This window comes from Talpa occidentalis, unplaced genomic scaffold, assembly GCF_014898055.3.
Source record: "Talpa occidentalis isolate TD23 unplaced genomic scaffold, MPIMG_talOcc4v2.1 talOcc4.12, whole genome shotgun sequence".
Classification (NCBI taxonomy): domain Eukaryota; kingdom Metazoa; phylum Chordata; class Mammalia; order Eulipotyphla; family Talpidae; genus Talpa; species Talpa occidentalis.
The window spans coordinates 97313653-97385241 of NW_023601212.1; the positions used below are offsets into that span (position 1 = coordinate 97313653).

At 47.0% G+C, this 71589-nt stretch overlaps 1 long non-coding RNA gene and 1 other non-coding gene across 2 annotated transcripts; one reads left to right on the forward strand and one right to left on the reverse strand.

Moving 5' to 3' along the window:
- Positions 1 to 5818: 5818 nt before the first annotated feature.
- LOC119242416 (U6 spliceosomal RNA) lies at positions 5819 to 5920 on the reverse strand. The gene has a single exon (XR_005124431.1). It is a non-coding gene; the product is annotated as a U6 spliceosomal RNA (small nuclear RNA).
- A 9972-nt stretch (positions 5921 to 15892) lies between these two features.
- LOC129145534 (uncharacterized) lies at positions 15893 to 30668 on the forward strand. The gene is made up of 3 exons (XR_008551255.1): positions 15893 to 16045; positions 25685 to 25798; positions 27334 to 30668. It is a non-coding gene; the product is annotated as an uncharacterized LOC129145534 (long non-coding RNA).
- Positions 30669 to 71589: the final 40921 nt, after the last annotated feature.

The following is a 71589-nucleotide window of genomic DNA, read 5'->3' on the forward strand; positions in this document are numbered from 1 at the left end:
AATAGTAACAATAGTGCCTGTAAATCACTGTTTAATGTTTTACTGCAAATTATTGCTTAACCCTGTCCCCAGAAACTTCTTTGTTTTAGACAGTTATCACAACAATTCAGTGACCACAGAGTGGAAAGGTTACTAGCCTGCTAAACTGCAGACTGACATGTTTGAGACCAGTTGGTGGCACAAACATCTTGAGGAAAACCCCCGAATTAACCCTAACCTTATCTTCATTACAATGTTAAGATCTCTGCCTCTGGGCAGAATTTGTCTTCCATTTTCTGAACATGGAAGGCACGAAGAAGCATGTTCTTCCGCAGCTGTGCCAGGGTGCACCAAAACCACCTACTTTCCCCCCAGATGTAGAGTAACATCGTCCCTTGTGTTAGGCCCATATAAAGGAGAGACTTTGTCCTTTGGGAAGACACTTACCCTTGAGGACTCCTTGGAACTTTCTGTCACTCTGTCCCTTCAGTAAATCTCAGCTTCAAAATCCACTGCCACGGCCAGAGTCCTGTCAATCTTGAGTGAGGAAGTCAAGGACCCACGGCCTGTGGCCAGCAACACAAACATACATCATGACACTCCTGGTCCGACCGCAGGGGAGAGCTTTGGGATTGTTATTAATGAAGGCAGTAATTGAAGCCTTTGGAGTGTGTGAGGTTGTCAAAAAGAATATTTCAGCAACAAGGGAGGTGGGAGAATAAAGAAAGGGGAGAAGAGGCACTCTTAGGAGTTTTTAACCTCCTCTGAATTCATCAATACAAACCCAGAAGTCTTCATCAGGCCCTGCCTCCTTCACTGCTCAGCTTGATGCATTGATGAAGTCCTGGAGATTTATGTCTGGCAAGGCTTGACTTTCCAGATAAAATTTCTTATAAATAAATAAAAATCCCATACAACAAATGTCCTTTCATGCCTGGAGGGCTTCGATTTGAGGGGGTGACTATCATTGAGTTATAAAGACCAGGAAGTCAAAGGATTCTATCCCACCCATCAGACCACTGCAGTCCTTGTTTCTAGATATTCATTTAAAAAGGTCAGAGTCACTTCTGAAGGAGATGGGATGGGGCAGGTTGTGGTTGAAGGAGGTGAGCAAAGGAAAGAAATTTTATCTTGGAATTATATGTTTTAATATATTTTTTTCATTATAGGCTTATGCAGTTTAAAAAAGAACAGGAATGTATTTGTGCATTACTTCTGTAAATATGTAAGAGTGTATACCATAAAAAGGTTCTGGCAATTTTCCTATGGTTTGCTCTATAGCATGATTAGTAACAGTTACTAGTATAGTAATTGTCACTATATTTTGACTCATAGTGTGACCACCTAGCCCAGTGGGATGTTGAATCTCTCTTAAGAGTGCAGTGGCATCTCAGAATACTCGGTAAAGCAGGAGCACTGTGCTTGTTGGAAATGAAAGGCTAAGAAGCTAGTGCTCTGGGAAGGTGTCCCCAGAGGAGAGCCTCTCAGGCATTGTTGTCCTTTTAGTGTCCCTTCTTGCAGTTTGGCTGTAGTCTGGGGAGTCTCTTTTCCTGTGATCTTGGAAGCTCTGTCTTGCTTTGCTAAGTGAAACCGTCCTTTAGTCAGTCAGGACATTTGTTCTTACCGAGGCCCACATGTTAGCACCATTCGCCATTTGTTGTAACAGCCCTGCCCCCTGTCACGACTCCTTTTTCAGAGCAAAATTAATTACTCTTCATTCTTGATGGTATTAGGACAATAGTCTTATCTTCTCCCTCCTGAGAAGGGCATTGTCCCTCCCTCAGGACATGAGGAATAAAAACCCAGTCAGGGAGAGTGACTTATGGGGGTCAGGGTGTGGCGTTGGCTGGAGTCCTTGTATGATCATCATTTCAAGGTGAAATTTCTGCATTTAGGTATATATTTCTGCATTTAGGTAGAAACAAATTTGGCCAAGTAAAAAGGGGCTCCAAAAGACTACAGAAAGGGAGAGGTTTTTAGAGGCACTGCAAAGAGGTCATAAAAGAAAAAGGCTTACTTCAAACTTAGTCAGCCTGACCTGTGGGGAATGCAAAGGGCTTGTATGACAGATGATCACATCTGACTTTGGAGGCTAGAAAGGATGGCATCTGGAGCGCTGGCTAGAAAATTCCACACTGGCCATTTAAGACAGCATTCTTGGGGGAGGTAGTAAATGCAGGGGGCTAAGTGTTAAGTCTTGATGGGTTTAGCACGTTGGACTCCGTTTTGGAGCTGTCACTTCTTTTTCACCAGGTCTTGCTAAGTTTCCTCCAGTTACCTTGTGTTATGCTGATCAGGTCTCAGCTGAAGTCTGCACTCTCTTTGGGCTTATTAATTTTGTGGTTCAGTACATTCTCATTATTGTTAGACTGTGAATAAGCACCTCCATTGTTTGCTACTCAAAGCATCCTAACACACGTAAATGTTATGTTTGATGTGATGTCAAGAAAACCACTAAAAACAGTTCAAGAAAAAAGTCAGAAAAACAAGGAAATTATGATTCAAATTTGGATGTATGCTGCTATTATTGATATAATATTAAAGTAAAAAAAATCTACAAATAGGGAAGATTTTATATGCTGTATGTTCAGCAGGCTTTTCATTTTTACCATAGTATATTTATCCAAGAAGCCAGGATGTGGAAAGTGATTGGTGTTGTAAAGAGAGCTGCGTATTGAAATATAAAAATTGTCAAAATGTTGAGAAAATGTCAAGTTACATTGTGCAGGTAACTGATAGCAAAATTGAACAATTTATTGATAGAAGTGTTTTATTATTTGATATCTTTGTTAGTTGGTCATAATATCTGATTATCAGCCCTATTTGTGAAATTAGAATTTACCATAAACAACTACTGAAGTCATGAGTTTGACAATCTCATAGTCTTTTTTTTTAATTTATTTATTTATACAAGCACTGGATATAGTCAGAAGCACGGGAGGGTGAGAGAATTCACCAGAGCCAGAGCGGGGAGCAGAACAGGCAGACTGATGAAGTACACTGCTGAGGGGCACAGCAGGCAAGGCAGGAGAGGTCTGCGCACCATGTGGGGCCATTGCCGGAGTCCCGGGATCGAACCGGCACTGCAGAGGCTGCGGGCAGCTTCGCAGCCCAGCGCTCAACTGCTGCGCCACCTGTGGAGGCCCGACAATCTCATAGTCTTTAACCAGTTTTGTGACGAGACTCACAATCTTTAACCAGGAATTTCTGCAACCTGATTTGCAATATAGCCCTCCCTCCCCCCTCTTTTTTCTAAGACCCCTTTTCTAAAGGCATGCTTTGTGAACTACCCTTTGCTTTTGTTGATTCCCTTTGTTAACAAGTCTACAATGAAGCTGTGCAATCGTGTGATTTGTGGTACTTTTTTAAGAGTACCTGCAACAGGTCCTCCCCTCCCTGTATATAGGCATGTTTGCAGCGGGATACTTTGCCTTTAAAGATAGAGTCTGTTTCTCTGCCCTTGAATTTGGACTAGTGTGACTTGCCTTGATCAGTAGAATGCAGTGGGAGGGATTTTGTGCAACTTCTGACTTCAGGCCGCAAGAGATCTTGCAGCTTCTGCCTGTGCTGTCTTGAAATGCTAGCCTGGGACCATTGTGTGGAAGCCTGTGGAGCCTGAGGTGGGATGAGAAGCCACAATGGGGAGGACCAGGTTGCCCCAGCCAGTAGTAGCACCATTGCCAGTCATAGGAGTGAGAATATCTGGGGCCAACCAGCTCAGCTGTCCCCTTAGCTAAAGGCAGCCACATGGGTAACCCTGGGTGAAGCCAGCCAAATGACTGCTTAACCATCTCATGGTGTCATGAAAAATCAAATTATTGCTGTTTTCAAGTATAATGTTTGTTTGACATCAAGTTATCTCTGATAACTGCCAGATAAATCGGCAGAGAACACAGTTTAAAATATAAAGGCATTATGAAACTTGGCTACGAGCTGTCTTCAAATCTGAAGAAATAAACTAAGTTCCATCCAGTGTAGTCAATTTGTCCAGCCTTAAAGGTTCCAGATCTCAGAGTTGAGACATCAGGAACTGTGGTCACACCCTGAGGGCAGCTGCCTGTTACAGACATTCCTTCCAGATACGGCAGGTCCAGACCACTGCAGTAAAGTGAATATTGCTATCAAGTGAGCCACAGGGATTCTGTGGTTTCCCTGTGCAGATAAATGTTATGTTTTCACTCCACTGTGATCTGTTATGTGTGCAATATACAGATTTCACCTGGGGAGGTCGTGCTAGCCACCTCTAAGAGGCAGTCATCCTCCAAATAGTGGAAATTAAGGTGCAAAGGAGAGAGTCAGGGCACTGCTGATTAGCAGAACATGGCTGCCATGTACAGCATGTCAGCGTAGTGTTCCTTCTGCGGTGTCCACTCTCCAGGTGTGCTGTGCTGAGTGCCTCTCTCCACTTTGGTCTCTCCGTTCTGAAAGGTGATAATACTCTGTCTCAGAGAGTTGTTTTCAGGGTTGACCATCTCCTCTGATATCTCTTCCCAGCTAGGTCTCCACTTTTGGACTTCCGCATTCCTGTGTACATTGCCCGGTTTTAGCAAGAATCTTGTCGGGTCAGTGTAGCCAGAATCCCCCGCCCTCCGTATCTGATCACCCTGGATCTCTGACCAAATTCCTTATTCCCCATCAGCTTCATGGGCTATCAGCTCCATGGCTGGCCTTCTGCAGGAATCCTGTTAGGTTGTGTGGTCAGAGACATTTCACCCCTGATGTCTCCTTTTAGTGATTTTGTATCCACCGACCCCCAACTGCTCCTGGGCTATGAATTCCCAAGTGTTCTTGTGTTTAGAACTAAACCCATTTCTTTTTTTTTTTTTAAAGATTTATTTATTTATAAATACAAGAACTGGGGTGCAGACCAGAGGTACGGAGGGTGAGAGGATCCTCCAGAGACAGAGTGGGGGACAGAACAGGTGGATCTGCTGAAATACACTGCTGAGGGGAGCATCGGGGAGACAGGAGAGGTCTGCTGCGCCATGTGGGTAGCTCTCTGGACAGGGATCAAACTCATGCTGCAGAGGCAGTGGGCAGTTCCACAGTGCTGTGCTCAAACCCTTGTGCCACCAGGGAGGCCCCTAAACCCAGTTCTACACTGAGGTCCCTTGTCCCCTATTGCAATTTTCCTGAGTAAAGTCTATTTCACTCCAGGTCTTGATTTTCTTTGACAGGATTCAATGGTTTAATGTATGAAAAGCACTTCCCTAGCACAAGTTAGCCCTAGCCCTATGTGTCTTAGCTTTACCATTCATTTTGAAGCCTTTAACTTCAGTTCCCTAGCCAATGGGGGCAAAGACACAGCCCTGCCATGGAGGTCCAGGAAGCAGGTGCAGACATGTCTTACAGGTCCCTGACCTCCTTCCCTCTGCTCTCTAAGTTGTTCTTCCCTGGTTCTCACAGTCCCACCTCACCACCTCCTCTTCTTCCTCCCCAAGGGGTGGGGCCCTGTTTTCTATCTCAGTCCAGGCTCTTGGCATTTACTTATCTTGTTCTATAATGAGCTCTTTATTTCCCAAAGACACAGTGCTACTTTGAACTCTTTGTTATTTTTCCAAGGACCTCTATCTGCTCCGCTCCCTTCCACCAAGGCCATCCTCACTTGTTATCCTCAGTGGCAGCAGGCTGAGGATAACATTTTCCCTGTGCAGAGCAGCTAGCTGGCCTCTAAGTAAAATAACTAAATTCTCCTGTGGCTTTAAGTAAAGAAAACACTTTGCAAGAAATGTGGACTGAGAGAGTATAAAATTGGGGGCCCCTTCTAATAAGGTCTTGAGGTTTAGGGTCATGAAGACCAACAGCCTTGTAGCCTTCTATACTACTTTTCTACGGGGGTAAAAATAAGGAGCATTTCATGAATTTGTGTGTCACCCTTGCATAGGTTTGTGCTGATCTTCTCTGTGTTGCTCTGATTTTATTCTGTTCTCTGCCAAAGCAAACTCTCTTGTAGGGTAAATGAATTAAGCAGGCTTTTTCACCACTAGCCTCTGTGGCTTCATCTGCTGCCTTGATGGCGTTAACGCAGAACACGCTTGGGAGTGTGGGTGAGGGCATGCGTGCCTGATTGTGGACACCTGGAGCGTGGGTGTGGGCATGTGTAGGTGTGCACCCCTGAGCCTGGAGGCCGGTGCTGTAAGGGCTGCGTCACTCAGAAATGGAGAACAGTTACAGGAGGATGGCTATGGGAAGATGGCTATGAGAGGATGCATGACTACATGTAGAAGAGGCTAGAGACTCTGAGAGAAAGCCCAGAAAAAGAGTAGAGATTCATGGGGGGCTGGAGGCTTGGATACCTACCTGCCTCCCAGAACATCCTGCCTATCCCGGGCCTGTATCCTTGTGTGCCAGCCTCCCTGCCCAGTGTGCCTTGTTCCCTGAGCGAGAGCATTAAAGCCTGAAAAGATCCACTGAGGGCTCTGGGACTCTCCTTTATCAATCTGCCTGAGTCGCTAGTGAACCTGCCCTGTGCGTGCTGGCACTACGGCTGATGTGAGTCAGCAGGATTCAGTGAAGAGAGGTGTGGGGCTCTGCGGACGGGGTGAGGGGTGGCACGCTGTGAGCATGTAGTGCTCGGTAGGCTAGCTCCCCTCTGTATAGGCACCTCCCCAGAAGTGGCCTGAGATGAATGAGCCCTGAACAGACATGGTGCCTGCTCAGAGGTGGGGCTGGGGGATGAGTGGTGCTGAATTGTGCTGGAGTCCAGGAGCTAGACCCCAAAAGCTCAGTCCTTGGACCTTGTCTCAGCCAGGAAGTAATTCAACATCGAGACCAGAGTTAGACAGGAAAGCAAGAAGTTTATTGTCAGAAAAGGAGGAGGACAGGAAAGCTCTCCGAACAGACAGGAGCACATGGCCATCAAGGGGTCTTTGGGTAAGCCTTTGTGTCTCTTTCTAGGGTCATGTGGGGTGAGGAAGTTGCGGTCTTCTGGTTGGTCAGTCCCCAGTGGCCTTTGTCATTTTGCTTGCTCTTCTTGTTTTCACTGGGCCATTTTACAAGGGTTCTATTTTATTTTATAATTGTCGGGGCCCACCCTATTTGTCACTGATTGGGGTCCCACGTCTCTGACTAGCTGTCTACCGGTCACCTAACTTCTTCCTTCAGTGCTGTAGATACATGATAAAGCAAGTACAGAAAAATGCAGTTGGAGAATCTAGGTGATAGGTATGTAAGTACTCCCTAGAAAATTTTTGCAACTTCTCTGTATGTTTACAATTTTTCATAATAAAATGCTGGGGGGTATCCATCACTGACTCCCCATTGCCTACAGAATAAATCAGCATCTTTTATCACATAACCCAGTCTCCCATTCCCACCTTAGTCTGGTGACCTCGTTCCTCTCCCAGTGTTTCGCAAGTGGCGCTGCTTTCCCTCGAGGGCGTGTGGTCCGTTTGCAGGGTTCCTTAGCACCTGCTGGTCCAGCTCATGCTTACTCAGTGCTCCTCACCCACTGATCAGTCATGGCTCCTCAAAACTGGGCCAGGCGTGGTTTGCTGGCTTCATTATGATCATCCCAGTGTACATGTGAAAAGCCTGTAGTACACAGGAGATGCTCACAGTGGTAAAATAATTGACTTATATTCCCATGGTAGACCCTAAACCCAGGACATGACTCCAAAGTCCACCACTAGTCAAGCAGGACCAGAAAGCAGAGGTCTGCAGGAAATGGTTCTCCCTTTTGAGAAGTACAGCCTAGCAAGAAATGCAGCAAGGGTTCTTTTGAAAACACAGCCACAGATTAGAAAGCATTGAGTGCCACAAGGAAGCAAAGGCCAAAGTAATAAATCTAGGAGTTCAGGGGATGGGTGATTACATTTGTTTGGGGGTGAAGGAAAGGAATCCTCCACGCTTTGGTACCCTTGCCATTAGCTAGAGATTTTTATTTAAGGGTGATTTTTGTAGAGGCAAAATAAGGTGAAAAGGAAGACATATGTCTGGATAATTCAGACAAACCATGAGTTAGGAGCCTGAGTTGACCTTTATCATTCATTTAGTGAACACATATGTATTGAATTTAGAAGTGGCAGGCACCTGGAATATTCTGGTTGACAAGACTAGCAGGGTCCTCCTTTTCATGGATGTCGTGCTCTCTTAGGAGACGAGGACAGCGCATATGTGAGCAGCCAGATAACACATTTACAATGTGGGGTAATCATGGTGAAAACAAATGAGAGTTGAAAAGGGTGAGGCCAGGGAGAAGACTTAAGGTATCTCTGGTGGCAAGGAAGATCTTCCTTCCTGTAAAGGTGAGGATTTCCTGCCACCTGAGGGAGAGGGGAAGTCAGCCCTGCAAGGGCCTGGCGGGAGAGCGTTCTAGGCAGACGGGACAGCTGTGCAGAGGTGTATAAAACCTTCTGCAGAGAGACTGGCCCAAGGTAAATTGTGGAGAGAGTTAGCATCCAGGATATGCAGGTAAAGCTAATGGGAAAGACGGCATTTATGGGTTTTGTGAACTAGGACATGACAAAGAAGAATCTTGTCTAAGGTTGTGCTTGTTGCTGTGCTAAGAATGGAATGGAGCAGGGTTGGAGCAGGGGGCCTTGCTGCCCCAACCAGCTAAGACGCTGGTAAACAAAAGAAAGGGCCTCACACTGTGGGGCCAAAGATTTTCAAAGAGCCTCACACCGGGGGCTGAAGATTCCCTGCACCCTATACCGTGGGGCCGAAGATTAATCTGCAACCCACGAACATCCCCTTGTTTTTTGTTCTTGGTCATATAAGAAAAAGCTTCTTGGAAAGTACATTGGGCAATAAATTATACGTGTAAGAATACTGCGAGTAAATGGCACAAAGAAATACCTGCTTAAAAATTAAACACTGTAAATTTGGCTTGCCTGACAATGGGAAATAATTTGTTGTACATGAACATGCCTGACAAGCAATCCAGGACAACGACTACAGTAATTCCTTCTTTTGCCTTTTTTAGAAGTTTCTTAGGAAAGTTTTTTAATGATCTATGAAGTTAATTGTGTTAAGAAGTTTCTAGGTAGAAAACACTGTTAGCTGATAACCAGGAAGCAGCTGGTCTCCGGCTGAAGGCCATATGGATAGAGGAGTGTTTTGATGCTTAGGCTTTAGCTGATAGGAGTGTACCCACGGCTATCGGCCGTCTTAGGTAATTGGCTAAGCTGAAATAATGAGTTTTAGTGTAAGGTTTAGTTTTTTTTATCTATTAACCTTGAAGGCTGCCTTCTTGCTGAGAGCACCTAGGAGCCAGAAGTCTATGGGAAAAGAATGCACTGATTGTTTCTGCTTTGCTTCCATGCCTATGTTGGTGTAATCGCACCACTTTGCCTGAATGTATTAATAAAGACCCGCTGAGGCCTCCCCGGTGGCACAGCAGTTGAACGCTGGGTTGCGAAGCTGCCTGCAACCTCTGCAGTGCCGGTTCGATCCCCAGCTGCTCCCCGGCCACCGGAGGAGGGTCCCGCATGGCGCGCAGACCTCTCCTGCCGCCCGCTGCTCCCCTCAGCAGTGTACTTCGGTCCTTCTGCCTGCTCTGCTCCCCGCTCTGGCTCTGGTGAATTCTCTCACCCTCCCGTACTTCTGACTGTACCCAGCACTTGTATAAATAAATAAAAAATAAATAAATCTTTAAAAAAAAAAAAAGGAGACCTTTTAAAAAAAAAAAAAAAAAAAGACCCGCTGAGACCCTCAGTAGGAGATACCTGCACCCTGATCAAGTGTCTGTGTCTCCTCACTCCCTTTTCCCTCATTCCCGTTTCGCCGACACCGTCTCACCCTTTCAGGAACCCCTGACACGACATTTTGCCGGAGCTGGCCTTCGGCAGGTTGGAATAGGGCTTCCTGATTATATCAGCAAAGAAGGCTGATTTCCACCCACCTCAGCTTGTAACGGCATCAGCTGAACCCTCTAAATCATGCTGTAGTTGTCCATCCTGAAAGGAAACCATCACCATGGCAACAAAGGAAACGCTCATAGTCCATCATCTTTACCCTGTCAATAGACAACAGAAAACTTGTCACATTACAGAATTTTCTGCTATGGAGTGTGCCTGTTAATGTTTATTGACTTGGGACAGTATAACCATTTTTCAAAATGTCAGGGGCCATTATCTTAAACATTCAGGGTCCCAGAAAGCTACTTGTTCTTGGGAGCAGTGCATGAAGTTGCTTTCTAATTATAGCCCTTCTGAATTTCTTGTCCTTTCCTTTAAATAAAGCATCTAGCCATATGTTCAATGAGTAGTAGTCTAAGTTTTATATCTTGCCTCATTTTCTTTGGAATCTGTCAATGTCAGAGCTTTTTACAGTGTTACTGTAAAAATGCACTAAACCTTGGTTGAGAAAACTGACTTCTGAAGATGAAATGATTTTTAAGAGTTAGTGTGGGAGTTTGTGTCCTGCTTGCAAAAATAGTGAAATCAGGCCTTTCAGCTCATTCCCTACTTAGATTTGAGCTAGCTTTTTCAGTGTTGTTGACTGTTTTGCCTGGATTTAAACCAACTTTGTTTGTAGTTCAAAATCATTTCATACTTTAAGAAGTAAGGTCATAGAATATTTCATCCAGAGCCAGCCCAAGTTGGAAAAAAGTAGGCGCTAAATAAAACACACTGAATATATATGAGAAAAATGACATAACTTCCTGTCCCTGAATTAAACCATATGGAGGAAAACTTTTCCATGTTTATATTAAATAATACAGACACCAGGCATAAAACATTTAACTATTCCAAGAAACACTTGCTCTTGGAGGATAAGACCTCAAAACAGGTAAAATGGGTTGCTTATTAAGATTTGCTTGGAGACTTTTGAATCACTGGCATGCCTACCCCAAATTATTATGTCTTAAATTATGCCCAACCCTAGATGGTTCCCTGTCTTGCAAAAACCCACATTAAGATCACTCCACCCAGCCTCCAAATTTCTGCAATTACTCTTTGTTGGTAAAGGGGATCAGAATATGCCACTTCAGGAGCCTTCCTCGTGGCACAAGGACTTAAGACGTAGCACTATGAAGCTGTCCGCAGCCACTGCAGCACAAGTTTGATCCCTGGCCAGGGAGCAACCCACATGGCACAGCAGGCCTCTCCTGTCTCACCTGCTGCTCCCCTCAGCAGTGTATTTCAGTAGTGTATTTCTGCTTGTTCTGCTCCCAACTCTGTCTCTGGTGAATCCTCTCACCATCCATATCTCTGGCCTACACCCCAGCTCTTGTATGCATAAATAAATAAATCTTTAAAAAAAAAAAGGCTTTGCCACCTCAAATATGCTACTCTGGTGTAAGGATTATTTTACACTGAAGTCAACAAATATAGGAATCAACAAATATAGGAAGAGTTCTCTGCCCTCTCATTATTGAAGTGAAAATGGGACATAAATTTCCTTTTAAGTAGGGATCCCCCCTGCTGTATTCTCAGTGCTAGGGAGAAAAAGACTCTTCTCAGCAAAGACAGGGAATCTACACCAACGTACATTATTAAAGTAACTCTTTTCTCCTGTCAGTTCTTGTGGGGAAGGGATGACATGTCCCTGTGTTTAGGGCAGCATACCAGTCCCCCCCCCCAAACTTGCTCATTCTAAATAGGTTCTTTCATCTGCAGCATCAAGACAAAAGATACTCTAGTTTGTAAAATCTTCATTAGGAAGGAACTTTAATACAATCAATGTGTGAGAAAGAGGAGAGAATATAGTTAAAAGTTTCCCCATGAAGCACCCAGAGTTACCTATCCCCTCATGGGTACATGCCCAGCCAAACAGGGTTGGCCCAAAGTAGGGCCACTGAGGTCTGAAAACTGCCACAACTCTAAGATATCTTCTGGGGGTACCCATAGAAAAGGCGCAGAAGGGACCAGGCCAGTCTGGGATGAAAGGAGCAAAATCAAAATACAAGTGAAGATAAGGGCTGCCGTTTTTGGCCTCTCCGCAGGTCTCTCACACACACTCTGTCTCTTTCAAGTGTCTCCCAAGTCCGTGGTCCAAGTCCAAAGCTGAGAAGTAAGCGCAGTTTCTTCACATTTCCCTGTTCCGTGTGCCTCCTACAGGTCGTCTTCTTGATCGCCTTCTGTCTCCCCTCTTCTCTAGCTTCTCCTCACTGTCTAGCTCCACCCTCCCTTGGGTGAGGCAGGGAACCTGGAGCACCCCCTTTCTGTGGATATCACATTGTTACACCTGGAGCTAGACTGGGGCAAAGGGAGCCTCCATGCTGCCTCTCTGACCTTGGAATGTATGTTCCACCCAGTGTTCCAAATAGAAGCCCTTCAAGGATGGCCCTGAGACAGTAATGTGTTGCTGAGACCACCTGGATGCTGTACGTGACCGAACCCAGCTAAAGTCTCTTTACAAACTTTTAAGATTCTGTTGGGTGGGTGTAGAGCTCCTTCGGTCTTGAGGCTGCCCAAGCCAAGCTTCTTAACTAAGTCCCCTTGCTTACTAAAACTCCACTTACCAAGCTGTAGTGGTCTACCTTTTTCTTTTTCTTTTTCTTTTTCTTTTTCTTTTTCTTTTTCTTTTTCTTTCCCTACTGTGCATTGGCGGGGTGTGTGTTTGTGTGTGTGTGTGTGTAGTTTCAGATTATACGTGGGGAACTCCTGAGATTGTGTACCAACAGTTCTCTCCATCTATTTCCTAATCATTTCCCCATAATTTATTACCTTGAGGCCCAAACTCTCTTTCCTTTGCTAAAAAAGGTATGTAATGCCCTGAGTCTAACCTCTTATTTGAGTTGCAGTTCTTTTCTGTGAACTCTGGTGCACAAAATTATTAATCAAAGGTAGTGAAAGATAATAAAGGTACAGACGGCATGGTTACCCTTTTGTTTATTCATTTTCCCAATTTTTTTTCTTCCCCCCTTTAATTTATCTTTCACTAGCTTATTCATAGGCTTTTCGGCAGGAACATAAGAAGGTAGTGGAAAGGTTTATCCTCCCTGACGCTGATTCCCTCTTTTGAGTTACTACCAAGACCCTGACAGCTTGATGGTCTATCTTACTGCAATCAGTCCAGTCACCTTAGCTTTGCTTGATCAATGGGTTTTATCAGAGGTCCTTGGAGAATCAATAACCAGCATACATACAGTGTATGTGGTGTGTAAATATAATAACCCCCCCACCAAAATGCAGTGGTTCTAATTATATGATTGCATAAAATGTGGGGGTATGAGATTGTAAGGATAATGAAATTCCATTTTCTGCATCTCAGATGTGATCTATCTATACTTGGAAACATGATCTATCCTTACAAGCATGCACATTGTTTACTCAGACTAAAAACATTGTATATTGGGGTGATTGCAAAAGTGACTATAACCCAACTCCTATAACCTCATAACTCCTCCCATCAAGAGAGGCCTGCAGGCAGCTCAGCTCCTGTCATGTGATAAAGTCCAGCCTAGACCATCAGAACTACCTACCAAGCCCTCACCTAACACAAGTGGACATGTGAATCCAGCTTAGTCCAACAGAACCACCCAGCTGACCTGTTTAGACTTTAAATGCATATTGTTTTAAATCACTGAGTTTTTTTTTAAGATTTATTTATTTATGCATACAAGACCTGGGGTACAGGCCAGAGGTGTGAGGGGTGAGAGGATTCACTAGAGACAGAGTGGGGAACAGAACAGGAAGAGTGACCGAAGTACACTGCTGAGGGGAGCACTGGGTGAGTCAAGAGAGGTCTGCTGCGCCATGTGGGTTGCTCCTTGGCCGGCTGGGGATAGAACTCGTGCTGCAGAGGCTGTGGATTGCTTCATAGGTTGCGTCTTAACCCTTCACCACCAGCGAGGCCCTTAAGTCATTGAGTTTTGGGGTAGTTTTGTTACACAGCAATAGCTAAGTAGTACATTTAGCTTGGCAGACATTATTTATTATCTAAAAATAGTCTAGTTCCCGCTCTTCTTCCCAGCAAACGTAATATAAATTTTGTTCGGATTCGTTGGCCTGAAGAGCGGGCAGTGGTTAATCACATTTCCCTATATTGCTGTCCACACATAGAGGTAGGCACAGGAGTCATCTGGTTCCTCATAGGACTGTTTCTCTAGTCACTAAGATGTGTCAAAGATGGACAAATGAATCACAGTATGTGCCTTAATCCATTGGATTTCTATAACAATACCATAGACTGGCTGGGTTAAAAACAAACATTTATTTCTTGTAGTTCTGCGGACTGGGAAGGCCAAGATTGAGGCATTGGTAGATCCTGTGTCTGGTGAGAGCCTATTTCCTCTTTCATAGATAATCATCTTCTCTCTGTTTCCGGGCATGATAGGAGATGAAAAGCAGTGCTCCTGGACCTCTTTCTTAAGGCTGCTGATCCCATTCATGAAGGCCTAACACTCACGACCTAATCACCTCCCCAAGGTATCACCTTCTGATACCTTCACAGTGGGGGTTTAGGAGCTCAACATGAGTTTGGAGGGGGACATGAATGTTCAGCCCATGACAGCATGCCGCTCAGATTTCTTCCTTAGGGTTTATTTTACATATAGAGGCTAGAAATGAGAAAAATATGACAGACAGGGCTAACTCAGATTGATCTGTTTTAGAATGAAGCATGAGAAATTGATCTAACATCTGAATATTTTAGAGAAAATTCATGTCTGTGTAATAAACTTACTAGAAAAGTGAATTTAAAAAAGAACAGTGAACTTGAATGTCACCTCCTTCAACATACAAATTGCACAACAAATTAATAGTGAGCCTTTAGACTTCCGGGAAGAGAAATGCCATCTAAAATCAAGATGATACATAATCATTTTTAAGACTCTCACTGAAATTTTCTTTTTTGCCTGCATAAAAACAGAGCAATGGATGTTTATAATGGGTGGGTGATTTGGGTCAAACAAACTCATCTCCAAGGAGATTGAAAATGCTTTTGAAACCTCCTTGATATAGACCACATTTTGTGCATTTTCTTCAAACTCTTATCATTCTGGACCCTGCTTGCCAACTTATCTTGCATCCATATTTTAGCATAAAGCTCCATCTTCTGGAGAAGAAATGACCTGTCAGAGCTGTTCAGCACTTGACTAGCAGGCAGACACAATTGGAAGTTCTGAAGTGATGTCTTTCGTAGTTGTCTGGGCCTTTTCTCATTGGTGGCTCATTTTCCCCTCTTTGGAGCGAGTCTCATCTCAGTGGGCAGTGAAAATAAATCAGCTGGTGACACCTCCCCTTTCTCAAAAACAGAGTCAGAGCCAAGTTTCATGTTTATATTTATTTATTTTTTTAAAGATTTATTTGTTTATACAAGAGCCGGGGTACAGGCCAGATGCACGGGATGGTGAGAGGATTCACCAGAGACAGCGGGGAACAGAACAGGCAGACTGGCGAAATACACTGCTGAGGGGAGCAGGGGGTGCTACAGGAGAGGTCTGCTGCGCCATGTGGGACCCTCGCCGGCCGGCTGGGATCGAACCCGCACTGCAGAGGCTGTGGACAGCTTCACAGTGCGGCGCTCAACTACCTGCGCCACCAGGGGAGGCCCTATATTTATGGTTTTTGTAGCGGGAGGCTGAGTGGTTTCCCTTCCCGCAGCCTGTTCTTTCTGTGATCCTTCACATCCTGAATAGGTGCCGGGTATTATCTTCTTACTCTCCAGAGAAATCAGTTTCTCCACAGCCTGCGCTATATTTTATTCATGTGGTCTATTCTGAAGCTCCTTCTTGAAAGCAAATATTTTAAGAACTATTTTACATTAATGTCATATTTTTGAGAGATAAAAATGGTCAACTTTTGTTTTGTTTTTAAGATAAACTTTGTTTTTAAGAATAGTTTTAGATGTAAAGAATTGTGAAGCAAGACAGTTCCCATTTATCTGTCCAGTTTCTCCTACTATTATCTCATATTAGTGTGGCACATTTCTTACAATTAATGAAATCACATTGGTGCATTATTATTAAAGTCCACTTTTTATTCAGATTTCTTAAGTTTTTTTCCTATTGTCCAGGCAAAAGGTCTTAAAAACCTGTCACTGCGTCAGAATCTCTCTCACCAGTCCTGAGCCTGGCCACCCACCACCACAAATACACACAAAAGAGACTTTGGTGCAGAAAAAAGAAGAAAAGCACACTTCCTTCTCCCCAATAAGGTTGAGGGAGACCTGGCAGGTAGGACTGGCAGGTAGGACTGGGAGAAGGTACACGTACCAGCTGCTCCCACAATTTCCTTATAATTTTCGTCACCATTTCTTCATGAAAGCCACATGCCCAGATGCTGGGTTGCAGCGGCATTAGATCTTTCTGTCAGGTGTCAAAGCTGTGTCGAGTTTTGGCATAAAAAGGGAAACGTTTGCACTAGGGCTGGATTTATCCGCTCATCACAGGAAGAAGAGGAATCCAAGAGAGGAAGTTTGGTGCAAAACTGCTCAGGGTGGCGGTGGTCACAGCCCTTGCTGCAAGCACTCTGTGATGGTGGCAGGCGGTGTGGGAGATCTGACCCCCAGGAACCCTCACCCCGCTGCTATATGTATTATCTGTCTATCAGACCACTGTCATCTGAAACACCAGTGAATATCAGCACTCGCTGTGGTCCCGAGCCTGGACTCAAGCCTGCTCCCTGCCCCTCCACTCAGCACGCACGTGAGACTCCATGCTCCAGCACTCGAGAACCACCGGCCTCCCATGCTCCAATTCTCACAGGTTCACTGTCCTGCATGCGCCCCTCTATCCAGGTCCTTTTGCACCATCTGCTTGGGGTCCGGGAGCAGCTTGAGCTCTCTTTCCTGCTAACTTTCCCCCAATTTTAGTAAATGCCAAAACTTTGGTATTGCAGAACAAGAACCACCTGAATTTACAAGCAAACCTTTTTGAACATCAAATGTTAATAACATTTTTCCTACATGACAGTGCCTCCCATTAAGTTACCAAATAGATATCAAGTTAGTCAAAATTAGTCTAATGTAAAGAGAGAAAATTTATGGGTGTCTCAGGAGCTCTATTGAGGTTTCTACTGAACTTTCTTTAACCAATCAAAGGATAAAACCACCACAAGGTAATAAAACTTCAACCTCTAACCAAAAATCATCCCTTTTTTCTTTTACTCTACTGAAACTAATGCATGGTACGTAAGGCAGCCAACACTGCAGCACAGGAGGTCCTCTGCAAGCTCTCCCCAACAGGGCTAGCTCACCATGAATGGCGGGCATGCCCCAGTGTTCACAGCACCCCAAAACAGTTGGAGCGCTGGGCCACCATGCTGTTCTGCGCAGTCAGGCAACCAAAAACCTGCGCCTTTACAGGCTTCTCAAAAGGAGTGAACCCTCACCCTTACTTAGGACATCCAGGGCAGTGATCAGACCATGGCCCAGTGCTCAGGTGTCGGGATGGAGCTGGGCAGCTAGTGCCCATGTCCTGGGAGGATGGGGAAGCAATGAGCTTTGCAACCAACCTGGAAGGTCATGCAGGCTGCCCCAAGGGCCCTGGGGAGTAGAGAGGGCAGCTCCAACACTCAGTGCTTTGCCTACTGATCCCTCCTCCCCCCAACCCCTGACAGCCACTGACTCTTACTGTCGCCATGGTTTTGCTTTTTCTAGAATGCCATATAGTTGGAGTCACACAGAATGTAGCCTTTTCAGATTGGCTTCTTTTAGTTAGCCTTTCAGTTTCCTTCATGTTTTTTCATGGCTTTATAGCTCATTTGAGTTTTCTTTTGAAGATGCAAATCATGTCTTTGTCCCTCTCTAGCTCTTTCTGCTCTGTCCATATCTTTGTTTCTCTGTCCTGTGTTCCTGCTCTTCTTCCACCAGATCACTTTTGCTCATTCCAATTTCTTCCCAATTCCCTTTCTTCTCTGCACCTGGCTAACTCTCTCTCTTTCTTTGAGATAAAACCACTTTTTCTGTGACCCTTTTATTCAGTACATATGGTGTGAAGCAGTTGTTTGTGTGTCTGATAAATATCTGTCTCCCTTATTTGACAGTAAACTCCCTGAGGACAGGGATCATGTCTGTGTTTGTACCAGCACCAAGTACCCTGTCTGGTGCATAATACATGCTCAAGAAATATTTGTTGAGTGAATGAATGTTGGTCAAAGCAAATTAACTCTTAATCTTTTAGACCTTTTGTTTATTTTACATTATTTTTAAAAAGATTTATTTATGCATACAAGAGTTGGGGTACAAGCCAGAGATGTGGGGGGTGAGAGGATTTACCAGAGACAGAGTGGGGAACAGAACAGGCAGACTGAATGAAATACACTGCTGAGGGGAGCAGCGGGCGAGACAGGAGTGGTCTGCTTTGCCATGAGGGTTGCTCCATGGCTGCCCGGGGATCAAACTCGTGCTGCAGAGGCTGCGGATTGCTTCATAGTGTGGTGCTTAACCCCTTGTGCCACCAGGGAGGCCCTGTTTATTTTACATTATTCCAAATGTCACTGTCCACTGAGTCTCAAGATCTGATCTGGTCCCCCTCCCAGAACACCTTTGAGTCTTTGTCTTTGGCTAAGATGTCCCTTTCCTAATTCTTTCTATTGGAATTTACTCCTTTTAACAACTTTTGTTCTTTATTTACAAGGCCATTAAGCTAAGAGACAAATAAGAAATTGTGTTTTTCTTTTCATATTTCTATTTCTTCTGGATTGAATTTTCCTGAAACATGATGAATGTTTGTTTATTCAGCATTAACCAGCTCACTTCTTGCCCAGTGCTGGCTCTGCATTGCCTGGATGATGCTATCCTTTACTCTTTCTTTTGAGTCATTTGGCCAGTAATTACCATCTGGAGTTTTGGACAAGAAAGGAAAACTGCCATTTTGTTTGGCCCTCATTTGCCCGGTGTATTAAAAAAGACACTCAGAATGGAAGGATTCATTTGAGCTGTTAATAACTCCAAGGCATACTTTTTGCACTGGTTTCCTATGTCTCTTTGGGGAAGACATGAATCAAATCCTTGGCAGAGATTTATGGGACATTAATGTTGGTGGAAGAATTGATCCTTTGTCTTCTTTAAGTGAGGGGGGAGATACCAAACACTGCCCAGCTAAGGTTGAATGATTCCCGTGGTGACTTACATGAGAAGGACTAACCAGTTCCCCCTTATGGAGCATGAAATTGTAGACCTTGGAAGACCCAGAGGGTCTTTTTCTAGTTCTTGTCTGTGGTTCAGCTAAGATCATAATTTAAGACTCTCAGTTCTCTGTTCAGATTCGCGGCATTTCAGTGGCAGAGCTTCCCTGGTTTTGCCTGAAAGAGCTGTCCTGTAAATGCAAAGTGAAGATTCCCAGCTCCATCCACCTGCACTGAATACTGAGGGGCTGCGAAGTGCAACTTTTACTTGGTGGACGGGGAAGATGCGGGGCTTTAGCTCCTGTGTGGACTGAAAAGTCACAGCACACCACCTCTTCCCTCCCTGCGAGCTGGAGATATGTGCCCCCAGTGATGGGGAGGCTGGGGCACCACCTTCTTGGCGGTAACATTTCAAAAAGGATGAGCCCCAGACCTTTGAAAAACATTTCCAGTTAGTAAATTTGGCAAGAGGCTGCCCACTAAACAGATTTATAGACATATCAAAAGGTGAGAGAAAGGATTTATGAGCACTGGGTTTCTCAAGGAGATGTTCTTGCAAGGAGGCGGACGGAATGATCTCTTTCCATTTCAAAAGCGGGGGAGACTTTCTCCCCCTTATAGGTGATACCCAATGCCCCCCAAACTTTTGGAGTAATTAGAACAGAAAAAAAATTATGGTTGTTTTATATTTTTTCCCCCAAAAAAGTCATTTTCATAAAATTGCATTGTAAAGAAATTGGACAAGTAAAGAAAATTATAAGGAAATTAAAAATTACCCTTGGAGGTTCACTGTAAAAGGATGAACTAAATTTGGGACTTCCTGAAAATTATGTAAATATCCTATTGTAATAAATAATGAACTCTTTTGTATTTTTCCGTGATCAAAGCCAGCTCAGTATAATTGAATAAGATGTATACCAAACAAAATATCACATCTTGTATAATTGCAAGAGAACCAAAGGAAGTAATTATAATTATCATTAACTTTCTAATCACCATGCCAGCATAACACCTTCATTTATATAACAAAATGCCAATGAGTGGAAGGATAAAGGTGCAGAAGGTGCTCAGAGCAGGCCTCCAAAAACGTGCCTGTTTGGCTTAATACTTATTTCTAGCTGAAGTCAATCTAGGACCTGAAGTCTCACAAGAAACTTCTACCACTCCCATATCTACCTAGGATAATGAAAAGGGTTTTTACCAGAAACAACCTTCCTATCTGGAAAAAGACCTATCTTTATGGCAGGCAGATGCATAATTACAGACCATCAGGCCTCTGTCATGTGAATCACTGCTTCCTTCTTATATAAGTCCCTCTCCTCTCCCCTTGAAGTCCTAGGAATATATAACCCCACTGTGCCTCATTACCTTTGGAATCTTTGTGGCTGTGTATATTCCCCATATATAATTAAATTTGTATTCCCCCCCACCCCATCCTGTTAACATGCCTGATATTAATTTGATTACTTCACTAGTCTGAGACGAACCTGAAGGGGTGGGGGAAATCTCCACTCCTCCCTGATAGTTTAGGAGAAAGATGTCATGAAAGACAGGACAATCAAAGAACCAGAGATTCCACTGCTTTACCATTCTGCCTTCCAGTGATTCAGGCTGTATCCCTTCCTCCAGTGTCAGCTCGCCATCTCTTCTGCCTTAGTTAATTCTACCTCTGATTCCTCCTTCCTCCTTATACTGAAAGTTAAATGAGCATGCCCCTCTGACCAATCAAGTTTTTTTGCTATTTCTTTCTCCTTGGCTTTTCATTGGTTCAAAATAATTACTGAGCATCTATTAAATGTCAGACACTAGTCTGGTGTCTGGGGATAGCACCATGAACAGGACAGGTGTGATCCATCCTAACAATGCCCTTCCCTTTCCTCCTTCTTGCCCAAACCCTCTCTCCTCCTTACCCTCATTTTATCACCTGGGGCTCTACTCATAATACCTTTCTGAATTGACTTCATCTTCATTCCTAGGGCTCAGCACAAGGGGCCATAGTTCCTATCTTCTGCAGTGGATGAATGAATTCTCCTTTCTTTTTTAAAAAAGATTTATTTATGCAAGAACCAGGGTACAGGCCAAATGTGCGGGAGGGTGAGAGGATTCACCAGAGACAGAGGAGGGAACAGAACAGGCAGACTGACGAAATACACTGCTGAGGAGAGCAGCAGGTGAGACAAGAGAGGTCTGCTGCACCATGTGGAATTCTCGCCAGCTGGTGGTATCGAACCCTCACTGCAGAGGCTGCAGACAGCTTCACAGTGTGGCGCTCAACTGCCCGCACCACCAGGGAGGCCCTGAATTCTCCTTTCTTGAAATTGCATAGTTAGACTTGTTGCAGGAGAAATTAAAAAAACAAAAAACAAAAGAAAGAAAGCTCTTAGAGTCTTTCTACCCTTATCTATGTTTTCCCCCTGCTTATTAAACTATGAGTCAATAAAGTAATTAGATCACTACAAAAATAAATAAGATAGGAAGTGAAACTCCTCCACATTCCCTACCTCTGGAGGTAAGGGTTGGATGTATACTTCTTCAGTTTGTCTCTTTTTATAACTGTATCTATCTATACACACACCTACGTATGTATATTTATATCTTATATATAATTTAAAAAACCAAACAGGATCATAGTAGTCGAATGAATTTTCAACTGCTTCCTCCCCCATTTGCTAGTGTACCTTGACTTGAATTTCCTCTAAATTCCTTTCCAGTGTTAGAGTGTATACTTCTGAATCAAAGATAGAAGCTCACTTATTTTTATTAACTAGTTCTCATTATGGTAAGTGTGTTTTACAGTCTAGAAAGGAATAAAATTAAAGGTATAAGCCTTCTTCCTTCCACAGCCTGTCCTTTTCTCCAAAGTTAATCATTTTTAATGGTCTCCTGAATATCCTTTCAGAAATTTTCAGGGCCAATAAATAAATGTATATATTTAGGTAAGTAAATATGTGTATATACCTTCCATTCCCCCAACCCCCAACACACAGAGACACATCCACCTAAGGAACTCACCCTTTTTACTTATGTAATTCAGTAAAAAGAATTGCAAGTGTTTAACAATTTGGGTTAAATTCTCTTACAGAAGGCCCTAGAAATTCCATAAAAATCCTCAATCAGATCTTGAAATTGTCACACACTCAGCTATCAAGTCATGGCACAAATTGCTTGCCAGTCTCTTTTTCTGCATTAAGAAGCTCACCAATTTTTAGCTGGATAGGCTTCCCAGAGGGAAAACTACATTTCCCAGCCGCCTTGTGATAAGATAGTGTCCACGTGACTACATTTCATCTAACGGGCTATGAGAGGAAGAAGGACCTTGGACCACAGGAATAAGGACAACACCTTAGAGATGAAGACACAATAAAATAAAACACTCCTGGGCTCCTGACAGCTTTGCAAAGCAGAATTGTTAGGGGGAAAAGGATGTCCTAAAGCTAATTCCATACAGGCTTTGTAGACTCCACCCCCCACTCCAGACCAAAGCCAAAAGACACTGGGAACTCCAAATCCCATCCCCACCCAAGGGAAGGTGGCTGGGACCTGAGGGTGGGGTTAAGCAGCCAGGTGTGGTATAAAGCCAGACAAGTGGGCTTTGGAGGGGATCCCCCATTTTGACTCTCCGCCAGCTCACAGCATCCAGCTCTGAGAGTGCCTTTGGGTTTCCAGGTCGGCGGATCGGGTAGGACGCATTAAAGACTTTATTTCCCTATTTTCTCCCTGAGTTGTACATTTCCTTAATTCCCTTTCCCTTGTAAATAAACCTTTTATTAACCTTTTGTGTGTGCCTGCAGTGGAGTATTAATAAGTCCCTATTAAGCGCGCGGGTGAGGACCCACAGACAGGCACCCTGTTTTATTTTATATCGGGGTTGCCCTATAACAGAACCACCTAAATTGCTTGTGCTGGGGGTTGTGGTGTGGGGTGAGGGATATTAAATGAGAAATATCATTTCATCTTCGCTCTTATAAACAAACCACTGTTATTTGACGTTTCTTCTACACACAGGAAGCGTCTGTCCTTATTGTGAGCCTTTTTGAAAGGTATTACTTCCTGGCCCAAAGAGTGGCTTTCTAAATCAGAAAGTACATTTCAAGGGCAGGGAGATGAGTTTCCAATTGCCCAGGTTCAACTTGTGGGTCTCAACCTATCAACGACCTCCTCCAACACGGGCCTGGAGTGTACGTTTTCCTGCTCTCTCTTAGGATTACAAGCCATAGCCCTGAAAGATGAAAGGAAGCTCATGTCCCTAGTTCCTGGAAGTGTCAGACATGATATTTACCTGGTAAGATGCTTCCACATCCTGGGCCTGACTAGATTGGGGAGTAACAGGGAAAAGACCCCAGGAAAGCCCAGGTGTAGGAATAGCAGCGTGTCCTGGAGGGAACCAGGCCCAGGCCCTTATTATCATCTACAACAATAAATGACAATATGGAAACTAAGTCTTGCTAAGGAGAACCATCTACAATTTGGAAATGCAGGGAAAAGTGATCACAGGCTACATTCAGTGTTTTTAAACAAGGCTACCTAGAGCTTATTGACATCTCTCGGGCATTTCAACTCTCTTTGTACTATTAAAAAACAAAATTCAAATGTGTTAAAGGGATGATTAGCTTTATTCAGACATTCAAAAATGGGGCAGCACCCATCTAGCTGGAGAGGAGCTCCGAGAAGCTGTACAGAAGAACTTTTCCAGGCAGAAGGTGTTAGGCAGGAGCCAGCGAAGGCAGGCGCCAGGAATGTATCAAAGGCTAGCAGTCCCCCAGTGCCAGAGGTTTCTGGGCTGATAAAAACTTGTGAAAAAGCAAAAACAAATAAACCCTGAAATCTCCCAGACCCGGCTTGTTAGCACCACAAAGACTCACACCTTTGAAGAAAGGCAGATAAAGACCAGGGATAGCAAGAAGCACCGAGGGAAGGCAATTCTTTGAACCTGGCCAGTCTCAGGGCGACAAAAAATAATTCCTCAAAATCACCAAATGTTCTCTGCCTCTTAAGGGTGGAACTAAGAGCCCAAACAGAACCAGAGAGACCAAAAACCAGACCACTCAGATCTCTCTCTCTTCCTTTGGGTGTACTTTAATCCTGTCTTTGCTTTTGCTTCTGCTAAAAAACGTGACTTTGAATTCTCATGCTACTTAATGACCAAGGTATTCCAAACGCAGGAGCAAAGGCAAGGATGGGAATCAGAGGGTCAGGCAAGTCCTGATTGAGTCAAAAGCCCATGTCGCGGGTGAAAGGTTCGGCGCGATAGAGAACAGGAGAGCCAGGCCAAGCTTTCTCAAAGGGGAAAATTTATTGCGCCCCGGGCGGACTTCATGGACCCAAAGTGGGGGCCAGTGAAGCCACGCACGTTGTCAGGGGGAGGCAGGCTTTTATAGGGTGAGGAGAGGTCAGGTGGAAAACTGGGTTCGTATGGCTGGAAAAAGTTTGTAGGGCGCGAAAAGATTTATAGGGCGGGGGAGGTTCATTGTCTGAATCCTCTAGGCAGGCTTCCGCATTGCTGTCCCCAAGTGGGCTGCCTGGTGGGTTTTTGCATTCCGGCCTCCTGCATGGACCTTTCAGTGGGGAGGCTGAAGCTGTAATTAAATCTCAGTTTAGTTACATGGGATTTAGCCTGTTGTCTTGTTTTTAAGAACAAAATTGATTAGGGACCAGATGTCTTACATAAAATGAATCAAGTGTGATGATTTTTTTCCTTAAGATTGATTTATTTATGCATACAAGAGCTGTGGTATAGGACAGAGGTGATAGAGGACAGGAATAGATAAAAACTTAAAAATGTGTCGCAACAAGACCAGAAACCTGGCTCACACCAGGAGGTGGGGGCAGAAGAGATTAGCATAACTGTTATAGGGCAGGGAGAGGGGCAGCCCAAACCCCGCAAACCTGCCTATTCTACATGGGTTCTGCCATCCGCCGCATCAACACAAAACATAGGAGACTTTAATGGGAAGGAACTTTAATAAAACTAGGAAACAATACAGGAAAGGCAAAGAGTCTAGTTTCTAAATGAAGCACCCAAAGTTACCTGTCCCCTCGTGGGTAAAACTCCATCCATATGGGATCGGCCCAGAACAAGGCCCCAAAGCCTGCCACAAGTCTAAAGCATCTTCCAGTGGGGACCCACAGAAAAGGGTCAGAAACAACCAGACAAGCCCGGAAGGAAAAGAGCAAAATCAACATCAAGATAAAAGCTGCCATGGTCCCCTCCCCACGGGTCTCACCCACATCTGTGTCACCCAGTCCACAACCAAAAGACAAGCGCAGTTTCTTCACGTGTCTCCTAGGCTCCATGCGCCTCCTCCAGGTCTCCTGGCTCCATCCTGCTTCCTTCCTCAGTCTCTTCTGCAGCTTCTCCTCTTCCTGCTCAGCTCCACCCTCCCTTGGGTGGGGCAGGGAACCTCCCCCTTTCCTGGGGACCATCCTGTTACATCACCAACCACACAGTTGCGGAAACTGGTATCTTGAGGCAAGGACTCCTAGATTACAAAACATAACATCCAAGCAGGTAGCCTAGGGTGCATCCAAAGAAAAAGATATGGAGATTGAGCCCATTGTGGAATCTCTGTCCCTTTCAGATGCTGCAGTTATCCAAAATTAGCAACCAACTGACAGCTCACAAGGAGTGGCCTCTCCCAAACATGAGACTGCATCAGTGCAGTCTCTGCAGTGGCTCGGGGCAGCACTCCCACTGCCCACCTGTCACTATGGAGGTGCCTCTTTTCACCAACCCTCTCCCTCTGCAGGGCAGCAACCTCCTGCCTGCCCATGACCTGTCAAGGCCACCCGCCTGCAACCATGCAGGCCTCTCTGAGCACACCTGTCCCTTCTCGGGGAGCTCTTCTGCCTGCTGTGTCTATGTAAGTGTCTTTAACTATTTTATCCCTTTCCTAATAAACCTGCTCTTGAAATACAACTACCATCTCTGTCTCATGGAGAAACTCGCCAAGAAACTCTCCGCGTGCCGATGAAACGGGAGCTCTGGTGACGCGTTTCCCAGAGTGAACCCAAGGACCCCGCACTCCAAACCCACAGACTCCAGAAACCACAACAAAACTAGTAAAATTAAGGTCCTGTGAGCACCATGCGTGGAGTGTGCTAAGAATGACTTGCAAATAGACTTTGGTTAAGCAACGAACCCTGAGCGTCATGCTGTGATACAGCAGATGTTAAGTGACCCTGCCAAGAAGCAACAGATGTTACCTGCTTATGCCAGGGATATGCCCTAAAAGGGGATAGAGCTGGGTGCCCACAACAGCCTAGTCAGATCAGTTCAGAGAGTGGTATAACCAGGGCCAAGGGTTAGCCCACTGCTCCCTTTGGACTTCCCTGGCTCATGCCGTCTGACAACCATCCGGGCATGGGGTAGATTCCCGAACGTCAGGAATTTCGATAGCTGACTCCTGCTAAATTCTTCTCATTTGTTTAGGGCTAGTTTTTACCGTTTGTGGCAATTACTAAAATATGCAGTTAATAGCAAATCTGCAAAATGTTTAGTGATCGATTACTGAATAACTAATTTGACAATGATGGCACTGCATGATGCAAGCCGTACATTCTTAAATAATTAATGAACTTCTGCAGGCCGTAAATTTAGAATTTGGTTCTGTTGTAACAAGTGATATGTCACACCTAAAAAACTTCTGGGAACTAAAGGCTGTAAACATTTCCGGCCAAGTCTTTGATATGGATTTGTGGTCTTTTAAGGCAAAGGCCATATGAAGAAGGATAACTCTTTTGCTTTAAAGTTAGAAATAGCAGTTAGTTGACAAGATAATTAGAAGAATGACAGGTAAAAATATTGTTTTGAATTATTAGAAGAGTTTCGCTTGTCTTTTGTAGTTTGGGGTCAGAGAAATGTCAGTGCAGCTTATGCAGCACTGGATTCTTTGGGTTTTTGATTTTTAATGATTTATTATTTTTTATTAAATTAGAATTGTGTGATAGTTTAGTTATAGGAGTAGGAAGTTTTTTATTTTAGTGGTAATTATGTTTTTTAATAAGATTAGGACATTTCATAAAGTTTGATCAATTAGTAATTTAATTTCTATAAGGAAGTTAATCATGTAAGTTTTGTTGTTTGCTGGTTTTAATATTAACAGAACAATTACTGAGTTGTGGAAAATAAATGATTGTTATGGGGACATTTTGTGTGGTAAATGTATTTATAGAACAATGTGAAAATGATTGTTATCACCTCGGCAAGGGGTCGAAGAACCCCAGGCTGACTTTGAAAAAATGCCACAGTTGTTAGTTTTTCACTTGAAAGCAAGCACTTATGTACTCCCACGGCTTGCTTGAAATGTATAAATAAAGTACTGCTGAGACCCTCTGCAGAAGATGCTTGCACTGCACAAAGTGTCTGTGTCTCCTCATTTTCCCTTTATACCCTCAGATTCGTCTACACCGTCTCGTCCTTACGGGAACCCCTGACACTTTTTGCCGGAGCTGGCTTCCGGCAGACCGCCTCTCAGGAACATCCTTTGTTGGACGGGCCCTCCGGCCTAGAGACTTCCACGGCTTGGTGAGCTGCCCTGGCAGAACATCGGACTATGACACTTTGCACTGTGGCTTTGGTTGAAACAACTTTGGGTTCATTGGGTTGGCTTTTCCTGTTCGATTTAATAAATTCTCTTTTGAGAGCCAACCCCCAACTGAAGCCTGCTTCTCACTCACGACAGTCTTGAACTTTTCAAGGATGTTTGTACAGTGAACAGCTTTGGAAGAAGGATGATTTCCCCCTTCAGGACAAAGGGCAGGCGTGTTTGCTGTGCAACGTAATTTAGGCACTGTCTGAAGGCAGGGGCAGCGCTGCTACTGCCCGCTGTGAAACATTCCGGTTCTCCACGCTCAGACTCCTCTGCTATACACTCACGGCCCTCTAGGAAGGATCCTGAGTTATACATTGTTAGGTGATTTCATCATTGCATGAGCATCTTAGGGTGTGACCGCACAAACTGGAAGGTCCAGCCGCCACACATCGCGGCTGCACCCCGTGGCTCCTCAGGGCCCCCGGCGTCTGTGTGCTCCCTTGTGACTGTCCTGCAGCCCACATATGTGCAGCTCTTCTACCCCCTTCATCTTGCCCTGTGGGAATTTAGATCGGGGGAAATGGCCCTCTGAATGCTGACACTCTGGCTATCAGTAAGAAACTGTCCTTTTCCCTCTGACCCGGGAGCCTCATGTCTTTTACCAACATCCATGAAGCCGTAGTTAGAAAACTGCCCATTCTCAGTGCCATCCTGGCTTGTGTGTCCTCTGTCACCCAAGAGGGGGTTGGCAGCAGGACGGCAAGTCTTCCTCTTCTGGAATCTGGAATCACTCCTGGGTCTCCCTGGAATTGCCTGCTTTCTGTTCTGAAGTCTGGGGTTCTATTGTGAAGAAGGCATTTCTGGAACAATCATTGTAGGGGAGAATGAGAGACAGTGCAGGACGGCATATCAGGTTTCACCTCTGGCACGGAACATTGTCTAAGCTCTGGCTACTTGCATACTACCTTGAGCTGTAGTTTCGCCCACTCTGTCTGCAGTCTCCACAATGGCTTTCATGATGTTATTTTTAATTGACTTGCCCTTTTATTTACTTGGATCATTCTTTTAGCAGGAAACAATATCACTATGATAGATGGGAAATCCAGGGCTGCTTGCTGCAAGGACAGGAGACACCTTTGCAAATAAACACAATGAAAACAAAATAGCGTCACCAAATGAAACCAGACACAATTGCCTCTGAAGACCGTGGTCCTGCTCTGACCATTGGGGGCGGGGTAGGGGGTATTAGCCAGGCCAGGGAGGTTTGAAGACAGACACTTTCCAAACAGTCTTTCTCCTGGATGTAATGAGCAGAGTCAGGAGATGAGTGAAATCAGAGGCTCTTCCTAATCTTGCGATTCAAGCTTATCTGACTCTATGGGAACTTCTGACCCAAACTTTTCAAGCACCAGCAGAGGTGTGGGTACCCGCTTGCGAAACGCTAGTCAGCAGTGGTATCTAACCAGGAGATTCTCCTGCTCGTGAAGCTCCTCCCTCAGCCACCTCAGCACTTGCTGTCTCCACTGTCCCCCAGAACAGCCAGGGGCCTCTCCAGAACTCAGCCTCAACATCACTCACCTCTCAAGACTCCAGCTTCCCCTTAGGATGATGTCCAGGCTCTTTAACCAGAAGTCAAGGTCATCCACAGTCTGGGCTCATGTCCCTCCTACACTGCCCTGCATTGTAGTCCAGAAGGATCACTTACAGTTTACTCATCCCCTCAGCCATTAATTGAGTGCCAGCTAGTGTTTTGTTCACCTCTAAATGGCATGTGGATGACATTTAAATATCATTCTCAGAAGGAACAAAAATATCTTGTTAAGCATGAAGCCCTGAAGCCCTTCTCTCTCTCTCCCCCCAACCCCCGCCCAATTTCCTGGCCCTGAGGAGTGGGGCACAGTGCTAAAGTGCTAGGTTAAAGACTCAGGGGTCATGTCACAGATTTAGCACAAGGAGGCGGCTGGCTGATGCTTCCACCTGAGCTTCCTTTGGAATTGCCCTAAGGTGTCTGTGGTCAAAGCATCACTAACTCGCCCAGCCTTTGCTCCCCAGCCTTCAGAATTGTGCACATCACATCCAGCACCTAAAGCAGTCCTGTTTATTCATCCTGTACAAAACTCTGCAAGTAATTGCTGGAGTCAAAAACCTGGAGATAGGATGTTCGTGATTGAAGAAGAGACCGCAGCAGAGGTCCTTTCCTTCCCAGCAGAGGACCCCATGGCTTGGCCTCATGGGTGTCCCATGAACAGACTGCAGGGGGCCATGCAGGAGGCAGAGCCATAGCGCCTGTGGGCCCAAGTCTCACAACAGCTTCTCCCATTGCCTCATCAGTATTTAAAGGGCGCCCTGTGTGTTTGACCCTGTGTTAGGGCTGGCAACAAGTTGCTGGGCCTAGAGGAAGCCTCTCCTGTTTCCCAGCCCTAGAGTTTAGGTGCCCACTCTTGGCAGCGGTGAAGGCCTGCTTACTGTTGTCTTTGTTCCACTTGCTGTAAAACGCCAGCAGGAAATGAAATGTTAAGGTGGTTTCCTTAGGGTGTTGACCCTCCCCCACCTTACAGATTTCTGGCTGTCTGATTAAAGCGCACCTTAAAGATTCAATTCCTGTCTCTGCTGGCATTAGGTGGTAACAGGTGGCCTGAGCTCTGGTCTTCTGGTTACACTGACACTGTCACTTGGTGTTAGAATCTCACCATTTGAATCTTGAGGTCACAGAAGCATTCGGTGCACTCAGTGAATAACTGAATGTGGGGTGGAGGGAGATTGCGCAGGTTTTTGCACTGTTGGCCTCTGTGGCTATCACCTGTGGCCTTGAATGCAGGAGGCCTTGGGGGCATGGGCTCGGGGTATGCACGCCTGATGGTGGACACCTGGAGTATGGTGTGGGCATGCATAAGTGGGCACCCTGAGCCTGAAGGCTGAGCCCATAAGGGCAGTGTCACCGAGGGCAGAGTGCAGGAGGAAGCGGCAGAGGATGGTGAGGAGAGACGGTGGAGCCACTGCTAGGAGAGGAAGGACCAGGAGAGAAGGCCACAGAGCCCAGAAAGAGTAAAGATTCGAGGGAGCTGGGGGGCCTGTCAGCCTTCCGCCCCCCCCCCAGGCCCCCCTACTTGTCCTGCAGCTGGTTGCTTCACTACAAATGGTGTCGAAAGATCATTAAAAGGCTGAAAAAGCTACTGAGGGCTCTGGACTCTCCTTTGCCTGCTCTGCCCTACTGCCTTTCTGGCGCTACACTGAAATTCTACCATTATTAATTCATTCCATTGGATGAATGCAAACCACAGGAATGCACTCAGGTTCTGGGGCCGCTGAGTTATTTAGTTTTGTTAATCTATTTAAAATAGGTGATGCATTCTCATGGTTCAGAGTTGTTACTGGTGTGAATGATAGTGTTCACCTGGAATGTTAGTTTCAAGGATGGCTAGACAAAGAGTTTATTAGAAAATCAAAGTGAGGAGTCAAACCTGTTGGAAGAGACTGATGGGAAAGGGGTGCCAGCCAGCAGATTTTTGGATCCTCCCTCTGGGAGGATTTGGCTTTATAAAATTTTGAGATGGGGCCGTCCCTGGTGGCCTAGAGATTAAGTCTCAGCGCTGTCACCACTAGGGTCTGAGTTCTATCCCTGACCAGGGAGCTACCCACATGGTGCAGCAGACCTCTCCTGTCTCCCTGCTGCTCCCCTCAGCAGTGTATTTTGTCAGTCTGCCTGTTCTGTTCCCTGCTCTGTCTCTGGTGAATCTTCTCACCCCTCCATACCTTTGGCCTATACCCCAGTCTGTTTATGCAAAAATAAATAAGTTAAAAAAAATTAAAAAAAATTTGATATAGGTGGGGTTTTCTGAGAAAAACAGGAGGTAAAAATAAGGAATTTTTGTATGTCAACCTTGTAAAAAGTAAAGAACTTGTTCCACAAAAAGTAAGAAAGAAAATAGAGTTTACATTAGAGACTGTAACAGGGTGGTGCCCAGAAAAGGGGGAGGTTCCAGGTTCCCTGCCCCACCCAAATGGAGGGTGGAGCTGAGCAGGGAGAGGAGAAGCTGCAGAGGAGACTGAGGAAGGAAGGAAACAGGATGGAGCCAGAAGGAGACCTCAAGGAAGCGCATGGAGCCGAGAGACACATGACGAGACTGCGCTTGTCTTTTGGTCGTGGACTGGGTGACACAGATGTGGGTGAGACCCGTAGGGAGGTGACCATGGCAGCTTTTATCTTGATTTTGATTTTGCTCTTTTCCTTCCGGGCTTGTCTGGTTGTTTCTGACCCTTTTCTGTGGTCCCCACTGGAAGATGCTTCGGACTTGTGGCAGGCTCTGGGGCCTTGCTCTGGGCCAATCCCATTTGGATGGAGTTTTACCTATGAGGGGACGGGTCACTTTGGGTGCTTGATTTAGAAACTAGATTCTTTGCCTTTCCTGTGTTGTTTCCTAGTTGTATTAAAGTTCCTTCCCATTAAAGTCTCATATGTTGTGTGTTGATGCGGGGATGGCAGAACCCATTTAGAGCTGGCAGGTTTGCGGAGTCTGGGCTGCCCCTCTCCCTGCCCTGTAACAAGACTAGTACAGCACAGGAGAAACAAAGAATTCATTCCTTTTGTTTTTGTTTTTTTTTTGTGGGCACTGTTTTCTGGGACTTGTTACTTTCCAGACTGGGCAGCATACACAGCTTAGGCTCATTAGCTGTGATAGGCAATTTGCATATGAGAAAGGCAAGAATTTAAAAGGTGAAATATTTTAACATTAAGAAATGCTCTTCTGGTTGGATGTCTGCGGGTCCTTCCAGATTGTGATTATTGTAAATTTGTGCCCATGGGCAGGGCTGACTGAGTGCCCTTCACACCAGTGCTCCTTGATCTACTGACTTTTTGTCTTCTTTTTGCCTGTAATATATTTTTTCTTTTTTTTAAAGATTTATTTGTTTATTTTTTTGTTTGTTTATTTATTTATTTATACAAGCACTGGATACAGTCAGAAGCACAGGAGGGTGAGAGGATTCACCAGAACCAGAGCGGGGAGCAAAACAGGCAGACAAATGAAACACACTGCTGAGGGGAGCAGCGGGCACTGCAGGAGAGGTCTGGGCACCATGTGGGACCTTCACCGGCCGCCGGGGATCGAACCGGCGCTGCAGAGGCTGTGGGCAGCTTCGCAGCCCAGCGCTCAACCGCTGTGCCACCAGGGGAGGTCCAAACAATATAGTTTCTAAATCAAGCACCGAAAGTTACCCATCCCCTCATGGGTAAAGGTCCACCCAAATGGGATTGGCCCAGGGCAAGGCCCAAAAGCCTGCCACTACTCTAAAGCACCCTCCGGTGAGGACCCATAGAAAAGTGTCAGAAACAGCCAGACAAGTCTGTGAGAAAAAGAGCAAAATCAAAATCAAGATAAATGCTGCCATTGTTCTCCCCTTGGGTCTCTTACCCATATCTGTTTCACCCAGTCCAGGACCAAAGACCAAGTGTAGCTTCATTACATGTCTCTGCTCCATGTGCCTCCTCCAGTCTCTTCATTGCTCTCCATCTTGCCTTCTTCCTTCTTCAGTTTTCCTCTCCAGCTTCTTCTCCTCCCTGCTCAGCTCCAACGTCCTTTGGGTGGGCCAGGGAACCTGGAACCTCTCCTTTTCCTGGGCACTACCCTGTTACAATATGACTAATCAAAATTAAATAGAACAAAACCAAACTGACTTTACTATCATACGAAGAGTCATTGGTGTAACTGTTACAGGCAACCCTGATGTGAAATGGGTTGGCCTGACTGTGGGTCCTCACCCACGCGCTTAAAAGGGACCTATAATGAGACTCAACTGCAAGCACAAACAAAAAAATGTTAATAAAGGATTTATTTACAAAAGAAGGGGAAATGAAGAAATGAATAAACTCAGGGAGAAAGAGGGAGATAAATTCGTGAATGCGTCCTACCAGTTCCGCTGAGCTGGAATCCCTAATAGCATGCTGAGAGCTGGCGAAAAACCAAGAGACCTCCCCGAGGCCCACAAGTCTGGTTATACACCAAATCCCGCTGCTTAACTCCACCCTCAGTTCCCAGCATCCTCCCTTCGGTGGCGATGACATGGGATTTGTAGTCCTTGGTGTCTTGGAGCTCTTTGGTCTGGGGTCGGGGTGGGGCCCATGAAACCTGTGTTTGTGGAGTTTGTTCAGGACATCCTTTCCTGCAACAACCTCAGTGCTTGGAATGATGCTGGTTATTGCGTTTGCTCACCTCGGGTCCTGACATTCTTTCTTGAGGACAGGGCAGGTGGAAATCAAGGAACTGCCATTAATGTCGGTTCAGAGAGGTGTTGGTTGCAGAAAGCGGAGTCCGTGAGTTCACACTGGGGAAAGTTTCACCAGAGCTCCACTTTCCACAGCATGTGGCAAGTTTCCCAGGCGAGTTTCCCCATGAGGTGGAGATGTTTAGTTATATCTGAAAGGGTAGGTTTATTATAAAAAGGGATAGAGGAGTAAAGGACACTTGGAGAGCTGCCTCTGCGGCTTTGCAAAGGGAGAAGGTTGGTGAAGAGAAGCATCTGCATAGTCACAGGGGCAGGACAGCTCCTGCCTCTTGCCAGTGAGGAAATTGAACTGATAGAGTCTTCTCTTTGGGAGAGGCTCATCCCTTTGCTGAATTTTTTTTTAAAGATTTATTTATTTATGCATACAAGAACTGGGGTGCTGGGGGTGGGGCGGTGGGTGAGAGGATTCACCAGAGGGAGGAGCAGAAGAGGCGGGTTGACGGAAATACACTGCTGAGGGGAGCAGCGGGCAAGATAGAACAGGTCTTCTGTGCCACGTGGGTAGCTGCCTGGCAGGCCAGGGATTGAACTCAGAGGTGGCGGACAGCTTCATAGTGCGGTGCTTAACCCCTTGTGCCACCAGGGAGGCCCTGTGGAATTGTTTTTTAAACTTGATTAGCTAGGAGGAATCTGAAAGGACCCAGATTCTCTAATGGTCCATATCTCCTCCTTGAGAAATTTGTTTATTTGATTTGGCTAGGTAGATTGAAAGGATCTGAGGTTTTTATAATGGTCCTCAGTTTCCATATTCCTTCCCCTAATCTGTTCTCCAGATCTTTTCTATAGCTAGTTTACATTTCCGCCCTCACCTCCAGCTTTTGGCCTTGTGTGAGCCAGTTTCTGGTCTTGTGATGCCTCCTTTCCAAATTTCCTACTCGTAGCCTCCATTATTATTAGAATAAGGAGTTGGTGCTAGGAAGGTAAAACTACATCCTTCCATGATGTTCTCACTCAATGGACTCACCACAGTCAGGGACACAGTTTAATAACCCATTTGGATTTAGATGTATTTTCTGAACATTCACAGGTCAGAGTTGGCTCAACATTTCTGGCACATTGTCATGATAATTGAATTACTTCTTCAGGACTAAGAGAAGCATCTGTTAGATATGTTGACTGATTATCTGACTTCTGTTCAAATCAGAGAATGGAAAGGAAGCTGGAGCAATCCCCTGGTTGGGTTTACTCCCAAACTATGATTCCACACTTGCCATTTTTACTGTTAAGTCAGTATTTTGGGGCCAACACATCCATTCATCACACTGAGAAACAGTGTGTCCATGGGGGGACACTTGACACCCCAGAATCTGCCTTGTGGTGTCAAAGAAACCAATTGCTCCATCCAACACTTGTGAAAGAGCTGTGATGGTGGCTTTTCTCAAGGGTCAGCTGCAGTGGTTTGCAGGGGAGGAGAGAGACTGGCTCAGGGCCAAGTATAGCACAAAACATGGGGATGTATAGCCTAGGGACAGGGGTGAGGGGGTGGTCAGTGGAGGGAAATTACTGAGAGGGTGGGGCAATTCTCCTTAAACTGCCCTAACCGGTCTTTTGCTGAAGGCAGCCTGCTGTGATCAGACAGCAGCCAGTGGATGGAATTGGATTATTATAAGTAGCGGGCAGGTGTTTTGGCTAAATGGACTTACTGGGATTTTTGCTAAAAGCAGGCGACGCAATGATGAACAGGAAAGCCCAACAGTTGAGGTGTCCTTGAAGGAAGAGAGTTCAGAGACTAAACACTGGTCAAGAAGAGAATCTTTGTCAATGGCTAGGGCTCTGTGTTTTGAGGGTGGTGTTAAAAGATAAACTGAGGCATTTTAAGAGTTTAAGTAAAAATCATAAAGATTGATGTGAAGTGGGCAGCATCCAACCTAGCTGAGTCTGCTCCCCGGAAGAAGAGGTCCAGCTACAGAAAGGGGTGTTGGCCACAGTGTGAAGCCCTCCTTGTCAGAGTGAGACCACGGGAATGAATATTTCCCCCCAACTGGAGAACACAGTTTGAGTCTGAAGAGCGGAGTAGGAACATCCATTAATCACACCGAGAGTTCATTAAGGGTGGCTTGCATACGAGGGTCCTCGGTGGCAGAGGGAGCTTCTTAAACCCTGCTGAGTCTTAACACTTGACTGAAAGAGTAGGAGCTTGTGTAAAACTAGGTGTCCAGGGAACATGTCACATGCGCCTTTGTTCTATGAAGATTAATAAGTTCTGTGTGGGTCACAGGTACAGGTTAATATAGATGAAGGAAACAATGGGGAATTTGGCTGTCTTCCCAGAGCAGGCCAGCTATCCATCATGGGCCAAGGCGACCTCCGTGCAAGATGGACTTAACTTTGGTTTTCCTCCACTCAGCTAAAAGTTAACCAAAGTTGTTAACTTTTTGTCTGTTACAAAGAACAACTTTGGCCGGAGAAGCCAGGGAGTTTTTGTTGGGCAGGATCTTTGGCAGCAGATTATTGCAATTTCTTTAAGAGTTAAAGGAAGGTTCCTGATCACAGTCTCATCTGCATTGACTCCCAGTGAGCAGTAGGGCAGCAGGAATCTGGATGTGCTAAGGGAGGGTTTTGAATCCATAAGCCTCCTGGTGATTCCCAGTTGAGACTGAGGCTCAGATGCCAAGTCTGTGTCCCTGGAGGACAGTAAAATGTAAGGGTCTGTGGACTGCGCAGGTAGGTTTAGTCTGGTTACTCCGCCTTCTCTCCATCCCGTTGTACAGAACCTGGATGCTAGTTTGTCCGGGAATGGGTTTGTTGTCTTTTAATCTTTTAGACTATTTATTGATTTATACACCATGAACCATAGAATGCATCCCTTTACAATTTGATAGGTTTTAGTATATCACAGTGTGAAGGAGCAAGTTAATTACTGAGCAGACAGCTAAGGAGGGCCCCAACAGAATGTTGTGAGTTTGGGGCTTCCTGACCAGCAACAATTCCCCCAAACAAAGGGGCAATGTAAAAATAAAGGAGGAAGGTAACTGCTGACCAGTTGCATTGTCTGTGTCCTGAGGAGCAACGAGTTCCAGGGACAGGGTGCATTGTAACCCAAGGGCCCTAACAGTACAATCCCAGGTGGCACTCTCAGTAAACAAAACACAGAGTACTCGGCCTCAGGGATGTTTTTTGCCCTCTTAGTTAGCCCACATAGGCCTAACTCCCTGAGCTATGCAGTTCAACCCATTTGGGTCCCCTCTCCAAGAGGAGAGATTTTGCTTCAGTTGCTTTTCCACTAAAACCCTCTCTATCACTAAACGTTTGGCCTTGGTGTTGAATTCTTTGCGCGTTTGGGACAAGGACGGAGGGCTTGTCCGCGATCAACAGTTTTGCAACTATTGTTGTAACGCTGTAATCTCCAAAGAAAGAGGAGGTTCCAGGTTCCTGCTCCACCCAAGGAAGGGTGCAGTGAGGATCTGAGCAGCAAGAAGAAGTGTGAAAAGATGGGGAGAAGGACTTGGAAGAGGCAGGTGGAGTAAGAGGCCACACTTGCTTCTTGGCCTTAGACTTGTCTGTGAATTTGATGGTTTGGTGGGAGGATTCAAAATAGAATGACCTTGTGCAATGACAGGTATGTTTCATGTTAATGAATGATTTTTAAATTGGGTCTCCATGGGCCGTCTTCTAGGAGTCAATGAATCTATCAGAATTTAAAGGTTGAATTGTGTTTATGTCTGGGTTTGTATGTGTACAATTACTTAATTTAATCTTTTAGAAGAAGGTTCAATAGAGTCTCTGATTGGTCCCTGATTCCCACTCACATCCCCTTTCTATAGAGACTACAAATTCTGTGAGGTCAGAAGCAAGCTTGTTCTGACCTAACACAATGCCTGACACGGAGCACAATTAGTCACTCAGCAAATGCTCACTGAATGAAGAAAAGATGAGCCTTTGGTTTCCTCTTGTTATATAAGACTGGAGACTTGGCAGAATTGCCTCTGAAGTTCTTTCATGTCTGACTGATGGTCCCTGGAATTGTATATTCCAGAAAAGTGAAATGGCATAGTCCAGCAAGAACAAAAGGCAAGGCTGCAGCCCCTCGTCCAGCTTCTACAGCATGCAGGGTCTTCCACTTGACCCAATGGCTTCCCCTCTTGTTGACAGTCTGGTTTCTCCAAGAGTTGTTGCCAGGTGTGACTGAGATGGGTGATTCCAGGGAGGCAGCTATAGGGAAATGCTGATAGCAGTTAATGTGTTCAGCCTCCTCCAAGGAAGTGGCATCCTAGGTTGGGGAGACTTGGCTGATTTCTTTCCTAGACTGTCCAATCACTCTTCTGAAATGAGATGCCTTTATTTTCCACTGATCACGTGATAAAGATGATGCTGAGCTGGTGAGTGGGTGGGTGGGTGGCTATGAAGGGGGCACAGTCATGCTCGCTGGTGTCATTGATAGTGGGTGAGAATCTGAAGGGAGGACAATTTGACAATGTGGGTCAGAATTTTAAGTGGGCATACCTTTTGTTTCTTTACCTTTCACAATTTTAATTTCCAAAAAATCAATTTCTATTTCAAAAAGTTTCTTTCCCTTTCAAAATTCCAAGTACTTTTGACTTTGGTGTAATTTCCTTAAGAAGATTTTGTTAGCACAGAGTTGATGTGTCAAATTAGATTCATGTGAATCATACATCTAACACTAATCCTAACTAGGGATTAAAAATTATAAGCAAAACGTAGGCACAAATGTTGCATTCTTTTATGGAAGTGCCCAAATCTGTCATCTGCAGCCTCCTCATTGTTCTGGGTTGGTTTTTGATTAATCAGCGAGTACCCAGTGTGGGTATGGATCATTGTCCTCAGAGGAAGCAATTTTAGTTTTGTGGTTTCCCAGTTTTATCCTCCAATTTATTATATAGATAGAAATACCTGTGTAGTGACTTCTCCTCAAACTCCCCACAAATCCCAGGATCACTCTGAGATAAGAGCCCCTTAGTCATTTCCTAGTATAAATATTGTTAGCCTGATTTTAAGGAAGTCTGGTGAGGACCATTCATTTCCAGGTATACCCTGGGTGGGAAGGAAGAAAAGAAATTTCCCTCTTCCTTTGGGTATTTAGATTGGCAGAATAATCAAATTAACATCAGAGAGATTAGTAGGTTACAAAAACAAATTCAGCTACACATGTATGGGGACACAGGCATGGATTCCAATACCAGAGGGGTAAGAGCTGAGGCATGGAAGGGTAGCTTGGGGCTTTAGGAGAGAGGAGGGTGGCTCACATGACAAAGACAAGATGCTCTGTCATTAGATGTTTGCCCTGTCATATAGACAGGTTTCTCTGACAGAAAAGTTATTTCTGTTAAAAAGCCAAATTTTGGGGTCTCCCTGGTGGCACAGGCGGTTGAGTGCCACACTGTGAAGCTGTCCACAGCCTCTGCAGTGCGGATTTGATCTCTGCTGGCCGCCGAGAATCCTACATGGTGCGGCAGACCTCTCCTATCTCACCCGCTGCTCCCCTCAGCAGTGTATTTCGTCAGTCTGCCTGTTCTGTTCCCCGCTCTGTCTCTGGTGAATCCTCTCACTCTCCCGCACATCTGGCCTGTACCCCGGTTCTTGTATAAAAATAAATAAATCTTAAAAAAGTGCCAAATTTTGGGCAATAGCCCCAATTTTCATTCTTCTAGGTAGTTAAGGGAGTGGTAAAAGTTTCCCTTGAGTCTGCAGGTCCTCAGTTGACCTCGGCTTGAAATAATCTGCAGCAGTACATTGTGGGGAAGCCTGTTCTCCATGGTCATGGGCTGTTGCAATTTTTCCTTCCAAAAATGATGTGGCAAGTATAAAATGTAATATTTAGGAGGGTGGTAATTATGTATTTCAGTGAAGATTGATAATGACTGTTAAAATGTAATTCTCAAAATGGTAAAAATTATAGTTCTTACAAAATGCAGAGTCAAAGTGTGAGAATTTCATTTAACTTAAGTAGTGAGGGAAACAGCAGGATGAAAAAACGGGTCCAGATGTAGATTCAAGAACCTGGAGGACTCGGGGGTTGTATTGGGAACTCAGTAGATTTTCGATGCCTGTGATGCATCAGAGTGGAGAGGCCTAGCAGGCAGCAGGGTAGACAACGCTTAGAGGTGAGCAAAGGGACTGTAGACATAAATTCCTGAGCCAGCAGCATCTAGAAGGTATTTAAAATCCTAGAAATGAGTGAAATCAGCTGGGAAATTGGTTAAATTAATTATGATATCTTTATGCATTGAACACTGTAGGGCCCTTGTATGGCTTAAGTACAAGTGAAAATGTGACTTATTGTGAAGTTAAAAAAAGACATGGCTTAGGTGAGCACAGTGCATGATGCCACTTTATTTAACCCCCATGAAAGTTAGGTTTAAGTAACACATTTGGGCAAGGCGGGTGCCCACCAGTTTGGAGTATTAGCCTGAGAATTCTTTCTCCATTGCCAGGGAGTTAACAAAACCAACGGCAATACTTACTGTCTCTTGCACCTTTGAATTTAGAAAAGCATTTTTGAATATGTACAGTTATCCCTCGATTTTTGAAAGTGTGAGTTAGGCCACTTTGCTTTTAGGAAAGACCTACATTACTACGGTACCTCTCTTTTCTAACTGATAGAAATGCAAAGGGGATTTCTACTTCCATGACAACAGATGCTGATTGAAAGCAGCCATCAGCGCTGGTTTTGCAGCAGCCATTCTAGAAGCAGCAGCACCCTGTCCAGCAAGAGTGGACCCGCCCAGCCCCTTCCCGGGAGCTATTTTATCCAATCTGCACACCTCACATCATCCCTATATGTTTATGTGCTTTAATGTGTTATTTGGTATGGACTTTGGGAACACTGAACAAGTTTTTTGTGCAGATGAATGGCAGTTGTGTCACCGACCCCAGGAGGGTTTACTGCCCACGTGACTGGTAGCAGGGCAATACCATGACCAGGTTCCACAAAGTAGAGAAAGGACTTCATTGCTGGACAAGCAACAGAGAAGGGGGAATGTGTGCACCTCCCTCTTGGAACTGGGAGCGGAAGCTGCTTTTGAAGCAAACATGGGGCAGGGTTTTTGCAGGGCTGAACCTTCTGTGGACTCGCACACAGCCAGGTTGTACCGTTGCAGGCCGGCTCTGGCTGGTTCTGCCGTTGACCTTTAAACAGCAGCAGTGCCTGCAGAAGATCCTACCTAGAAAAGAACAATGATGGGAAGAACATGTACTCAGTGACCTATCTCAGTTTTGTCAGGGGTGAAGTTTCGCATGGGCAGCAGTTGCTTCTGTGCTTCATGCCATTTTGACTTACAAGAGCATTACATAGCAATGCTATTTCAGATAGTAGGGGAAACCCCTATTACATGAAAATTAAATTTCATGTAATTTTCTTAGATGGGGAAAAGTACTCTGACTGCAGTTTCCTACCCTAAATAATATGAGATTGCCCCAACACCTACACGGGACAGACAAGGTGGCACTTTATCAGCCCTGGGAAGGAGGACCTGCATGACTTGAAGGGCCATTGGGGTTTATTCTGGAACAGTGTGAACAAGCAGGGATGTGAGGGGCAGGTTTCATAGAAATAAGAAGGTAAGGGGATTCCTGGTTCCTGTGGGAGGATGTGATTGGTTGGCTTGGGCTGGCAGGGAAATAAAATATTTTAGGTGGAAGACGGGTGAGGTGCAGTTGTCCCTGCTAATGGGGCACTAGGTGGGGAGCCCTTCCCTCTGGGTAGGGGCACTTCTGGCAAGAGCAGGAACTCAGGGCCCCATGAGGCCTTCAGGACCCCATGAGGCTTAAACATGCCAAGACAGCATGTGGGATTTTAGGCCTTGAAATACAGGCGTGGAGGGCAAAAATAGGAACACCCATTTTACAGATTCTAGAATGGATGGAGAACAAGCCACCTGCCAAGCTTAACCAGGGACAGAATGTTACCTTTTATGCAAGTCAATTTTATACATTTTTATTCTAAAAATCTTCAAATGTGCATGAAACCTCATAAAGCCTTTTAGACAGTGCTGTCCAACATGGCGCACACATTGTGGCTATTTAAGTTTTAATTAATTAAATTAAAAATTGGTTTCAGCTGCACTGGCCACATTGCAAGTGCCCAGCAGCGCTGCTAGGCGGTCACTGCTGTCGGTGGCAAGACATGGACCACTTCTGAGAAGGTAGCGCTGTCTCAGATTTAGCATTGCTAATATTTTGCACTTTCATTCACTTTTATTTTTTTTTGCTGGAGTATTTTAAAGCGAATCCTAGTTGATGTGATATTTTATCTGTAAACAGTTCAATATATATCTCTATAAAATAAAGGACATTTTCTCATATCACTACGGTGATCACATTTAACAAAATTGACAGTAACTCCTGCCTATGTGATGTCCGGCCTACAGTTCATGTTTAGATTGTCTTCATAATGTCTCTTTATAATGGGTTTTCCAGTCCGGATCCAGAAAGTATCCACGCCCAGCATTTGGTCCTCATGCCTCATCTAATTTTGTGAATCAGCAGGATCCCCACTTTCTCTTTTATCTTTTTCCCTGTCTCTCAAACTTCTGAGTCCACTTCCAAAGTGTTTCAATTGGAAAAGTTTGTTTTTCCTCCGCTGACACACTCACCCTGAGCTTTTCAAACCACGAAGGTCAGGCTCTGGGGCTCTGAGTTGGGTTGTGAAGAGGCTAGTGGAAATTCCTCCAGGGTGGTAGGGAGGTGACAGGCTGTCAGGGAGCTGGAAATAATACATGTGTTCATCATAAATCTGGGCTTTGGTTCCTGGGGGCTGGGAAGGAAGAATACCTCCTGCCCTTAGCAATGTGGGGCCCCACTGAGCAGGCTGCTATGGGCTGGGGAGGAAATGAGAACAGGGAGTCAGGAGTTGGGAGACCTGAGAAACATATCTGCACTTATGAAAGAAAGGAGGGACTTAATCTTTGCCTAGTGCCCTGAATCCTGCTTGACCCATGTGGAATGAGGTGATTCCTTTGCGTAGGATGAAGGACAACCTCCTACCTGTGGTGTGCCTGAAGGATCCATGAGTCAAGCACGTTAGTTCCCTTGACTTTTGAAATGTTCTTTGATGTAAGTGAATTTTACATAGTCTAGATTTTTCTGAGGCTGCCTGGATGACAAATGTTCTATATTATTATTTTTTAGATGCAATGATATCTACCAATTTTTCAGTCAGGAAACAGTTAATCTTTCTGAACTTTAGGTTGTCTATCTGCAAAATAGGAATAATAATAATTATATTAACTTTGTAGGGTTATTGGGGAAGGTGTACTGAGATGTACACAAACTTTCCTGTGTTTGGCACTCAGTAGGCATTCAATAAATATTTATGCCATGAATGGTGGTGGGTGGGCATGTAAATAAAGGCAAAATGCATCCAAACACATGTTGCTTCACCTAGATGACATTTATCTGTGAAGCTGATTTGAAAAAGCAGTTTGCTTAGTTGTTTATACTATTTCACTTGGCAAACCGTTCTTGGTAGGTCTCAGTTAACACAGATATCAAGACACATTTCTACTCTTTGGATCTCCTAAAGTTGTTGATTAAGCAAAAACAAGCTCAGGATTGCGCACACTTGTTCAAGTGAAGGAGGGAATGGATACTTCCTGGTTTTGATTTTTGTGTTCCAAAGGGAAAACATGATATTTAGCATCTCTGTCCTGTAAATGTGTTATTTTTGTCCTACTTGACTGGCCAAGTCCCGTGTAGATTTCATCTGAGGGCACAACATTTATGAAAGAAGAAAACCCCTTTTTGGTAAAATGCCAAGTGTCTGTTGAAGAGTGCAGAGCAAATGCTTCAAGTTTCCTGCCCCTTCCTTCTACCCACAGAATCCAAACTTCACTCCCAAACTGCTACATAGAGCTCTGTGACCTTGGGGGTTAGATTTCTCCCCAGAGGAAACTAGGCAGAAACCTCTCTCTTATTATTAATACCAACAGGAATGGCTAACATTTACTGGGTTCTCAGTACCCAAAACTGTGACAAGACTAACTTGATTACATAAACAAAGACCCTATATCCAGATCAGGTCCAGATCACAGACACCCGTCTTAAGACTTGAACATATCTTTTGGAGTGACATCATTCTACCCATTACAGATGTTAATTCAGTTATTTAGTTTATTTTTTACCGCCTACATTTTCCTCCTCTCTAGGAAATAAACTGTCACGGAGCACTGGTTTCCTCTTTATACTGCGTCTAGCCCCAATGCCATTGGCTTGATTGATACCCAAAACAGTGTGTTGAATTAATACTTGCCTTGTGAACTCTGGTTCAAACATTCACACCTCCCCCATCCCACACTCATTCCCACAGTGTAGGACAAAACATCAGTGACCTTGTAAGAGCCCTGGAAGAAATGGTCTATGCAGGGATTTTTGAGAAATTTCAACCAGGACAAGAAATAGCTTGTAGCAGTTAATGCATTGTTATTAGTCTTTCAAGAGCAAGCAAGAGTCTCAGAGATTTTGTGTTTGAATATGACAAGATCTGTTTGTACCAAAAAGAAATGAAATCTACAGAGGTATAATGACTCTACTTGATCTGTATTAATATGGGAAAAATAATTTAAAAATTTTCACGTTGTACTCTCCTTGACAGGAAAGAGATCAGAAAGTGTTATTATTAATACAGTTACCACAAGTGTTGATTTCAACATCAAGCCCCACCATATTTAAGTTCAATTATCAGGTCTTCCTCATCTACCAGAAGATTCTCAGCATATGTCTCAGAGTTATTATTATTATCTTCACTCTGATCATATTGAGTCCCAGGGCAAGTCAGGGTTAATCAGGCAACTTCAGGGACAGCACAGGCAGGGACTTCAGAGAGTTAAAAGAGGCTTCTGAGATAAGGGCAGAGAAACTCAGGAGGGCTAATGGGGACAGTAAATATTAAGGCTAAAATTTGAGGCTAATTTGGACAGTAAATTTTAGGAGACCTTGGACAGGGGAGGTAAAAAGAGAAACTCTAAGATCAGAGCTGGGAAAATGGGCACATCTGCCTGGAGGAGTATAGCCACTAGAAGAAAGAGCCAATCACAAAATAGGGTGATGAGATTTTAGAGTAGAGAAAAAAAGGGTTTAATATCCTCTAGATATGGACCCATAATGGCATCTTTTACACCTCCTTGGCAATGCTGCCTTGGAGTCTTTGCTTTTGTTCTTTTTCCTCTAAATTAACCTTTTCCTACTTTATTGAATGAAGTTTGCTTCTCTCTGCTTACTTATCTAAAATGTCTGTGAATTCCTTTTTACGGCTTCAAGAAACACCACAAGAACCTGTGGTGGTTCAAGGGCTAAATTAGCAGCCCACCTGGCCTCGGTATCATTGACAAGCCTCTTGTACCCTAGGAAGATGACGTAACTATTTAATTGATCACAGTACTCAGCTAGCCGAACCTCAGGTTCAATACGATTTATAACATCTTCAGCTCTTATGAGGGCATTTGACTAAAAAAATTTTTTTTTGGTTTATTGGGTGAATTTACCTTAAATTATGTAAGGCAGCAGGACGTGGAGTTTTTGGAAACAGAGACCTGGTTTAGAACCCTTCTCTACTAGCGGCTGTGACCTTGGACAAGACACTCAACTGCTCTGAACCTCGGTCTCTTCACCTGTAAATTGGGGGCTTATTTCTGCTTTTTATATTAAGCTAAGGATTAAATGAGATACTATGGGTGAAGATCTGACTGTAGTAATTATAAGGCATCAGTCAAGCAATTATTTGCTGTTAAAATGTCTTTTAGAATTGAGTCAATAAAGTTATTCATGTTGGGCTGGCATCCCAGAAGTTTTGTTTGTTTTAAGCCTTTTTGGCAAACACAGTGTAGGGTAAGGCAAAACGTATCAGGCTTTTCTGCCCTCCCACCATTAGGCTAGATGAGGGAACCCTGCGGTCCTGAATGCATGCCTGATGGCAGCCACCTGGAGTAGGGTGTGGAGAGATATATATATATATATATGATTCACCTGGGCTAAGACTGGGCTTTTAAGGGCAGCGTCCCAGGGACGCCAGCAGAAACCGAGGAGCAGAGAAGCCGAGAAAGCAGCAGAGAGAAGCACCAGAGAACGCCAGAGAGCCCAGATAGAGTGAAGACTTGCTGGGGGCTGGGGGCTGGGAGGCCTGCAAGCCTCCCGGCCCCCCAGCACCCCTGCCTGCAGTATGCCTGGTAAATCCCAATAAAAGCCTGCAAAAACCCCTGAGGGCTCCAGGGCTCCTCCTTTACCCAGTCTGCTGGATCAGAAAACCTGCTCAGTGGCCTGGCCTGCCCCTACACACAGGTAACATGAGAACAAGCAATAAGGGATATTGGATAAAGGGTAACTACTTCTTGCTAAATGATAACTGTACCTTGCCTTCCTTGTGATTTTTAGTCTGAGGGGTGGGAATTAAGTGCCTCGAATGTTCTAGGTACAGACACAACCTCTCTTCCCCCATGCTCTGCCATATTTCTATTGGATAATTAACTCCAGTATTAGTGGTATAAATGGATAACTGAGCGCATGTTAAAACTTCTCTTAAAAGCAAAAATAGCACTGTGGATATTGCTGATGACTGAGTGTAGTGTGGGAAGGGGAAATTTCCCCTTACCCCTCAGGGTTCTTCTTGAGCTGATTGAATAATCAAATGAATATCAGACTGGTGCGAGCCAAGTTACCCATGCTGTTTGACAGTGTCCCGGCAGGGGGGATATTGCTGAAAGGTCGGGAAGCTCTGCAGCTGGCTCCTGCTACTTCCTTTCATTTGTTTATGGCAGTTTTCACAATCATGGAAATTTTCTATAAAGTTTAAAATGACATTATGAGTATTGACGTTAATGCTAGTTTCGGTAATGCACACTCCAGCGGTTTGATAAATGTATATTCCAACATAATTGATAATGTGACGATTTCCAATATTTCTCCACGTCCCCCGACTTGTAATCCTCTACTGTGAGCAATGTGAAATCTTCAACAAATCATGCTTGAAGGAACTATTGGAACCAAGCCTGGTAGAAGTCCTCACAAGAGGAAGCACTGAGGCACCCCAGAGACAAATTGGCCTGAAAAAAATGCACCACATACTGTTCCCACAGTAGGGGGACCCATTGTCCCAGTGAACACACTAGGAAGCTGCTTTTTGATCTTACAATGCCTGCTTGACCTTTATGTAGTTAACTAGCTTGACCACATAAGTCATGCTCCATCTAGCTCTTGTTTCTAGTTCTGAGAAATTTACTTCACTTAAAGAAAAAATGTAGTCAGGTTAATCATACACTAGGAAATTTGAGTAAAGATTGTGCACTGTTAATTTAAAAATAACCTCTAGAGAATGTAAAAATAAAATTGCATGATTGCATGATGTAATGATCAAATAACAAATTTCTGATGTATAAATAAAGCTCCGCTGAGGCTATCAGTAGGAGATACTTGTCACCTGATAGAGTGTCAGTGTCTCCTCATTCCCTTATTCCCGCAGACGCCATCCTTCGTGGACCCTGCCTTGGCTAGAGCTGGACTCTGGCATCAGACAGATCAGTAGGAAAAGAAAATTTAGTTAAGACATGTATGGGATATATTCAGAAAAATGTGGATTCCAAAGTCAGTGAGGCAAATTGAGGGCCTATATCCTGAGCTAAGGGGTGGGATAGGGATGTGGGGCCTCAAGGAGAGGGGAGGGGACTCATGATGAGAGAGAGTGTCACATGAGGAAGAGCAGAAGCTCCGTCATAAAATGTTTGCCCTGCCAGATAGTTTTTGCAGATAGGAAGGTTATTTCTGGTGATAACCCCAATTCTGCACAAGACCCCCAGTTTTCATTCTTCTGCATAATTGAGTGGTACGGTGTCTCCTGAGTCTGCAGGGCTTTGTTTGACCTCAGCTTGAAATAATCCATATGCCAAAATGACCAGTGTTGGAGAGACCTGCTCTGAACATCTTGGGGAGGCCTGTCCTCAGTGGTGTTAAGACACCCATCTGACTGTGCCCTGGGTTCAGTGACTCGACTTCTCAGAGCTGCCATGTGTGTATTCTAAAGTGGGAATGATACCAGGACCCGCCTGTCGGGCGGTGGTGAGGACTCGGAGCACTTGCACATGTGAAGTGCCTGGGCCAGCACGTGACACATGCACATCTGTTAGCTCTCATTTCAACCAAGAGTCTCCCTGTTCTGTGGCAAAGTCCTTTGTGCTTCTATAGCATGTCTTTCCAGTGTTTTTTTTTTTTGACTTACCATTCATGTAGAAGGAATTCTTAAATACAGACAAGGTGGGCATGAACAAAAACATGTTCTTGAAACATAAGAACCTAGAACTAAGTTTGCTCTGGGTCCTGGTCTTTGCTCATGCGATAAACATCACTGAACAAGTACCGCGAACCTGGAGAAATGTCGTCTTTGGGCTGTAGGCGCTGTGGCCTGTGCAGCGACAGATGCTTCTGTGGGTGTGAGGCGTGAGGTCAATGTCACCTTTGGGGTGACGTTTGCCTCACACTTCACTGCACACAGAGGCACTTTGGTTGCCACGTTGCTTTTAAAAAATGGAGTCCGTTTGTCAGGAGTCCCTGAGAATGCATTTTCTTTCTCATCTCGCTAGGCTCATTTTGGAGCTAAAATAAAATGTTTTCAATTAATTTTAACTGAAGTCAGCGTGAATCATGGGAGCCAGCCTGTGTTCTGTGGGCACCCCTCCCTTCTCTGTCACCCACCTTGGCTTTGTCATCACAGGGAAATGTGTCTGGGGGCTTTAGTCCTGGGGGATTTCCTTAGCACAGGGATTCAGCCGACTTTGGAACACACTGGGCTTGTAAACACGGGCAAACTGGCTACTTTAATGAACATGTATATTTATGTAAATATTCATTTCATTCTTTCTTTCATTACCTGCTTTTAAGTGCCCCTTTTTGTTCAGCGTTGTTGAGGAGTAGGGATACTACAGTGAGCTGGATGTGGTCCCCGACTCCCAGGGTTTCAAATCTAGTCATGAGGTCTGCAGGACTTCTCAGAGCCTTTAGTACCCAGGCCTACCTAATTTACTAAAAAAGGAATGGGCGAATCTGTATTTTGTGGCCTGAAATCTTTTTTTCAGGAGAAACACCTTTTCAATTTAATATTCCTTGGAACACCCATGTTGGGAATTCTTGGGTTGGGCATCGAGTTGCTATCATGGGCCCCATAATCACCCCCAAACTTTTGATGTGCTCAGAGATGAAGACAAAATGCCATCAGCGGCAAGGTCATATCTGAGAAAGTGGACATTCCTCTTCTCTTTCCAACCCACTAACCTTCTTTTGGCACCTCTGTGCCATCCCACCCAGGTGTCCGGAGAGTGCTGCAGGTATATATAACATAGTCCTAGAAGCAGCAGGAGCTGACATTGTTAACATCTGTCCAGCCTTGGGCTAACTGCTTGTGTCCTTAAAATAGAACACGGGTTAGAATGCTGCTGGTGATAGTGCATTCCCTGAAGGGTCACCTCCGCGCCTCCCTCCCGTGAGCCATCTAGTGAATTCTTGCGGAGATTCTACATCCCTTCTCCATAGTTGAGGAAACAGGCACAAAAAAGTGTCCCAGTCTGGTCAAGGAAGATCGGGGAGAATCCTGCAGCAAGTAACTGCAACTCAGGGCTTCTCAGCTGGAGGTGATTTGGTCCTTCTGGGCAGCTGGCGATGTTGGCAGACTTGCTTGTCACTAGTGGAGAAGGGGCTGCTGTTGACATCTAGTGGGGAGAGGCCAGGTGTGCAGCTGAGCATCCTGCAGTGCACAGCCAGCAGCCTCCTCTCTCCGCCTCACCTCCAGACCACTGTGTCCCCAGAGCCGAGGCCAGACACCCTGCTTCGGCTCATGATGCACCATCCAGGTCCAACTCTGTGAGCACAGATATCCGCTGCTTTTCAAAAGTCCGTGTGACACCACTTTGCTTTTATGAAAGATCTACACTAAATCGGTTCTGATTTTTTTCTAACTGGGACACATCGGGAAAGGATTTCTGCTTTTACAATAGAAGGCAAAGTTAGAACTGGCAGGATGGCATTCAGTGATTGTTTATAGCCTCTCCCGGCAGGTGGGCAGGTGAGAGCATCCTGCCCTGCTCCTTCCCCTCAGCAACTTTAGAGGGACCAGGAATTGGCATGTCGGGCCTGCTCTTAATCTCTGTGAGCATGATCTTAGGTGTTGCGCGTGACTCGCTGTGGATTGGTAGATTATTCTTCGGGTCTGGGGACACGTGCACGTTTTCCATATAAATGAATGGAAGTTGCTTCTTCGCTTCACACCATCTGGGCTGATGCGAGGTCTCATCGGAATACTCACCTTTCAAAACAGGAAAGTGTGCACCTCACAGTTGGATGGGTAGATAAGGCGATTGAACACACTAATTCTAGTAATAGCCAAGACGTATGCTGCAGAAAGGGTACAAATAGCCTTCATGTCCCTTCCACTTCTTTATAAGCCACAGCCACCTGACTGCTAATGCCTGGGGCGGGGGGTTCCTGCCCTCCACCAGACCCCACCCTGTCCTCTGGTGCCTCCCGATGGCCTCAGGAGACCCCTCAGAGTCCTGCCCTGTCTGGCTTTTAACCTGTCCTAAACTCCAGCCTCAGGTACACCTCCACCCTTTCACAATCCCCCACTTAATCCTAATACTTATGCTGTACCCCTTTTGCAATCCTGCCCTTGCTGCCACAGCCCAGGGCTTCCGATGTAGGTTTACCCTCTAACAGGTGGCTTAAAGAACCTCTCCTTCTTTAGGAAGAAAAATAAAAGGAAAAAAAAAGATTCTCTCCTCCTGGAGACCTTCCCAGAAAGAGTGAATTATAGGAATTGTTCTGCTTTCAGCTCCTTGGACATGACTCTGGAAATCATGGTGGTGGTATACCGATTCACGTGTCTCCCTGCCTGTTACTGTGTGACTAAGGGATACCCAGGCATTCCCAAACTTGTTCTAAAGGGGTCGAGTCATTTGTGTGCATAAAGGCAAAGAAGACTCTTTGTGTAAGAGAACTTTGATAGAATAGTGTGCATAGAGAGAAAGGGTAATAGCCAGGAAAACACCCATAGTAACCTGTCCCCTCGTGGGCAAATGCCCAGCCTAACATGGTGGAGCTAAAGCTGGACCACTGAGGCCCGAAACCCTGCCACAAGTCTAAGGCACTTTGTGGTTGGGAAGAGAGGAGTGAAAGGTGCCAGGCACAGTCAAGGCACACATCAAGGTGATGCCTGCATTGTCAGCCCCCCATGGGCCCCTCCTCCAAGTCCCCCAGGTCCGTGGCAATGACAGCACTGACTCTAACCACTAGGCCACCAGGGACTTACAGGTGTGTGTGTCTTCCAAAGTCGCAGGACGAACTTCACGGACACTCAGGCGAGCAAGCAAGAGAAGGTTTATTTTAAGAAAAGAAAAGGGAAAAAAGTAGGACTGGCAGGCCTGAGGCGCGCTGAGAGGGGTGGTAGCCCCCCGCAAGTGGCCCTGTCCAGGGGACATATGCTTTTCCTCTGATCATCCTAAGGCCCCCGGTCTCTGTGGTTGGCTCTTTCTCGGTGGTCTCACTCCCTCCCTCTGCGCTGACTTAGCTGTGCCCGGAATTAGATCCTGCGTCCCAGCCCTTATCTTAGGGTTGTTTTTTTATTGCCCTTGTCTGGGGATGTCTCTTTAGAATTTACTGCCCTCGTCTGGAGAATATCTTGTTAGCTCCTCTTGAAATTTACTGCCCTTATCTCTGGAGTCTCCCTAGTTCCTCTGGAGTCTCCCTAGTTCCTCTGACCTGGGCGGCTGTTGGCCTGTCCATGACTCACTTCTCCTCAGGCTCTGCAGAGCCCATTGGCCTTCCCCGCTACACAGCCTCACTGGCTGCGCAGTCCTGCCCTGCCCCTCGTTCTGGTACCTAGTCCAAGCGGCTGCATGTAATTGGGGGCAGGGAGCATGGTACCCTTCCCCTTTTGTGGAGCCTCTGTTACCTATTTGTCTCTCTGTCCCTCAACCTATGACTTCTAAGCCTGGCTGTGTCCCAGAGGGCTTGCTAAAAAATACACACACACGTGCGTGCGCACACATACACGCGCGTGGACACACACACACACACACAGTGCATCATTGGATTTTGACAGAGTAGATCTAGATCTAGGAAGACGCTCAGGGATTTCTGTGCCAGGCAGAAGCTGTCAGTGTTTCTGGGAGGCGTGCCCCGCCCCCCCAGGTACGTGGTGGGGTTCAGTCAAAGTTTTCTGTCATTTCTCCTATCATGCTCACAACTAGTGGTACTGTGGACAAGGCTGGAAGAGGTGGTTTGAGGATTTCTTTCTGGGGGTTTGAGTGCCAGGCTAAGGCAAAGCAGCAGGAGGTGGCCCTGGTGTTCAGGGCTCTTGTGGGGGAGAGGGACGTGAGTCATGGGCAGAGGCTCTTGGCATAGGAGCCCACAGCTTCCGAGGGTCTGTCTCGCTCCTCACATCCCACCAACGTTCGTGGGTGTGGATGGGAGCAGGGGAGGGGCGGACGCCCGGTGGGAGTTTCTGGAGCAGCTCTGGCGGCCCCTCAGGAGGAGGAAGTGTGGGCTCGCACTGCCCTGAGGCTGTGAGCATGGGGGGCGGGGGAGGGGGGAACACGGCTCTGTGGGCTGGGCCAGCGGCTACGGGGAGCTGAGCTGAGGGCAGGAGTGACCCCAGTTCCAGCCTTGCCCTGGGAGCCAGCGCGACTCCACCTAGAGCGATACGGGACGAGCTCTTCTCCCCGGGCAGAGATCCTGTCCATCCCCAGGGGGAGACACCATGGACCAAGACGAGGGTCGAGAGAGGAGAAACTGGAGAAGAGCCTCCGAGGCGTGTTCATCGAGACCCATGACAAGCCGCGTCCGCAGTGAGGGCGCTGTCCTCTCGCCCCTCCGGAGCGCGGCTGTGGGCGCGGCGGGTCGAGGGCGCGTCCCCGCCGTGGACACGGAGAAAGGAAATGCACCGGTCATCTCGTGGAATTGCTAATTATGACAAGTTCGCTGGAAACAAACAAGAGGCAGGGTAGGATCCAGCTTGTCTCATGTTGGGTTCCCGGTTCACAGAGCCTGGGTTGGGGTGCCTGTGTGCGTGAGGGACTGAGGGGGTGCTCTGAGGAGACAGAGCGGTGAGGGGAGCCGGGGCGGTCAGGGACTCTGCAGTGTGACCTGCATCAGGAGGTTCAAGGTTCAAGGGGTTCCGTGTCCCCCGCTGGCCAGTCACTGGCCACGGGAGTTACCTTCCTGCACATCCAGGCGAGGCAGCTCCTTTCAGCCGAGGGGCCTCCAGGGCGCTTTCCGGAGCTCTGTTTGAGGAGCCGTAAGCAGCCATTACCCGCAGCAGCTGGGAGCTGGGCCCAGTGACAGGCATCTGGGTGGGGCACCAACGGGGAAGGCTCTGAGGTGGTGGTTAAAGCTAGGACTGAAGGTTGGGGGCGCCCCAGGAAGCTGGGCCACGTGGTGCCGGAGAGCAGGCAGGGCTCAGTGTTCCCCAGAGGGGGCAGCAGCACATCAGTCCTGAAGGGGGAGTGGCCTTGCATGGCTGGAGTTTTCTTCGCAAAGGTGAGAGAGGCCATCGTGAGGTCAGAGGTCGGAGGTCAGAGGATCACCAGTGAGATGTTCAGATTTTGTCTTTGGAGCAATGAGAAGCTTTTAGGGGGTTTAGGTGAGCAACTGCCAAGACCTAATTGATGTTTCTGGCTGGCAGCCAGGAAGTGATTGAGGTGGGGCAACAATGGGTCCCCACTGGGCCAGATTCTTTACAGGCAGTCAGGCACATCCCAGAATTGATCCCCAGGTTGCGGAGATGTAACAGGCTCAGAGAGGGTGAGCCAGCTGCCGGGGACAAAGAGCTGGGCTTTGATTTCGGGGGTGCTGAGGCAGAGGCTCTTGGCATAGGAGCCCACAGCTTCTGAGGGTCTGTCTTGCTCCTCCTCACATCCCACCAACATTCAGCGCAGGGAAGGCGCTCCCCAAATGTTTGTTGAGTGGAAGAGTGTAGGAGTGAGTGAGTCTGAACAGGAAGGGGAAGAACAGCCGGGAACAAGCTGGGTCAGAGAAGAGGGATCAGGAGGGAGTTAGAATAAGGTGGTGGTCATCAGAATGAAATCCCCCAGGAGACACACAGGGTCCTCGAGAAGATGCGGGGCTGGGCAAGTGGCATCACTGTGACCCCCCACTTGGGCACTTGGATGGCAGAGGGAGGAAGCCAGCTTGTGGTGGATTGAGGAGTGAGGGGGCGGCGCGGCTTGCTCTCCTGATTCAGCCGGCAGCCGGGGCTCTCCACCCACAGGTGCGGGCCTGGCACGCGGCAGGAGCGCGTGTGCCCACACGTGCCACACGCATGCGGGTGGGTGGAGGAGGTGGTAGGGAGGACAGAGGCCAGGGGGCAGGTGCACACAGCCTGAAGCTCGGAGAACAGAGGGGCGTGGGCTGCACTGGACCCACAAGCCAACTGCCCAACATCCCCTTGGGCATGGGGGGTGGGAGTGGAGCTGGTTGAGGGACCCTCTGGGGGGCTGAGATGCTTCTCTTTGTAAATGGTAGTGAAGAAAGAAGACAGCAAATGGTGAGGGGGCTGGCCAGGGGGGCTTCCCTCCAGGCGTAGTAGAAGCAGGCACCACGCACTCCCCGCTGTTCATGGAGGGCTCACTGTGTGTGCACTGCACACACGCTCTCTGTCTTCCCAAGGATGGACTCAGAGTGTTAGCCTCATTGCAGTCAGTCAGGGAGTCCATCGTCGCGCCAGGACAGAGCCGGGGATGGATGACTCACAGCTCATGCCCTGAGCCAGCCTCTTTCCGGTGCTGCTGTCTTCACCGAAACATTCCAGTTGAAGGGCAGCCCCTTTCTGGGAGTGGCGACAGGTGGGGTTTGGAGTCAGGCAGACCTGGGTGCCAGGCGCTGCTCAGTTTCCTCAAAGCTGTTTCCTTTTCTGCAAAGTGGGATTTTACTTTGGAAAGGTTGGTGTGAGAAGCAACTAGAGAATAGTTGTTCGTGCCTTCATTCATTCAGTGCCAGGTGTTTTGGAGAACCTGCTGTGTGCCAGGGGATACGCCACTTCCTGTGGATGCAACCAGGGACTAGACTCAGCTGAAGTGGAGTCTAAGTCAGTGGAGGGAAATAGATGAGTATGTTACCTAGATAATTCCAGATGGTGATAGTGTTAGGGGGAAAAGGATAAATGGTGGCAAAAAGTGAAAGGGGGGGAATTGTTAGGGGGAAAAGGCTGTCCTAAAGCTAATTCCATACAGGCTTTGTAGACTCCACCCCCCACTCCAGACCAAAGCCAAATGACACTGGAAACTCCAAATCCCATCACCACCTAAGGGAAGGTGGCTGGGACCTGAGGGTGGGGTTAAGCAGCCAGGTTGGTATAAAGCCAGACACGTGGGCTCTGGAGGGTTCCCCCATTTTGGCTCCCCGCCAGCTCGCAGCGTCCGGCCAGCTCTGAGAGTGACTTTGGGTTTCCAGGTCGGCGGATCGGGTAGGACGCATTAAAGACTTTATTTCCCTATTTTCTCCCTGAGTTGTACATTTTCCTTAATTCCCTTTCCCTTGTAAATAAACCTTTTATTAACCTTTTGTGTGTGCCTGTAGTGGAGTAATAAGTCCCTTTTAAGCGCGCGGGTGAGGATCCACAGCCAGGCAACCCGTTTTATTTTATATCGGGGTTGCCCTATAACAATAGATGTACAAGAAACAAGAAAAAGAAGGTGCCCTGGTGGGGGGCTTTGCCAGCCATCTGTGGAGCACATGGTGGTGACCACAAGTTTCTGCTGCCGCCCCTACAGAAGGGTCCAGAAGCCTCAGCCCAGGGATGTTGGACCCTGGTGCATCCAGGTGGAAGGGTGACACCTGGGGCTGTTTATTTGGGAAAAGATTCTTTCTTTTGGTTCTGTTATCTGTAGCATAAAGAAATGGGGGTTCAGAGATGTTAAATAGCCCTCTGAAGTCACAGAGCTAAATGAGGCTACAATTTGAACCCGGACAGTTGGATTCTGGAACCCATAACCTTCACTCACAGGCTGCTGGAGAGAGCAGGCACCATGGGGAAAATGCAGACATCAGCCTGGGAAGAACAATGCCAGGGCCTCTTCCCAGAGCTGCCTGAGTTTTTGAGTACAAGGGGCCCTCCGTGACCCTTTAGGTGTGGAACCTGAAGATCAGAGAGGAGACATCCCTGCCCAGGGTCACACAGGGAGGCAGCCAGGGAGCTGGGTGAGGAGCCTGACGACAGAGGTCTCTGAAGGGCATGGCGCCGTCTGGCTCCAGCATGAGTCTCGTGGCAGGTGGCACGCGTCTGCGGAACACCCCGGCTCTGTCAGCCACCGGGTTACACGCAGCAGCCGGTCTTCATGGGCACGGACATTTTAATGCCCTTTATTCAGGCAAAACACATTCCAGAATTTGAGTAACTTTGCATCTGGGGACACGCTTCACGGAGCACCGGGGCTGCGTTGGCTCTCGCTGGCCAGCGATGACTCACTTTTATGGCCCCATCACTCTCAAGCCTGTGCCTGCTGCAGATAACCTCGCAGGAGGCTGCAGCTGCCCCAGAATGAAGCAGCTTCCCCTTGTCCTTCTGCAGCGAAGGTGGCGTTAAGTCCTCCTATCCTGTGCCCCCTCCGCCGCTCTTCTACCCACCTCTCCCCAGTGGTGTCTGCTGTCTGGGCACCATTTGGCTGCGGGATGAGTAATTGGTACTTAGAGGGAAAAGAAAGATGCCGAACACATGCACGTATTTGCCCGTGTTCTTCTACACCCTGATTTCATGTGGCCTAGAATGTTTCCACTTGCTTTCTCCAGCACTGTTTTCCACGCTCCTGCCAGGGTTGGATATGGCTGGGAGCAGGAGAGACCCAAAGCTGGTGCCTTGGTGTTGAGGCATCAGATGATGAAGCTGAGCACAGGGAAGGAAAGGTGACCCCCACGGAGGGTGGTGCTGCCCCCCCACCCCCGTTCTTGGTAGGCGGCCTTCATTGCAGCCCTTCTCTGGGCCGCTCATTGGTTAGAGCCACATTTGCGGAGCTTGGTCCTGAATGTGCAGTCACCACCTGGGGTTGCTTATTCATCGGACAGATCAGCAGTGAGTGTTCCAGCCTGGGGGTTGGCTGCTGCAGGGAGCGGACACATGGAGCTGCTGGCTGCCTGGGGCTGAAGGTCCTGTGTGTGGGGGGGAGTCCCTCAGGCTAATGCCAGTTGTTACTGCTTCCACTTGTGGCAGGTGAGAGGGGGTTTGTGAAAAGGTTTGGCAGGTCTTCAGGGAGTGTGTCTCCACCCTACCTCACCACCCAGCCTGGACAGTTCTGGCAGCTTCCTGACACTGCTTCCTTTCCACACACAGTGCAGGCAAAGGGACACTAGCCTAGACCGAGGGCAACTCTGGCAGCTTAACCGGTCAGCCCTGCTCCCCAGCACCTGTGTGCTGGGTTAACAGGGTAAGGAACTTATTTCCCCATGCAAGATTTTGGGGTGTGTTTGGTCTTCAAAGTAGAGAGTGAGGTGGAGTCTCTCTGTTCCAGTGATGAACTTAATGACTGCTGTCACAGGGATTACCTGTGGGGTTTTTTTTTTTTCTATCTACCTGTCCATAATCTAGCTATTCATCTATCTATCGTCTATCCATCCATCCATCGTCCATCCGTCCACCCATCCATCTATTCATTTATCCGTCCATCATCTATCCATCCTCTATTATCTGTCTGTCTGTCTAGCTATTCATCCACCCATCCACCAACCCATTTTATCTTTCTACCTCCCAGTTCACCTACTTAAAAAAAACATTAAACTTGGGTGCTGCTAGCCTACAGGCCGGGGTTATTCAGGTCTGGCACTATTGACGCCTAATGATTGTTTGTTACCCAGGGGAGCTGTCCTGAGCATGGAGGGTATTGGAGGCCTCTAAGGTCTGCAGTGCTGAGACAAGGAAGACATCAAGGTCATGGCTAAAAAACAGATTAGCTCGCGTTGGAGGACTGGCCTGTGTACGGGTTGGGAAGTTCTTTCTTGTGTCTGCAAAGCTATGTCTAGGGGACAAACTAGATTAAAAAGGAAACAGAATAACCTGGTGGCACAGAACCTTGGTGGTGAGTGTGTGCCCCAACAAGGCCAGATGCTAAGAGAAGACTTCTTTGTCTAGTAACTAGCCCGAGGCGGGGGGTAGGTTGGGGCTGCTTGTATCAATAAAAACGAGTTGCTCCAAGCACTCAGGACGCTTGAGCAAGAATGAGAGGCCTTGCGTGCCCGGCACCCGCTTAAACTCTGTTTTGTGTCTATCATTTCTTGGTAATTTCTACGGCTTAATCGGATTCCTCTCTCAACTCTGTTCATGGAAGTTGGACTCCAGCAGAGGGTATTGAGCAATACTTCTGGTCTCCACCCCCTAGATACCAGCAGCACACCCCCACAATGCCCCAGCTATAATATCCAAACAATGTCTTCAGACATTGTCAAATGTTCCTTGGGAGGCACAATTGTCCCAGGTTGAGAACCCCCTGCTGTAGACGATAAGCCTGCACCCCCTCTATCCAGGCCCCAAAGAAGGTGACCTTCTTTCCCAGAGAGGGAGGCTCATGGCCCCAGCTGTCTTTCCCTGACCTAGTCTCAGCCCTTCTTAGTCACACGAACGCCCACAGGCGCCAGGGGGTGTCATCTCCCACTGGACAGGGGACAGAGTCAAGCCTGGAGTCTGGGGCCAAGCCGATCCCTGGGTTGGCCTGACTTACCTTCATGCACTGTCTCCTGTGTCTCCTGTCCTGGGCCACGTGTCTGGGGATGTCACCCTGGGATTGATGTACCTCTGAGATCTGCTGTCCTCCCCAACGCCATGCTCTGCTCCCTACTCTGTCTTCTCCAGGGAGTTTGCCATCTCTTGACCTTCCAGGTAATTTTCTTCAGAAGCTGATTGGCTCTGGAGCGTTTGTTCAAGTTCAAGGGGCGTTTATGTGACCACATGGAGTTCTCAGTAGAAAGTAAAGTGTTCAACTACAATAGAACTACAGTCATCGAGCTTACTGGAAGTTAGGGAAGAACTGCCTCATGCAGATGGGCATCTTGGTTTGGGCCTCACTCAGCCTTTAGCTCAATTTCTGCTGGGTTTGGATAATATCCAGGAGTCCCCTATCCTACCTCTTTTCTGCCTCTCTCAGTGCACAATTATTTACTAAATAAGATCAGTCCCGCTAGGCTCTGCTGTGAGTACTGGGGTTCAGAGGTGCTCCTGGATCTCCACACTTCATTGTCTTGACTCTAAAATGCCCTTGATTGTAAGATGCACCACTAATTCAGTAGTGGGTGGTAAGAAGGCAGGCAAAAGAAGGCAGGCAGGAAGGAAAAAAGTCTTACTTGCAATAAGACTGATACACTTTGATTTGGGGGTGGGGAGCTGAAAGAACATGCCTGTAGCTGCAAAAATGCAATGTGTTCAGTGACAGTATCCCCACAGTCCAGTAGCTGGGGCTTCACGAGAGTAGGGGTGCTGGTTTGCTAGGGCGGCCCCAAGAGTGTGATAAACCTGGAGGTTTCAAGCAAGGAAAATGTGTGGTCTCACAGCTTTGGAGTCAGGAAGTAGAGATCACGGTGTCTGTAGGACTGGGCTCCCTCTGAAACCTGTGGGGGATCCTTTTTGCCCCTTCCTAGCTCCCTGGGGTTTGCTGGCAATCCTCTGTGCTCCTTGCTGGATTCACTCCTGGCCATGTCCCTAAGTGAGTGCCTGTGTCCAGATTTCCTTTTCCTTCCGAGGATGAGTCACATTGGATTTGGGGCTCCCCCTGATCCGATAGCCCTCACATTGACTTAACTGGTCACCCCTGCATCAGAGGAGGCAGGCTGCAAGAGGATTGCCTTCCAGAGGTGGGGGGTTGGGACTCCAGAGCTTTTTTGAGAGAGCTCACCATTCGCCTCCGCACCAGTAGGTGCCTGTTGAACTCATTCTTAGCTGTTTGAGTTTGTATCTCTTTTCTTTCTCTCTCTCCTCTTGCTCCGCAGCTTCCTTTTGTATGAATGTTAGACAGACCTGAAATATCTTTGCATTTGCAATTTTGTGAAGCACAGTTTTATCGCAAACTCAGAACCCCTTTATGCTCTTCTCCTAGAGCCACCGTAAAAACTGAGCATAAAATTAGTGCCTCAGAGAGCAGGAGTCCACAATGAGCCTTGGTGGTGGTGGTGGGGGGGCGGGGCTAAAATCTGTGGTGGCAGGGCTTTGGGGCTCCAGGGAAGAACTGTTTCCTGGCCTTTCCCACCTTCTGGAGGCTTTCTGCATTCCATGGCTCATGTCCCCCGCCCGCCATCACTCCAGACTCTGCTGCCTCCATCATGCCTTCCCGCCTTTCTCTTCCTAGGATGCTTGTCATTACAATGGACCCCTCTGGGTCCCCCAGGATACTCCCCCCATCTTGAAATCCGTAACTCAGTCACATCTGCTAAGTCCCTTTGCAGAGTGAGGCAGAGTATCCACAGGTCCTGGGGATTGGGAGGTGAGCATCTTTGAGGGGTCATTATTCTGTCATGGGAGGGGCATAAACAAAATGAAGACACTGTCTACACATCCTCAAAAGCTATCTGTACAAAGTATTGGTGTGGGGGGGCAGGGTGCAGGATAGAAATAACTACCAAGTAAGTTAGGATGCGTGTCTGTCATTGTTAAGGGACTGGATTTCAAGACATGAATCAGGGTGTAGGGTCAAATAGCATTCAAGGCAGGTCTCTTGAATGACCAAGACATCTGGCCACTGCTGACCCCAAGTAAATTTCATCAGTTCCCCTCCAGACATTTCTCACTTCACTTGCTTCTTCCCATGCCCACAGCTGCCGGCCTCTAGGCCACCATGGTTCCTCGCCTGGGTGACTCCGGTGGCCTCCTGGCTGGACACTGCAGCCACCCAGCAGCCCAAAGAATCATTCTTAAATGCAGACTGGTCATGCAAATGCCCTGCTGACAGTCTCCAGTGAGGCTCCATTGCTTTCAGGATGATGTTCAAATACTTCAGTACCACCTCCAGCATTCTTGTTTGGGGGTTGACCCAAGCCTCTGTGCTGCCACTCCCCTTCAGAAGTTGTTCCTGCTTACTCCTGCCTCCAGCTCCTGGCCCTTCCTCCATGCCCAACCTTCTAGAGTCCATGAGGTCAATCTTGTCATCATCAAGGAGACTTCCCCCTGTTGCAACACAGACCTGGCTTTGCTGTTGCTGCTTCTTTAAATCTGTCCTCCTGCCAGGCCTTCAGCTCAGCGGGGGGCACGCCAGGTCTCAGTGCCTCCTGCAGCACTGACATGTAACCCTCAATTCACAGCCCTTGAATCTGAGCCCCATGAATTCTGATTTCAGCTGACTGTGACTTAGAACAAGTTTTAGTCAGCTTCTAGAAACTTCGGCTGTCTTGTCTAGAAATGTGGGTGGTAAAGCAATGTTTTACCCTCCTACAGGTATTTCAGTTTTCTGTCTTTCAAATAACTCTGTCTGCCTGTCCATCCGTCTGTCCGTCCATCTGCCCATTAATCCCTCCCTCCCTCCCTTACTCTTTCCCTCCCTAATCTAGCATGAGACACACAGGTGAATGAGAGCAAGCTTCTGAAGTCAGAGAGGCCTGGCTTTGAATCACAATCAGCTATTCTGTATGACCTTGGGGAGGTCACTTAGCCTAACTGAGCCTCACTTTACTTGTGTCGAAATGGGGATACTGCTCATACCTGCAGGTTACGTGGAGCTGTTCAAGTGAAGCACAGAGCTGGGCCAGAATAGCTACTTTAAAAACGATAGCAGTTAGTATTGCTATTATTAAAAACATTTGACAGGATGAAGTCCATTACAAATACTTTCCTCTTCTAGAGACCTGTTGTGGGGCAAAGCAATGTGGTTTACTTCCTCCTACCCTAAACTGCATCTCTCCATCAGTTCCCTACTCCTCAGCACTTGTTCTGTTCCGGAAACTTGGCAGGTAGTGTGTGCAGTTATTTTCAGAGGAACGAGTGGGTAAAATCGGCAGCATTTCCCCCGGAGTGTCTGTGCCCAGGGAGTATGAGTTTATGGTGCATCTGCTTTGTGTATAAAAGCCTTGTCCTCCCCCAGCCCCTCACCCCCCTGCAGAGCAAGCAGGGGCCCAAGCTCCTTCCTGCATCCCATCCCTGCCAGTGCAGGGCCAGCAGGCCAAAGGCAGGAGTGGCTGTGTGTGCAGGCATCTGGCAGGGTAGAGAACAGGTTACCATGACGGGACACAGGCCACGGGGGGACTTGAGAGTAGGGCTCCGAGATTCTTCCCCAACTTGAGGTGTTGGAAATGATAATGGTTATGAATGGTGGCTTCCACTTCCGCTGCCACAGCTCAGAATACCCAGGTGGGGTCACTTTTACTCCCTATATGTGGGGCAGGGGTGTCCAGAGGTTGCCTGTGGTCTTACAGTTATCTGGGAGCAGGGGCATGCTGTTGTTAAGGGAGGGCTGAGCTTTTGGAGGAGTGAAGACCTCGAGCATGGGGGAGCTGTCTCTCCTGTCCTGGGGGATCGGCTGAGGAAGGGTGGTCAGTGGGAGACTCTGGCCTCACAGCATGTGGGCATCCGAGGGGCCTCACAGCTGTGTCTTGGCCCTCACTTGGCATTTCTGGGGCACTGGCTCCACTTAAACACCACTCTTGGTTCAGGGCGTCTGGTGTTGAAGCTCTGCCCACTTGCCTTCTGCCTGCTGTGTTTGCCCTCCGCACCCCAGTCCTGCCTGCCCGTCGTCTCTCACAGCAGCCTTGACACAGAACAGGAAGCCCTCTGAACATTTATGGTGGGGCACACATGATGCCAGCCACAGAAAGTTTGTTCCTTTCCCCCTAAGGTCAGGGAGGATCAGTCTTCACAATACACGAGTCATCTAATTTTTACTTTCTGAACCCCACAGCTGAATTTTCATAATTAAACAAATAGGTTGAACTTAATCTTTATTAGTTCAGTCCATTTCTTCCTTGTGCAGGGAAGGAGACGAAGTTCAGAGAGGGAAATAACTTGCTGGAGTTGGCATGTGGTTACTGAACCACTGAGTGGGGATTTGGATGTCAGTCGTCCGATGCCAGAGATGGTTGGTTGAATTGCTGTACTTCCCCACCTCCTTGGTGGCCTTGGTAAATTAGGCTCTCCCACTTCCATTTGCTCTATTGTTCCATGGAGCTATCACCCATCTTGGAATAGTTGTAGTGGTGATGGGGGTGATGGTGGTGATGGTGATAATGTTGGTGGTGGGGATGGTGATGATGGTGGTGATGGTGGTGATGATGGTGGTGATGGTGGTGATGATGATTGTGATGATGGTGGTGGTAATGGTGATGATGGTGGTGGTGGTGATTATGGTGGTGGTGGTGATTATGGTGGTGATGGTGGTGATGATGGTGGTGATGATGGTGGTGATGATGATGGTGGTGATGGCGGTGATGGTGGTGATGATGGTGGTGATGATGGTGGTGATGATGATGGTAATGGTGGTGATGATGGTGGTGATGATGATGATGGTGGTGATGGTGGTGATGATGGTGGTGATGATGATGGTGATGGTGGTGATGATGGTGGTGATGATGATGATGGTGATGATGGTGATGATGGTGGTGATGATGATGATGATGGTGGTGATGATGATGGTGGTGATGATGGTGGTGATGATGGTGGTGATGATGATGATGGTGATGGTGGTGATGATGGTGATGATGGTGGTGATGATGGTGGTGATGATAGTGGTGATGATGGTGATATGGTGATGATGGTGAGCATTATCAGTGCTTCCATTTGCCTCCTCCTCGGCATCTCTGATGTGTTTACACAACAGTCCTCTGAATGGGTACTCTGATTTCAGTGTTAAAGATGATGGACGTAAAGCAATTCTAACAGTGCCTGACACACAGTGTGTTATAAATTGTGGACTTTGTTATTCTTGTTCTTATTCATAGGGGCATGACGTGAAGCTGGTCTTGGGCCCAAGGGCCCCCTGAAGCACTGCTGTAAGGAACTCCAGGTTAAATATATTTTAGAAGCTTTTCTGGTATATTCCCTCCAGTTTGGCTGTTTCATTCTCTTGACACCTTCTGAGAGATCGGCATTCCCAGACAGTTAGCAGAGAGGAATTATTTTTTTCTGTAAAGAATTGCACTCTCCCCCTTGGCCACCGTTTCCCTCCCTGTGCTGGGGAACAGAGCCTCTGTGGGCTGGCAAAGTGAAGCGAATCTGGGGCAGGGCCAATGGGTCAGTGCTCCCCTCACCTTATGGAGGAACTGGGAAGAACTGAGGAGTGGGAGTGGCCCAGCCCTGCTCTGGGTCCCACAGGCCGAGCACCTGCGCCGCAGCCCCCTTCCCCAGGAACGGCCTGGCTGCTGGGCCCCTTCTGCAGGGAGAAATCTGGCATTGGGGAGGCAGCATCCCACTGGTCTCCGAGTGCCAGCTGGCGCGCTGGGACCAGCTACCAAACCGAGTTCTTGTTTCCTTAGGATCGGGTGGGAGGGAATCCGGGGCTCCGAGGCGAGGAAATAATAATAGTGCGCTGACAGCAGCAGCAGCCGCAGCTACCGGTGCGGGAGTGTCAGACTGCGTGCGCTTTACATCCATTGTCAGCGTTAACCCTTCCAGGCCTGGCGAGGTGGCCTCGCCCCCCACTTCACAGCTGGGAAACCGAAGCTTTGGTGACGTAACAGATGGTGTAACTGAGATGCCATGGGCGCCAGGTGGCCACGTGAGGACTCCGGCCAAGTCCCCTGGCGACAACCCGGGGTTCTCACTGGCTAGCCATGGGGGTTTAAAGGGTGTGGTGCCCCTGATTTATGGCATCCACCAAGAGGGTGTCTCTGGGTCAGGCTGCCTGGGTCTGCTCTGGGCTCTCCCACTGTGTGAGTGTGGCTGAGCCTGGGCTCCCCCATCTGGAGGATGGGGGCAGTGAGTGGGGTCCTGTGGCTTCCCTTGTAACCTGACTGAGTTTCTCAACCTACTGCACTTTGGGGTTCAGTAGTTCTTCACTGTGGGGGGTATCCTGCGGGGTGTTGAGCAGCATCCCTGGTCTCTACCCGCTGGATACTAGTACCCCCCACCCCAGTCATGACAACCAACAATGTCTCTAGGTGTGGCCAGTGTACCTGTGGGAAGAGGTGCTGCTTCCACTGTGAGCCACTGGCACAGAGTCAGGTTACGAGAGAGGCCATAGGACCCCCCCAACACTCACTGCCCCCATCTTCCAGTTGCGAGAGCCCAGGCTCAACCATGCACACACAGCCATGCACGCCCAGGGCAGACCCAGGCGGCCTGACGCAGAGCCACCCTCTTGGTGGGCACCGCATATTGGGGCCATCGCACCCTTTAAACCCCTGTGGTTGGCCAGTGAGAACCCTGGGTTATCGCCAGCGCATGACTGGCTTTATGCTACCATGAAGCTGGTCAAGGGGCGATCCCTCTGGGAAGTTCTCAGTCACCTCTGCAGGCGGGCAGCCTCTCCAGGAGATTGGGGGCTGCTCTTTGGTGGGGGCTCTTCTAGGGAAACTGCTCATGGTGATCATAGGGGGTTTCCTTCTTAGTTCTTCTGAGGGGCACCTTTCTACAAGCGCCCTCATCTTCTGGGTCTTCATAACCCACAGGAGCTCTTTTAAAGTAGTTTGAGTCTCCTGTGATTTACTGAGCGGCAATGTGCAAGTGCCTCTGGCTTGCCAGACTCTTGCAGTAGAGAGATGAACAGCCAGCACTTAATAGGTCCTGTCAAGTGTGCCAATGCTGTCCTAAGTCATCTCCACTCTTGCTGCAAACACCTCTCTTACTGCCCCCATTTTACAGATGAGGAAAATGAGACACAGACAAGCTAGAGCATTCTGGCTGTGAGCACGTAGCCACCAGGGGTGGCTCCGGGGCCACATCAGTCATCCAAACAGGACAAGGTGACCTGTACTGAGGAAGTGCACGGCCTGGCGGAAAAACCAGGCAGTGACAGCAAAGCCCAGACACTGTGGGAGCCTGAGTGTGGAGGGGGACATCCCAGTCAGTGTGGGTGTGGTCAGGCCAGATGCCCCAGAAAGAAGGCTAGAATTCTGTCTGAAAAGACCAGATAGTGAGTAGGACAAAAGCATTCTAGCTGCAGGGGCAGAACGGCCAGAAGTCCCACAGTCCAGGGACCCAGAACAACACCATCTACAACACCATGTGCTGGAGCCAGGTGTGTGAGGCAAGGCGTGTCGGGAGATTGGGAGGTGGTCCAGGGCCAGAGGGTCTTGAGCGGAGGAACTGGAATATCAGAGAAGTCCATTACTGTCAGAAAAATATCAGGATGAATTGGGTTGGTAGAAATCAGTTCAAGTAGTAGGACAACAGTTACTTTTTGGTTAAATTGAAAGAATGACAAACACCAACTAACCCCTTTAGAAATCTTCACCAAGAAACTTGACGCAGAGTGTGCGGTGTACCAGGAGACCAGGCAGGAGTTATCTAGGTCTCGGCCGGGGGATTGCTGGGTCACGCAATTGCAGGGTGCCCCGTCCATGTCACAGTCTGACAGGGGTGCCATCTGGAGCAACTGTGTGCACCAGCACTTCCTGTGAAGACAGGACTGTTCTGTGTCTGCACATCCAGGCTGGGAGCCACTAGCCACTTGTGGCCTTGAGCCTTGAAATGTGGCTGGCATGGAATGTATATTTAATTATACTTATTTTGTATTAATTACAATGTAAGTTTTGACAGTGGCTACCTTTTGAACAACTCAGCCCTGCTCCTGCAGCATCCAGCTTAACAATGGGGCTGTTAAGTGGTGACCTTGACCTCTGTGTTCCTTTCAGAACACTTGCCTTTCTGAACACTGTTCTTTTTCTTTGTGTCATCAGGAATGGTACAGTGCAGCACACAGACACAGTGGAACAAATTAGCAGGCGTCTCAAAGATAATTAATGGTTTGAGTGATGTAAGAAATGCCAAAGCAAACCAACCAACCAAAGCAAACAGCAAACAAACTTGAATGACAAGACATTGAAGGCACCTGGCAGGCTAGATAATCCATGGCACAGGAGCACTGTTGGTGATGGGGCAATGTCACCTCTGGGGTCTCCACTTGGACACTTGCAAGTGTCCATCAGCTGGGGTGGTGACCACTTGTCAACCAATGGCCCAAATTCTTCACACTCTGTGACCTTTGCCTTTGCAAGTCCAACCAACAAAAAGATAGAATTGCCCCATTTCCAATGGAATGGCCATGTGCCTGATGCCACCAGGAGAAGAGAAGCTAGAAGAACAAAGCACTGTGCTACCTCTCCTGGCCTAACTTAGGTCACCCAGATGCAGCCATCCAGAGCTGCAGTGAGACCAGCCAACCCCAGCCAGCGCAGACACCTGACTTGAGTAGCCTTTGGTAGACTGGCACCAAGGGGTTGAGATTGTCACGTGGCAAAGGCAAATGACATCCTGGTGTCAGCCACTTGACTTGAAATGCCTTATTCTTCCAAGCATGGAAATTCCAGTATGTAGGGCCCTGTGTCACCACCTTTGCCCCTCTGACACTCTGGTTCTCTTGATGGCATTTGCAAGGTGAATATTTCCTTTTGGGTTTTGAGAGCAATAACATACTCATTTAATGAAATGGTATGAGAAATAAAGATTTTTTTTTAAAGATTTATTTATTTATTTATTTATTTATTTATTTATTTATTATATTTATAAGCGCTGGGTATAGTCAGAAGCGCGGGAGGGTGAGAGGATTCACCAGAGCCAGAGCGGAGAACAGAACAGTCAGAAGGACCGAAGTGCACTGCTGAGGGGAGCAGCGGGCGGCAGGAGAGGTCTGCACGCCATGCGGGACCCTCCTCCGGTGGCCGGGGAGCAGCTGGGGATTGAACCAGTGCCGTAGAGGCCACGGGCAGCTTCACAACTCAGCGCTCAACCGCTACGCCACCAGGGAGGCCCGAGAAATAAAGATTTTAAGTTATACATAATGTCAGTCTCTAGAAATGATCACTGATTTTTCTTATGTAGCCTTTCAGATACCTACAGATAATCGCTATGTACCTGTACATGTATACACACATTACCTGCACATGGAATCATATGTGTTCTGAATTATGAGATCTGTGTTCTGAATTATTTTATTTAGTTCAACTTTATATTCATCAGCATGTCCTTTACTATTCCCCAGAAATGTGATTCGTAGCAGCTGCATATTAATAATCTATGGTCTGGCTGTGTCATATTTTATTTAACCATTCACCAGTTTTGGACATTTCAGTTCTTTGCAATTTCTCAGTATTACAAATGATGCTGCAGCATTCATCTTTGTGCATAAATCTCAGTGTGCTGCTATAATTGTCCCCTTCGGCTGTGTTCCTGGAAGTGAATTCCTTGGTGAAAGGGTCTGAATGATTTTAATATGGTATTGTCAAATTGTCCCCAGAAAGGGCAATTTATAGTCCCTCCCGGCAGAATCAGAAGGGGGTTGGTTTTTGTAATTTACAAGGGCACATGGGGGACATTTCAAAGCAGATGAACTGGGCTTGGGATGGCTTTGAGTTTGTGCTTGCACAGCACCCAACTTGGGCTCACGTGGGGCTCCAGGAGCCCTGACACCGAGGGAATCCCAGCGCTCCTGACCTGCCGACAATCTCTAGCTGTGTGATTTTTGGCTGAGCTTGGCTAGCGTGGTTTAGAAAAAAAGACAGGGCTGCTTTTTTTTTTTTTTTGGTTTTTAATTGTGATAATGTTGGTTTACATCAGTGTTTGTATTTTGGAAGGAAAGACACAGCTGTTTTGGAAGTGCAGGCTTGTGCCCAGCAGAGGACTCCTCTGCTGACCGGACCTGCCTCTGGGGAGCATCCCTGTCACCTGTGGGCAAGCTCCCTTTGAAACGCGGCCACCTTGCCAATCTGCTTATGCTCTTGAGCCCAGGCTTCCTCTTTGGGAAAATGTGGGTGAAACTGTCATCTGAGTTGGCAAATCAGCTAGAAAAGCTTTGACCCTTGGAAACCACTTTACTGATGGAATTTTGTCCTTTTGTCCTTTTGTTTGTAAAGAGGAACTGGGGGCCTCCCTGGTGGCGCAAGGGGTTAAGCACTGCACTATGAAGCAGTCCGCAGCCTCTGCAGCACAAGTTCGATCCCTGGCCGGCTGGGGAGCAACCCACATGGTGCAACAGACCTCTCCTGTCTCCCCGCTGCTCCCCTCAGCAGTGTACTTTGGTCAATCTGTCTGTTCTGTTCCCCACTGTCTCTGGTGAATCCTCTCATGGGGCCTGTACCCCAACTCTTGTATGCATAAATAAACAAATCTTTAAAAAAAATAAAGAGGAACTGGACCTGCAGGTGAGTTTGGAGAAGTTTATAGATTAAGTCATTTCCAAGCTACAGCTTTGACTCTTGTGTATCTCGGGTGAAAGTTTTCACAGGTTTGTGGTAAAATGGGAAAAAATAACATATAGGCAATTAGGGGGATACACATGTCACTAAAGGCTTGTCCTTTATTAAGAGGGTAATGTACTTTTGATTGATTGATTTATTTTAGAACTAATCAGGTTAAGTGAAATGTGGAATTCTGCTCAATTAATGACCAAGTAAGTGGTGATTGAGCTGACACCTTCCCACGGAACCAAGTAGAAAAAAGATTTAAAAACTCAACTCCCCGAAGGACAGATGGTGGTGGATAAAACTCCAGGAGAAAACCTGTCACCCCTGTGTCCTGAAGAGCCGGAGACGTGGCTGCTGCTCCTAAGACACAGAGATGGGGCCCTCAGTTCTGTGGCTGACGCCTGAAGCATCCCTGCCCGGGGAGACGCCGACAGCCCAGACACAGCATGGAGATGGACTGAGAACGGAGCTGCTGCCCAACTGGTAGAGTTTGCCATCTGAGTCCAACCAAGTTAATTGCCTCCTAAAACAAATTAAGCAACAACACTCTCTCCCGGGGAAAGAGAACAGTTTCCAAAGTGTCCACAATATAACACTTGCACAGTCTAGGCTGTCATCCAGAATTACTAGGAATGACAGAAATAGGAGAAGGGGACCCGTTCTCGAAAGAAAAGGCAGTCCGTGCAGGCTGAGCCCCAGCTGACCCAGATGTTGGAATTAGCAAAGATTTTTAAAGTAGTTATTGCAATTATGCTCAGTAACATGAAGGGAAGTCTGCTCATGTTAAATGAGAAAGTAAGAAATCCTAGTCCCAAGTGGAAATAGTAAGAAAAGAATAAATGCAGATTTAAAAGAGTGCACAGTCTGAAATAAAACATTCTCAGGAAGAGTCAACAGCAGAATAAAGATGACAGAGCCAGTGAGATTGATCAGTGGTATTTTTGAAACATCAATTGATGCCGTTTCCTTCCACCCCAATCTACGGGAATGTCTGGGTTCTTTCCTAGGGAGAGGGAGAACATGGTTTAAGAAATATGTAGGACAGGGCCTCCCTGGTGGTGCAAGGATTAAGACACAGCCTATGAAACTGTCTGCAGCCACTGCAGCCTGAGTTTGATTCCCGGCCAGCTAGGGAGCAACCCACATGGCACAGCAGACTTCTCCTGACTCGGCCGCTGCTCCCCTCAGCAGTGTATTTCAGTCAGTCTGCCTGTTCTGCTCCCCACTCTGTCTCTGGTGAATCCTCTCACCCTCCCTCCCACGCCTCTGGCCTGTACCCCAGCTCTTGTATGCATAAATAAATAAATATTTAAAAAAAATGTGTAGGACAGTGTGAAGAAGCAAGTCTTTATACTTTCTTCACTTGCACAGGCAAGTGCCTGGCTTTATTGTTCAAATATGTAAACGTTTAGAATAAAAAGGAGTCAAAAGAATTCCCAAATGGTTGGAATAAATGAAGTTTAAGCGGAAAGGGACTTCTCCCTAGATTGAGGGGAGCAGAAGTCAGGGGGTCTCCTGGAGGAGGATCAGGTGAGGAGAGCTACGGAGCGTCTTTCTTGTCCTGCAAGCTAAATCCAGTTCAGAAGGGACGCCGCTTCAGCCTGCATATTGGACTAGTCACCTGCCTCACTCAACCAAGAAGGCCCGGAGATATTACCCACCTTGAGTTCAGAGGCAGGAGGCTGAAAATGTGTGAAGCGGTGCCTGTGAAGACCATAGTAGGCACCTCCGGGACCCCTTCTTCTGCTGGGGTTACTGGACATGCAGCAGGTCCTGTCAGTCAGTGCCTTTTCCCTATAATTTCCACGAGAAAATAAAAAACCAATCCCAGCTGGATGTTGAACTAAATAAGGTGATTCTAGGACTTGCGTTTTAAAAGTACTTTATTTCAATTCAACTCACAGTTTCCCAGAGCCTATGCGTGTCTTTAAGGGAGGACTCACCATGCTCCTCATAGGCGCTCCCTACTCCAGGCTCTCTCCACAATCAGGCTTTCCAGCCAGTCACCTTGCCCCAGCACAGGCTACTTTTCAGAAGGCCATTGTCACAGGAGGAAACTGGAGGACACAGAGTGACACAGGTGGAGCGAAACTCAGAGTTTGAATCCCTCCTCAGCTCAGTGAATGGCCTACGTGGGTGGTTTCTTCCCTTTGGAGGCCACAAAAATTTCTCCCTCATCTGAGGAGACCAAGGAAAGCAAGTCCACTCTTCACTTTATCACTCCGATATGCAGATGCTGCCAGCCATTGGAGGACCTGTCTAGTTGGTATGGAACACAGGGGTGATGGAAAATTCCTCCCAGGCCTCACATTTGCTGCTTTTCTCACTCCGACTCACGTCTCTTCTCTATGGGCATGCTGTCCTCCCAGCCCAACGCGTGCTTTCTGTACATGTGCTCCTGATGTGCTGCTGGCAGTGCCTCTCTCCAGTCTGACATGGGGGCGGGGGCTCCCACTGATTTGTTCACCAACAAGGATTGACTGAGCACCTACTGTGTGCCAGGCAGCCCCCTAGGAGTGTCAGATAGAACAGTGAAGAAGGCATCGTGTCTGCCTTCATGGAGCTCACAGTCTTATGGGGAAGAGCTGGCCATTCAACGGGGTCTCCCCAGAGAG